The sequence below is a fragment of the Aquarana catesbeiana genome, linkage group LG03 (assembly GCF_042186555.1).
Source record: "Aquarana catesbeiana isolate 2022-GZ linkage group LG03, ASM4218655v1, whole genome shotgun sequence".
NCBI lineage: Eukaryota > Metazoa > Chordata > Amphibia > Anura > Ranidae > Aquarana > Aquarana catesbeiana.
In genome coordinates, this window is record NC_133326.1 from 599,166,128 (window position 1) to 599,238,216 (window position 72,089).

The window sequence follows — 72,089 nt, forward strand, 5'->3', positions numbered from 1 at the left end:
CACATCTGCATGTGCAGGAATGCTGTCTCCTATGGCACCAGTCTTTAACAATTCCTAACACAAACGTAACAGTTCCGTTCTCTTTCACTACAACCTCTCCTTGTAGTCCTTCAGCCCACTGAGCCCCAAGGTATTTGCTGTGTTTATGTTGAGTGCATGGAAGATACTATTTTTTGCCACAAGTTCTTTAAAATCACAAAAAAAAAAAAAACATTTTTTTTCTACACAAATCAGTTTAATGAGATACAATATTTCTCACACATGCCATGGGTATATGTGGAATTACATCCCAAAACACATTTTGCTGCTTCTTCCAAGTAGGGCTATGCCACAAGTGTGGGACTTTCTGGGAGCCTAGCTGCGTACAGGACCCCGAAAACCAGTGACCACGTTCAGGCTTTCAAAGGGCACAATTCCCTCACTTCATTTCCTGACTACCTATATCACAGTTTTGGAGGCCCAGAAATGCCAGAATAGTACATACACCACCCAAATTACACCCCAAGGTATTTGCTGAGAGGCATGTTGAGTGCATGGAAGATTTAATTTTTTGCCACAAGTTCTTAGAAAACGTTGTTAGTTTAATGAGATATTTCTCACACTTGCCATGGGTATATGTGGAATTGCACTCAAAAACACATTCTGTTGCTTCTCCTGAGTATGGGGATACCACATGTGAGAGACTTTTTGGCAGGCAGGCCACATACAGGCCAACAAAATCCAATGACCACCTTGAGGTTTTCAAAGGGTATATTTCCTCATATCGCTTCCTCACTACCTATCACAGTTTTGGAGGCCCTGAAATATCAGGATAGTACAAACACATCCCCCAAATGACCCCTTTTTGGAAGATGGCATTATTTCAGTTTGAACCAACTCAATAAATATGTATTTCTTTATCGTACATCACGGGACACAGAGCACCATAGTAATGACTATCTGGGTTTATATGCTACCTTTAGGTGATTGGACACTGGCAACCAATAGTAAGAAGGTTCCTCCCATATAACCCCTCCCATACAGGAAGTACCTTAGTTTTTTGTCAGTGTCTTGAAGGTGATGGTCACGGCTGTGAAAGCTCTTTCTTCAGATAATGTCCCAGTGAGGATGTTATAATCGGATCCATTCGGATGGCATATCATGCTAAAGTGGATGGTACCCGAGCCCTGGTTCAAGAACAGGGTCTTGCCTGTAATGTTTCCTTATGGAGCTGGACCCTTGTGATATGGTATTCCTGGTCTTTTATTTACCCAAGGAAACCTAAAGGGTGCTTTACAGGTCCAGGGGTGTGGACCCTAAACAAAAGGGACCCGGTCCCTGAAGGTCCTCAGTGGCGTTACCCGCGGTGATGGGGGAAGATTGGACCTATCTCAGGCCCTGCTGCGAGGATCAGTGAGTGCTTCCTTTGGAGGCCCATTTTTTACATTATTTTCCAAGTAATGTTATGCAGATTCTGCCATATTATAGTGTCTGTTTGTGTCCACTGTGATGGTTCAGAGAGCGGTGCACTCAGACTAAGGTTCCCGCTGGGGATGGGTGCATGCGGTAGCGGAATGCGGGTAGCACGCACGTGCAGGTGGCGCGTACATGCGCAGCCCGCTCCCTCCTGTGCACGCTCTAGGGTGCGCGATGGCGGCATCGCGGCCGCGTGTTTCCCGCGGGCGTTCGCATGTGCAGTAAGTCCCGGGCGTGCGTGCGTCACGTGACGGCGCGCGCACATATAGGGAAGTCAGATGCCTGCGTGTGTCAGTGCTGTTCTTGTTGGCTCAGAGGAGCCAGGAGCCGGTCGCAGTGGGACACAGAGCTGGGCACGTGAGTCGGGCATTTGCAAACTTTGTAAGGAGGCTATAGTATTGGCTTTGATACAACATATAGCACAGTGAATTGCCTCAAAAAACCTGTAAGCGATGTCTTCCAGAAAATGAGGTGTAGGGAACAGGGCTAATCCAGGGGTTAAAGTGACTCCTTCAAAAACAGGAGCTCAACCTCAGGCTACTGCAGCACCTGTCTCCCCTGAAAGACCTGCGGCATTTGGCCTGGCTGAGCCATTGCATTTGTCAGGCGTTGTGGCCACCACCAATATCCCTGCTTCGGCTTATGTTACTAAGGATGACTTAAAGTCAGCTCTCGCTGGTCTTGAAGGCAAAATAGCGGGTATGATTGCCTCAGTAACACAGGGAGGGAAGAAACGAGATCTTCTTCTCCTGAGCCTGGTCCCAGTTCTGAGTCACTTGAGCACCAGGACTCCCTTAGCCAATTGGGTCCTTGTGATTTGGATCCTGAATGGGCAGAGGATTTTGAGGAGGTGGCCATAGGGGATAAAGATGCTGAAGCAGAAGAGTCCTCAGTGGGGGACTCAGGTTCTGAGGAACCATTGTCAGCTTCACAATCCCAAAAAACTGTTTATCCAATCTTTAACCGAAATGGTGAGAGCAGGTTTCAAGTTGCCCTCTGTACAAGGGCCAGAACTTTCCTGTTCTACATTGGGATCCTTGCGACCTCAGAAAGGTTCTCAGGCGTTTCCTGTGCATCCATTATTGGAGCAGTTGATTTACGCTGATTGGGAACATCCGGACAGAATATACTTACCTCCTAAAAGGTTTTCTTTTTTGTACCCGATGGAGGAAAAGTTAAAAAAAAGGTGGGATACGCCTTTAGTGGATGCTGCTATTTCTTCAGTAAATAAAAAAGCTTAACCTGTCCAGTGGATAATGCCCAAGGATTTAAAGATCCAGCGGATAAAAAGCTGGAATCCTTGCTAAGGGCCTCCTTTGCGGTGGCCGGATCAGCACTACAACCGGCTGTTGCGGCTATTGGGATCTGTCAATCCCTGAAGGACCGTTTTAAAAGACTGGTCAGGAACCTACCTGTTCAGGAGGAATATTCTGATGCATTAACAGAACTTCCTCGCGCTTTATGTTTTGCAGTAGACTCAATCCAGCAGATGTCTCACTTTGCGCTACTCTCAATACATTTGCGCAGAGTTTTGTGGCTAAAGAACTGGTCAGCCGAGATGCCATGCAAGAGGCTACTCGCAGCTTTTCCCTTTCATGGGGAACGTTTGTTTGGAGAAGATCTGGATAAGTATATCCAAAAGATCTCAGGCGGGAAGAGCTCCTTGCTTCCTGTGAAAAGAAGGAATAAGCAGCCTTCCTTTAAAATTCCGAACGCTCCTGGGCCAGGCCCATCTTCTCCCAAGAAGTATCGACGGCCTCAACCACCTGCCTTTAAAAGACCTCAAGGTCAGAAAAGAACTTGGACTCAGAAGCCAAATAAGGCCAATGTTAAGTCCTCCTTGTGAAGGGGCGCCAACACTATTACAAGTGGGGGGCAGACTGCAGCGGTTCGCAGATGCTTGGTCAGGGTTGGTACAGGACACGTGGGTTATCTCCACTATAACGCAAGGCTACAAAATAGAGTTCCGAGATTTTCCCCCAAATCGATTTCTGAGATCAAGAGTTCCTTCGCATCTAGAGAAAAAGAAAAGCCTATTCCTAGCTTTAGACCAGCTAAAAAGGCAGGGTGTGATTGTCAAGGTTCCGCACAAAGAAAAGTTCAAGGGGTTTTATTCAAACCTATTCACAGTGCCGAAGCCAAATGGGGAAGTAAGGCCCATTCTGGACCTCAAATCCCTCAATTCCTTTCTAAAAGTGCGAACCTTCTGGATGGAATCGGTTTGTTCAGTAATGGCATCTCTAAGAAAAGGGGACTTTTTAGCATCCATAGACATCAAGGATGCATACCTGCATGTGCTGATTTTCGGCCAACATCAAAGGTTTCTACGTTTCTCAGTAGGGGGGTGTCATTTCCAATTTGTAGCACTACCGTTCGGTCTGGCTACGGCCCCTCGAGTCTTCACAAAGGTGTTTGCTCCAGTATTGGCTTCTCTAAGGTCCCAAAAGATATTGGTAATAGGATATCTGGACCACCTTCTGTTGAAAGACCAGTCCTATTCCACCCTGTTAGAGAACGTTTCAACTACAGTTCATGTTCTGAGATGCCTAGGTTGGATTCTGAATATGGACAAATCAGCTCTTCATCCAGTTCAAATCCTAACATATCTAGGCTTGATCCTGGATACGATCCAGGAAAGGGTGTTTTTACCCCCTTTGAAGGTCAGCTCAATAGTAGAGCTGGTCAGGAAGGTCAAAAGGGTAGAAAGACCCTCAATTCGATTGTGCATGAGACTGCTGGGGAAGATGGTGTCATCCTTCAGCGCAGTTCCTTATGCACAGTTTCACTCCAGGTTGTTCCAGAGAACAATTCTGGAGGCTTGGGACAAGTCTGTCCTAGCCTTTGATTATCCAATGTCTCTATCCCCAAGGGTAAAACAGGACCTCTCTTGGTGGTCAAAGACCAACAACTTAAAAAATGGGAAGTCCTTTCCACCAGTAACTTGGAAGGTGGTAACTTCAGACGCCAGTCGTCTCAGCTGTGGAGCAGTATTGGAAGAGGCCTCCATACAGGGAAAATGGTCCCAGGTAGAAAAAACCTTGCCGATCAATCTGTTGGAAATTCGAGCAGCTCGCTTGGCCCTCGTATTCTGGACGGCCAGGCTGCAGGGGTCTCCGGTCAGAGTCCAGTCTGACAATTCCACAGTGGTGGCATACATCAACCACCAAGGGGGTACCCGGAGCTGGGCAGCCCAAAGGGAAATAAATCATATTCTGACTTGGGCAGAGAAACACGTGCCATCTCTGTCGGCAGCCTATATTCCGGGGGTGGACAATTGGCAGGCAGACTACCTAAGTCGTCAGCAGTTGTTACCAGGGGTATGGTCCCTTCAACCCGAAGTTTGCCTTCAAATATGCCAGCGTTGGGGGATGCCAGAGGTGGATCTCCTGGCATCCAGGTTCAATGCCAAGGTGGACAGCTTTGTGTCCAGAACCAGGGATCCACTTGCCGTGGGGACGGATGCATTGGTGGTTCCCTGGGATCGGTATTCTTTCATTTACACCTTTCCTCCGATTCAGATGCTGCCGCACCTGTTACGCAGGATACAGGTGGAGCAGAAAACGGTAATTCTGGTTGCCCCACGATGGCCAAGAAAGTCTTGGTACTCACAGATTGTGAGGTTGGCGGTAGGGGACCCATTGTGTCTTCCATTACGCCCAGACCTGCTGTCCCAAGGTCCCATATACCATCCTCCTTTACGGTCGCTGAATTTGATGGCATGGCTATTGAGACCAAAGTACTAAGAGACCGTGGTATCAGTGGTTCTGTTCTCGCTACTAGTCAAAGCTAGTGTCTAGAAAAATTTACCATAGAGTCTGGAAGTCATACATCTCGTGGCGTGAGAAGAGAAGATGGCACCCTCGCAAGTTTGCAATTGGAAGGGTTCTTGCCTTTCTGCAAGCAGGAATTGACTTAAACTTATCCCTAGGAACCATTAAGGGACAAATTTCGGCCTTATTGTTTTTTTTCCAGAGGCCAATAGCGTCTCATTCTTTAGTACAAACCTTTATTAAGGGAGTACTACATTTAAGGCCACCAATTAAACCGCCCTTGTGCCCATGGGACTTGAACTTAGTGCTTTCAGCTCTACAGAGTCAACCCTTTGAGCCTATTAAATGTATTCCTTTGATCCTACTGACTGACTGTCCTTTTGGTGGCTATAACCTCAGCAAGAAGGGTCTCTGAATTGGCCACCCTTTCTTGTGAGAAACCCTTTCTGTTTATTCATCAGGACAAGGTGGTAATGCGGCCCCGTCCGGATTTTTTACCCAAGGTGGTTTCCAGTTTTCACTTGAATCAGGATATCATTTTACCTTCCTTCTTTCCTAACCCTAAGTCTAAGGAGGAAAGATTGCTCCATTCACTGGATGCGGTGAGAGCTATCAAGGTTTATTTGGATATGTCAGCCCCTTTTTGGAAGTCTGACTCTGTTGCTGGTGCTCTGTGTCCTGTGATGTACAATAAAGAAAAATGGATTTTTAAAACAGCTTACCTGTAAAATCCTTTTCTTGGAGTACATCATGGGACACAGAGGTCCTACCCCTCTTTTTCTGGGATCTTCATTACTTGCTAAAAAACTAAGGTACTTCCTGTATGGGAGGGGTTATATGGGAGGAACCTTCTTACTTTTGGTTGCCAGTGTCCAATCACCTAAAGGTAGCATATAAACACAGATAGTCATTAATATGGTGCTCTGTGTCCCGTGATGTACTCCAAGAAAAGGATTTTACAGGTAAGCTGTTTTAAAAATCCTTTTTTTATGACCTAGATGAAATGCAAAGGCCTCACTAAGTATATTATCGAAAGGAAAGCATGTTATTGCTCATATGATCTGGGTGGTTACTGTCAGCAAACATTGTCTTTATTGCAAAGCATGACGTTATCCCTGTAGCAGTTATAAATAAAAAAACTGATGTAAATACACCTTAGGCAAACAGCTTGTTGACTATTACAAGAAGCATGGGAAGGGGGAACATTTGTTTTTGAATATACTTCTGTGTTATATTGAAATAAGTTACCTATAAGATGATAAAAAGAACTATGATGTTTGGCAAGTCATAGGATCAGCAGGCTGCTTGGAGCTAAATTTTGGCTGGACGCCATGGGTACTCAAAGCCATACCTCTTCCCATTCTCATTAAGTTATCCCAAATCTTTCTTGCTTACAAACAGTGGTCATGAATAACCATGGGGTCAATCAAAACTGCTATTTATTAGCCTGCCGAGTGCTCACATATATTTACTGTGCAGAATAATTATATATATATATATATATATATATATATATATATATATATATATATATATATATATAAAATGAAGGGTGGAGGAAGAAAAATGCTGTCCTAAGAACTCCATCCCTACAGTCAAGCAGGGAGGTGGAAACACTATGCTTTGGGGTTGTTAAAGGTACAGGATGACTTTGCCACATTGAGGAGGGGCCAATGGATGGGGCCACGTATTGTAAAATCTTGGATGAGAACCTTCTTCCCTCCCAGAACACAAAACATGGGTAGTGGATGTGTCTTCCAGCATAACAATGACCCAAAAAATACCACCAAGGCAACAAAGGAGTGGCTCAAGAAGAAGCACATTAAGGTCATGGAGTGGCCTAGCCAGTCTCTAGTCCTTAATCCTATAGATAATTTATGGAGGGAACTTAAACTTCGAGTTGCCAAGAGACAGCCAAGAAACCTTAAAGGAGAAGTCCAGCCTGAGCTTGTTTGGCTGGGCTTCCCCTATGAGTCACAGGAGTGCAATTCGTTTTGTACTCCTGTGACCCATTTTCAGCAGGAGTATTGCTGTTGAAAAAGTTGCTGGAAAGTACCATTCAGCAACACCTCAGCTCTAAAAAAATGAACCCTTTCAGAGCGACAAAAGAATTTGTTGCAGAATGTAGACGGAGAAATGCTGCAGAGCAACTCTGCTAATAGTCACCTTCATTTTGCTTGTGTGAATTATTGTAAAGACTGATCCAAGCACAGTGGGGCTGATTTACCTTGAGAACATAGAATGTTCATATCCAAAGGGAAGCTGTGTCAAAATGAAATGTAAAAATGCTATAAGTACAGAAAAATACCTGTTGAGCCTACCAGAAATCAGTTTTTTTGCCTATGCTGTACTGAAGTACCAAACAGTCACTTTATTATCAGTTCACTTCTGTGGACTACAGAACACTTTCCTTATGTTTGAAGAAGAGGTGATGGATTGATGTTCTGAAACACTTTTTTGGGACCATTGAAATTTATATAGTGTTTCTAACTGAATGGGGTCTGGGCTGACTGGAGGAGGAGAAAGATCGCTGTTCCTAAACACTAGGAACAGCAGATCTCTCTCCAACTTCCCTGTCAAAACGGGGATCTGTCTGCTTATATTGACAGATCCCCGTTCTGGCTCTCGTTCCCTTGATCGTGGGTGGCCGGTGAACATCGCTGCTGCCTGCCATACGCATCGGGTCCCCAGACTGCTACAGCTCTTTAAAGTAGCCGCCGTACACCTACGGAGATTTGCGGGAACGTGCCAACCTGCCGCCGTATAACGACGGTGGACTGGTCGGCAAGTGGTTAAAGTGTGTGTAAAATGAAAACTTTATATACAGTTTGGCTTTACATGTACTTTAACTCTCTCTCGGGTCTTATTAGGGTCTGCGTCCCCACTGGGGGTGATTCACTCTCACTTGTCCTGGTGACCATTATCCCCAGTACAGAAAATGAGGTGATAACTGGTATTACCTCCTACTTCCTGCTGGGTCTCTAGGGCAGAAATTAAAGGGAAATCTCTTTAATAGGTCACAGGCACCAAAAAAGAAAAAAGCACCCGGCAGTGTCTTAACCATTGCTGCTCTTGCCAAAAAAAAGCTTGGTTTTACATACACTTGGGTACAATAGAAAGGCAGAAGGTTGTAAAGGTAGAATTTTTTTTTATCCTAATGCATAGAATGCAAAAACCTTCAGTGTGCAGGAGCCCCCCTAATACTTACCTGAGCCCCATCTTGATCCAGCGATGTGCATGAGTGCCTCGGCCATCTGGGACTCTCCCTTCTGATTCAATACTATTAGTGGATAGCTGCGCTTAATAACATATGTGTCCCCCTTTGTGAACAAATTCGTTAACCAATACTACTAATCAGCGGCGGTGCGTCCATAAAGGGCGCAGGAGCACCGCCCCCCCCTCTCCTGTCACGCGCTCTCTCACATAGATTCATGCATTGCATGAATCTATCTATGGTCGCCGCTGCCACCCCCTATTCATGTGCCCGGCCTCTTGTCGGGCGCCAGGCATATGAATTACAGCGGCGGGGTTTCTTTGGAAGCGCCTGAGAGGCTCTAATAGGCTTCCTGATTAGAGCCATGGGCTCTAATAGGCTTCCAAAAGGGTAAACAGCGGGTGCACTGCTGTCCGTTCGCTGATTACTCATTGGTGTGTTAGGGAACCGAATACATTGCTTCCCTAACACTGACCCGCCTCTCAGCCAATCAGGTTGCTCAGGTCTGGTTACCTGTCACCTAATTGGCTGAAACAACAGGCACTGCTATTGGATGCCTGACGGGAGAAGAGGACGGGAGAAGAAGTGCAGGAGATGCATGAAGGACCCCGCTCGTCGCCGTCACTCGCTGCCCCACAAGACAGGGTAAGTGCTGGGCAGAAGGCGAGCAGGCAGGGGGCACACTGTCACACTGGCAGAATTTGGCACACTGGCAGCATTTAGCACACTGGCAGCATTGGGCACACTGGCAGCATTTGGCACACTGGCAGCATTGGGCACACTGGCACTTTGGCACACTGGCAGAATTTGGCACACTGGCAGCATTTGGCACACTGGCAGCATTGGGCATACTGGCAGCATTTGCCACACTGGCAGCATTGGGCACACTGGCAGCATTTGATGGGCACACTGGCAGCATTTGGCACAGTGGCAGCATTTGATGGGGACATTGGCAGCGTTTGACGGCACAGTGGCTGCAATTGATGGCACAGTCGCTGTGTTTGATGGGCACAGTCGCAACATTTGATGGCACAATGGCAGCATTTGATGGCACAGTGGCAGCATTTGATGGGCACAGTCGTAGCATTTTATGGTGCAGTGGCAGCGTTTGATTGGCACAGTCGCAGCGTTTGTTGGCACAGTGGCAGCATTTGATGGAACAGTGTCAGCGTTTGATGGCACAGTGGCAGCGTTTGATGGCACAGTGGCTGTGTTTGATGGCACAGTGGCAGCATTTGATGGCACAGTGGCTGTGTTTGATGGCACAGTGGCAGCACTTGATGGCACAGTGGCTGTGTTTGATGGCACAGTGGCAGCATTTGATGGCACAGTGGCTGTGTTTGATGGCACAGTGACTGCAATTGATGGCACAGCGGCAGCGTTTGATGGCAAAGTGGCTGCGTTTGATGTTTTTTTTTTTAAATGTTTTCAGTTTGTTTGCGCTCCCCCAAAATTTTTTAGCACCAGCCGCCACTGCTACTAACAATTAATAATGTTCAACAACTACGGTATATTTGCACAAAATATATACAGTGTAGTCCACAAGTGCAAACAAATGTAAGATGAAAGTCAATGAGTCCGTGAATACTCCTTAACCCTTCAAATTCTGTGCCAAAAGATTCTATTCCACACCACTGTGAGTGAATCCTTTACCATTCACTACTCACTCACCAGATATCCTTCAATACAGAGCATTCTATCCACTTCAACCAGGGATGTGTGGTTTAGTTAGGGTTTAGTGGTTTAGTTGTGGTTTATGATCCTTGCTCTTAAACCATCCAGGGATCCTGTGCACTCTCTCTTGGTCACTCATGCAATAAAAGAGGTAACATCATAGTGCAGCATGTTTAAATATAAAATGTATGAATACATAAAAAGAACGCCCACTCACATTTAAAAGTGCCCTCCGACAAACACTAAGTACATTCAGCCAACTGTTGTAAACTTCACTTGTGCCACTGTACAATCTCAGCTGTTCAGATACCAAGAGGCCAGAACTCACATAGCAATCATGTCACTATGCCTCGATATGTTTCGCAATACCAATGCGTCATCAGTAAGCTTCCTGATGACACATTGGTAGACGAAACATGTCCAGGCATAGTGACATGATTGGTATGTGAGCTCCTGTATATACAGTATTTTGTGCACATATATTTGTTGTACATTATTAGTTGTTCATTAGTAGTATTGGTTGACTAGTTTGTTCACAAAGGGGGACACATATGTTATTAAGTGCAGCTATCCACTAATAGCATTGCATATGATCTATTCACTGGATGGTGAAGCACTGTAGCTGCAGCTGATTTATTTATAATTATTGTTTATTGAGTGTGTCTGTGACACATACACTAAATTTCTCCCTTCTGATTGGCTGAGACACAGACAATTATCAGAATGTGTGCTCTCTTCTGGGAAATTTAAGACCCCTTGTGCTGGACAGGGTTTATGGAAACATTGGCTATTGTCTTTAAGATCAATAATATATTATATAAAGAGCAGTGGTTTCCATACTGTGGCCCATAGGCCACATCTGGCCTGCTATGAGATTTCTTCAGGCTGCAGCTAGGGCCATTTGCAGATCTTCAAACTCGGTAAGGCCCCTTTCACACTTGTACGACTTGTCCTGCGATTTGGGACTGCAAAGTTGCATGACAAGTCATTCCCCATGATTTCCAATGATAGCCGTTCATATATCTGTGACTTCAAGTTGTGCCGCCTTCAAAGTAGTCCCTGTACTACTTTGGTCCGACTTTCATGTGAGTTGAGGTCCATATACCTCAAGTTTACACAGGCATTCCCTGAAATCACAGCAAAATTGTGGCAAAATCACGTGACTTTTAAGTCGCAGCAGTGTGAAAGGGGCCTAAGGAGGACTCTGATGACGACACTAATATAAGGGAGGAACTCTGATGGCATCTCTGATGTAAGGGGACAGTCTAATGGGGTCCCTGATGTAAAGGGAAGCTCTGTAAGGGACTCCCATGTTTTATCAAAGTTCCTTCTCTGCTGTTCTGAATCATATTGTGCTGATTACAGAAAAAAATCAAGTAATCCATTAAACATATATAAATAATTGTGTCCGCGCTAAAAAATAATATAAATGCCGTATGTGCTGAATAAAGAAAATCAATGTTACAATACCTATAATTGTCAATATAATTCAAATATATATAGTAAGCAATATTAAGTGCAATCCGTTTGTGAGGATATGATCAAAGTGCACCATGCAAAAAAAAGTAAGAAACTATAAATATACATATGAGTATAAAATCCAGGTGCTGGTTGTGTTATAATCAAATGTCCACATCCAAATAAAAGTCAGTTCACAGATAGCAAACATAAAGTGCAAATATACAGTGTCCATAAACTTATGTTTGCTATCTGTGAACTGACTTTTATTTGGATGTGGACATTTGATTATAACACAACCAGCACCTGGATTTTATACTCATATGTATATTTATACGGTAGTTTCTTACTTTTTTTTGCATGGTGCACTTTGATCATATCCTCACAAACGGATTGCACTTAATATTGCTTACTATATATATTTGAATTATATTGACACTTATAAGTATTGTAACATTGATTTTCTTTATTCAGCACATACGGCATTTATATTATTTTTTATTTTAGTTTTTAGCGCGGACACAATTATTTATATATTTTTAGTATGCACACGAAACGAAACGTGGTTAGTGTTTGCGGCTTATCTCTAATTGGTATTCACTCTAGAGGCATTATTCCATCTGTGGCTCGCAAGATCTTTACACAACTTGTTTAAATCATTAAACATGCATTAATATTTAAAATTAATTAAAGTTTTATTCATTCATTTATTTGAAACAAATGTTTTTTTTTTTAAGCCCACACATTTTTGTAAATAAATGTTGTGGCCCTTGTGCTAAAAAGTTTAGAGACCCCTGATATAGAGGGTCAAAAACTGTGTTTGGCTTCATTAATATTTCTTCTCTAAGTTTTTACAGAGCAAGGTACTAGGAAAAGAACATTTAATCACGTACACAATGCAGATATTTATAGAATATAAGCATGAGCACAAAAAACTCCTCCTGTTGCTGTAACATGCAGGGTTTGGGCTGAATAGTTTAAAGCTTCAGGCTTTGTTTAACTTACCATGCTGCATTACATTCACATTAGCTTTTTAAAGTTCGTTCTATGTAACATTCATACCCCCAACTATTTCTATGCAATACAAAGCTGTGATTTTAGTTTCTAAATACAGATTTAGATGATTTGTCTCATGGCTTGACTAGTCAAACCTAATCAAGCTTATTCAATAAAGAACTGCAGTGTATGTGTTAGCAGCAGTAAGCCATATCAACCAATTCAAAATCATTTTGTTACTGTACTAACTACAGTAATATATTCAGTACTCAATAAACAAATAATCACCTTAGTGAAAAGCATACATCAGTGCCATCACACCACAATAATAAATAATTATCCTATAGTAAATGTCCAACTCTTCAGAATTATACAATACTGTCCCTTTTTAAAATGTGACCCGAAACCGAAAGTATGCAATGTGCTCTTCGGTACTCAATCTTGAACATGAACCCCACATGGAAAATTTTGACAAACACCACCACTCTGTGTTCCTTTCCCAATTTATAAACAAGATGGACTCTCACCTTAAAAGGTGGGACCTTTCGCTGCCAGAGTTGTTTTTGAATTTTTTTCACATATGTTTAAAAAAATTATTTTAGGCCTGAAGATTACATAAAACCCCCAAACATTATATATTTTCTGAAAGCAGACACCCTAGAGAATAAAATTTTTAGTTCCGATTTTTCTTGTATGTCACATACTATTAGCAACATTTCAGTAAAAAATGCAGTAAAGTTAATTTTAGGGCACACAAATGCAAAAAAATACATTAATTTATGTTCAGATGTGTATGTACAGCATGTGAGGGGGGCTCACATTTTTTTGGGAGATGATTAAAAGTTTATCAGTGGAACTTTAATTTTTTACAACTGGGGGGGGGGATGTGTTTGTGTGTTGGGCCATTACTAGGGTGTGGGTGGCTACAATGCTTCCATCTGAAAACCAGCAGTCGATATGTCAGTACAGGCCAGGAGCTCAGGCACAGCATAAGCGGAGGGCCACATGATGGGGTTTGTCCAGAGAGGCTATAGTCAGGAAGGGGTTACGTTAATGTTGGTGAATAGTAGGAAGAAATATGAGGTCTTACCTCTTGGAGGAGGTTGGGGTGGGGCAGGGTGGGGTCCTAAGGGGTTCCCTGGTGGGAGGCAACCCTCCAACATCAGCTGGACCAGAGGACAGCACCGGACAAGTTTCTCCACTGCCTACTGTGGTTGGAGTTTTGCTGCGCTTTGAAATGGAGGATCTTGAGAGCATGCTGGCCAACATTCACTCGGCTGCAGTTGCCAACGGGCTGCAATGGCTACGTGCCCAGCTTTCTGGTTTGCTGCCAGAGTCGGGGCATGCATAGCTCCCAACTGTCCCTGATTTCGAGGGACTGTCCCTGATTTGGAGCAATGTCCCTCTGTCCCTCATTCCTCATCATTTGTCCCTCATTTTGGTTTGATCTATATAGTTGTATATAAAATACACTTTTTATCTTTCAAAAAGTGTTTCCCAGTGCTAAACCTTTCATCCAATTTCTAAATTGCTGCATTTGTACATTTTAAAACCCAAAGGAATAGTAGTGGTAAAAAAGCCCTTCTGGATTTAATTAACCTTTTTTTGTTAATTCTCCTTTAAGGGGGGTGTGGCAGGGGGCGTGTCCTATGCCTACATACGTTTGTTAGTAGGTGTCCCTCATTCCCATCTCAAAATGTTGGGAGGTATGGGCAGGTGACTACTACACCTGCCCCAGAACTTCCACCTGCTTGAAGGTCACGGCCTCCTGTGCGCTTAAGCCCTAAACTGACCCAGAGGGGTTGTCTCCGTGCCGGGAGCCCCATCTTGGACCCTTCAGCCTCAACTGCCAAGAGAATGCCTGCTCTGTCAGCTGGTGGGGCTGGGAGGAATCCTCATCATAGGCGAGCCCCGGGGGGGGGAGCATGGGGCCGCTCCCAACCCCCATCTGTGGATCAGCGGGACCATGCGGCCCGGTGAGGGAGAGCAAGATCCACCAGCGCAGGCCAGGTGCCTGGGATGGCTGGAACAGCCAGCGGGAGAAGCCATGGAACTTCTGGAGGTGACGCCGGCCTGGCAGTAAGTCAGCTATTTGTTCATCTGTTGCATGTCTGTCTCCTGTCTTGTCCCCTGATCTGTGTGCTGTGTCTGGTGGCAGTCTGGGTGGTTTGGAGGGTCAGTCTCTAGGGGAGGTTCCAGCTACGGGGGTATCTCAGCAGGTGGTGCCGGTGGTGGCAGCCGCAGGGAGTTGCATGAACACCATATTGCAGGCGTTCATGTCAGGGGTTTGGCGAGGTGCTGGCCTGTTGTGACACAGGTGGAGTGTCGACGAGATTGGCTTCCCCGGTAGCCGCGTGGACGGCTGCGAGGGCTCCCGCAGCAAGGCAGCAAGGTCAGGGGCTGCGTACAGCCTGGGATCTCCTTTGGGTGCCCAGGGGCAGGATGCTAGGGCCCAGGCGCCTACTTCCTCTCCGTCTGGGGGTGGGCAGCACAGTGCGGCGAATGCACCGCCGCCTGCACAAAACAAGGTGGCGGGGGAAGGTAAGAAGGCGACAGGGGACGCGGATGGCGTACATTTGGCGGATTCAGCAAAATGTGCAGGAGGTGAGAGACCGAATTTGGAAAGGTAAGTATGTGGAGATATTCTTCCTTTTACCCCTGGAAAAATTCAATCTAGATAAGGTTAAGCCGGATGAGAGTAAAAAGGAGGAGGAGGAAAAAGGTCTTATAGGCTTATTCCCAGGACGTTTGGCAATTGGCCAGTGTTATAGGCAAAAAGTCCCCAGAGCAATGCTCGGCACTTTTTTGCTATTTGGATTCTATTAGTGAGGCTCAGCGGGTGTACGGGGGTGTGGCCTGGTTAAGATACGATGAACAGTTCAGGCAGCGGAAGGTGCTCAGGCTCTCTTTGAGGTTTGTGGATGAAGCTCATGACTCAGACGCAGGCCCCTATCGCTCCCTTTCAAGGGGGGGCTGGTGGTGGCAACCTCACCCCCATCGGCCGGAAAGCCCAAAGGTTTCTGTTGGCAATTCAATGAGGGGGGCCTGCAGATTCAGGGGATCCTGTCGTTTTCGTCATGAATGCTCTGGCTGTAGAGGTTCCCATCCGCTCACGAAGTGCTTCAAACATGGCAAAAGTAAGTCCGGGGGGGCTGGCAAGAGGGAGGACTCCGGAGAAGGTGGAAAAGTTGGCTCTCTTCCTAAGTAGGTACCCCGGCCAGGCGGTGGCACGTCTTCTTTTCCTGGGTTTTTCAGAGGGTTTCTCGATCCCATGCACATTGTCCAGCATTCCTCCAGTCCCTACTAACTTGCAGTCTGCAAGGCTCCACCCCTCTGTGGTGTCGGCAAAACTGTCAAAGAGGGTGGCCTTTGGGAGGATGGCGGGTCCTTTCACTTCTCCTCCACTGGAGGATCTGGTCGTCTTTCCACTGGGAGTGGTTCCTAAGAAGGAACCCAATTCCTTTCGGCTGATACACCATCTTTCCCATCCAAAAGGCGATTTGGTCAATGATGCCATTGACCATGCTTTTGTGCTGTCTCTTATGCATCCTTTGACAAGGCGGATGCATGGGTTCGTAAGTTCGGAAAAGGGGCTCTGTTGGCTAAAACTGACATTGAGTCAGCTTTTCGCCTTCTGCCTGTGCATCTTCACAGTTTCCGTTTGTTGGGCTGCGTCTGGGAGGGTCAATATTTTGTGGATCTCTGCTTGCCAATGGGGTGTTCTGTTTCCTGTTCCTTGTTCGAGGCCTTTAGTTCGTTCTTGGAATGGGTGGTGAAGGACGTGTCAGGCTTGCAGTGCATAATCCACTACCTGGATGACTTTTTGGTGATCGGCCCTTCTGGTAGCAGGGTGGGTCATACTCTGTTGGCTACCCTGCAACATGTGTTTGAGGTGTTGGGTGTGCCGCTGGCAGCTGAGAAGATGGAGGGCCCGGTCACCACATAAAAATTTCTGGGTATTGTGATTGACACAGAGGTAATGGAATGCTGCCTCCCACTTGACAAAGTGGAGGACCTGAGAGCGATGGTGTCCGTTGCCCTCGGCAGCAAAAAGATTAAATTGCGTTCCCTGCAGTCGCTGCTGGGCAAGCTGAATTTCACGTGCCCATGGGGAGGATATTTTGTAGGAGGTTGGCTACAGCTACTGCGGGTGTCGGGGGTCCACACAATTATGTTCGGTTGACTGCAGCCCACAAGGCCGATTTGCGGGTGTGGCAGGTGTTTCTGGAGCAGTACAATGGACGGTCATTGTTGATGGAAGCAATGGTTTATGAATGGGATCTGGAGCTGTTTACGGGTGCGGCAGGTGCAGTGGGTTACGGGGCATTTTTGGGGGGTCAGTGGAGTTCTGGCAGGTGGCCGGATTCGTGGCGAGAGGCAGATTTGCTGGGCAACCTGGTACTATTGGAACTGTTTCCCATAGTACTGGCCGTGGAGCTTTGGCGATGGGAATTCAGGAACAAAGGGTTAGCTTTCATTGCGACAATTTGGGGATGGTGCAGGCCATTAACAAAGTTTCCGCTTCTCCTCCCCCGGTGGTAAGTTTCCTTAGACACCTGGTGCTTCAATGTTTGTGTCTGACTTGTTATGTCTGTGCACTGCGGTGCATGTGCTGGGTGTGAACAACAATGTGGCTGATGCAATGTCTCGCTTGCAGTGGGACAGATTCTGTTTGTTGGCACCAGAAGCGGAGCAGCATGGGGTGCCTTGCCTGGAACAATTGTGGGACATCGCCTTAGAACGGTAGCTGGACTACCTTGGAATTCGGTGTGCCAGGCCACTTATGCCCCATACACACGATCAGAAATTCTGGCAGAATTCCAGCCAGCAAAAGATTGAGAGCAGGTCCTCTATTTTTCGAACGGAAAAAGTTCCTATCCGAAAATGCATTTGTCTGTATGCAATTCGGACGTGCAAAAAATCACGCATGTTCAGAAACAGTTTGACGCATGCTCGGAAGCATTGAACTTCATTTTGTTGGCTTGTCGTAGTGTTGTACATCACCGCGTTCTTGACAATCGAAAGTTCAGAGAACTTTTGTGTGACCGTGTGTTTGCAAGGCAAGCTTGAGCGGAATTCTGCCGGAAAAACCATCCTGGTTAATGAGGTAGGCGGTTGTAGGGGCGAGGACGATCGTTTATGCTTGTTGCTATACTTCGATGGCAGGAACATGGGTCAAAAAATGGCCAGCTTGGCATTTTGGTTTCAGCTGTCGGGGTTGGGGATGTTACAAAGCATATGTTGGTGAAGGGAGTTTTGCTGAGCTACAGAAGGGGTAAGGTTGTGCTGAATGGTAGCTGCCCGTTCTCCTTTGAGATAGTGGTTGCCTTCTTGGGGTGTTCTTCGGCTTATGAAGCTGCGCTTTTTAGGACAGCCTTTGTCCTGGCCTTTTTTGTAGCGTTGAGGATTAGTGAACTGGTGTGCAGATCTAGACGTGGTGGTGGGGGCTTGGTGTGGCCAATGTGGTGCAGCGGGGGGGTCGGGGTTTAGCTTTTCATTAGCAGGTCCAAAACTGACTGGTGCGGTAAAGGTAAGTTGGTGGATTTGGGAGGGGTCCACGGCTCTCTGGCATGCCCGGTAAGGGCTGTACGGGAGTGTTTGGCTTTAAGAGGGACAGGGCCCGGACCTTTCCTTAAACACCTGGATGGGTCCGCCTTGTCCAGGTTCGAATTTGGGTCAGTTTTTAAAAAGAGTCTTCTGGCTGCGGGTTTCCCCCAGCAGGACTACCCCCTCATTCTTTTTTCCAATCAGCCACTGAGGTGGTTTGCTGGGGTTTGGAGGACAGGTTAGTGCCCAAGATTGGGCGCTGGGAGTCGCAGTGCTTCAGGTTATATGTACGGCCCCACCTGTTGCCGTAGTGTTTCGGGTCCTTCTTTGGTGGGGTGCCGGCCTGCGTCTGGTTCAGTGCTGGGTTAACGTGTTTGCCTGTCTATGTTTTTGAGTTGTGTTATATGTGTTGTGGTGGTATTCCGTCTGTTTCAATGGCATTGGTCAATGTTGTCTGTGTGTTTTTAAAATGGGGTTCATGTTGGTTTTTTATGCTTCTGTTTGCTTTTCAGGATCAGAATGTTTGCGTGGATCCTTGGCCATTCCTATGTTTTTCTGGGGGCTAAAAGGACTGCGGTTAGGCCGGAGGGCCAACGGTTGGGTTTTCCCAGGGGGCAGGTCAGGATCAGATGGATCGGGTTCCCGGGGATGTTATGGTCCAGGGTCTTACTGGAGGTACATCACTATTCTAGGCTTGACAGGCCCCTGGATGTGCTCCTGTTGCATGTGGGGGGCAATGGCCTGGGGCCTTGCGCCTCTCGAGAATTGTGAAGAAATATAAAAATGTGATTTCCTGCGCTTGTGGTCCCTGTTCCCTAACACCATTGTTGTGTGGTCTGACGTGGTGGCTAGGGCTTCCTGGTGTTTGGTGTCCTGTCTGTGGAGAGGGTTAACAAAGCTAGGATCAAAGTAAACAAAGAAGTGGCAAAGTTTTTTGTCCGTAACGGTGGCTTGGCTATTTGCCATTGGGGCTTGGAAAAGGACCCTTGGCTGTTCCTGAGAGGGGATGGGGTTCATTTGAATGCAGTGGGGATTGACTTTTGGTCTTTGGGTCTGCAGGAAGGTATACAGCATGCCCTTTGGATGTGGCAGACCGCTCAGGCATAAGGTTTCACGCTGGGCGTCTGTGGCAGAGGTCGTAGGGTTTTTGAAGGCGGGGATGGTTATGTTCTTTGGTGAACGATGGGTTGGGCCTCTGGTATGGGTGTTCCTGCCCTAATAAGGGCGGGCAGTAATACGTGTTGCGGCAGTTGGCTGTATCGGCTGGAGAAGTTGCCAAACCATTGTCCCCGAGCCGGTGTAAGTTGCGGCTGGGGGCCGTAAAAAAGGCAAGGTGGTGCCAGATACAGCTAGTTGGTCAATCAAGGTTGCCTTGGAAAATCCTAAGAGAAACAGGCAGTTACATTCAGTCTGAGTGGTTATGGTATATTTTTTTGTTTATTATCGGTTATATTATGTAATAAAGTGATTTTTCATGGTTCATCCCAAGTTTTTCTCACACAGTTAAGAGGGAGAATGAGAATCTTCTACTGCTGAAAAGGTACTGTTTTATATGTTATAACATAATCGTTTATTATTTATCTATTTACTGTGAAATTACTGGTTTAAAGTTATAACTTCAAACTTCAGTAATTTGTCCATTAAGCCCCCTGCTTGAGTACAGATTTTAAAAATATAGTAAATTACCTTAAAAACAATATATAATAATTATTTGTATATTACTCACTTATGGTAATTAATCCTTTGCCACCCAAGCCAATTCTGACACTTCTCTCCTACATGTAAACATCATAATTTTTTTTTGCTAGAAAATTACTCAGAACCCCCAAACATTATATATATTGTTTTAGCAGACACCCTGGGGAGATTAAAATGGTGGTCGTTGCAACTTTTTATGCTAAACGGTATTTGCACAGCAATTTTTCAAAAGCGTTTTTTTTTTTAAAACAAACTGTTTCATGAATAAAAAAAAAAAAGAAAAACACTAAAGTTTTTGTATACTATGAAAGACGATATTACGCCGAGTAAATAGATACCTAACATGTCACGCTTTAAAATTGTGCACACTTGTGGATAGGCGCCAAACTTCAGTACTTAAAAATCTCCATAGGCGATGCTATTAAAATTTTTTACAAGTTACATGTTTAGAGTTATAGAGGAGGTCTAGTGCTAGAATTTCTGCTCTCGCTCTAACGTTCGCGGTGTATGTAACCTGTGTGTATCTGGCTCTGATACTAGCCAGTGCCACACCAGCCGCTGACCTCACTGCACATCCCTGCTCCACAGTAGGTGTTGTTGTTGGTGCCTCTTCCTTTAAAATGTTGGCTGCAATAACAGCACTCTGTCTTCTACACACGACAGGTGGGCACAGATATAGTCTCCAAAGATAAAATGAAAACTTGTATACTTTGGCTTTTTAGCACAGGAGGATTTTCTATATAGTCTTCTTAATACTGCCTTACTTTATACATAGCTAAAGGTTTACCAAACTATAAAACATTTGAATGACTATATTCTATTACAAGAATAGAAGAATGCATTGTTTGTTTGTTTTTTTCTTTTTTTTTTAATAGTTCTTTGTTTAAAGTTGTAAAATCTTTGTTAGCAGCTAAGCCACGGGTGGATTTTTTAAGCTGGAAAATGGCCTGTTTGATAGGACAAAGACAGGACAGGACATACAAGTCTTCTAGTGCTGCTGTTGTCATTGGGTATTTCTTAAGTCAGCCATGGACAGATCAAAATTTGTCTGGTTCAGCAGCAACTGGCCAATTTCGATCCATCTATGGGCAGGCTGATTGTACCGTCTACAATCTATCAATCGACTTCAGTGCATGCAGCCTCTCTGTTGTTTGTTTTGCTTTTTATCACTGCCAGTGGCTATAGCCACCAGCAGTGATCATTGTACTCACAGCTGGGGAACCTCCCGCTGCGTTTTTGTATTCTGACAGCAGGAGGTTTCCCAGCCGTCAGAATACATCAATACTGACTGTGTTGATAGGGGAATTGAGCAATTTTCTTGTGATTGAAGGAAAGAAATTTTTAAAATGTTTAGCCTTCTTTAGGCTTTTTTTGTTTTAATGTGAGTTTGCATACACTTTAGCCTACTAAATGCTGCTTGCTTTATGATCGTCCAATGTGATTTCATTGTTCCCAAAAACTTTTTTGACCATAGGCACCACAGTAATTCCACTATTTTACAGACTTAAAATAATCTTTATTAATGTCTGTTTTTTTTCATTTTGGCTTTAAGATATAATAAATGTAAAATCAATACAAAGTATAAAAATGCATTCACATCTAGCTTAAACCTTATTAAAAAATATTAACATTTACTGAAAACATTGATAATCCCTGAAGTGTGCTTTATATTCAAAATTTGTACATCCAATACTGCAGAATATTGATGGCTTCATTTAAGAATAATTTCCATCTAAGTCACTTGAGTTCCACAAATCAGCAATAATTTATATAAATCTTTGTAAAGTTATATTACGTATTACATTCTATGGAAATGTTTTTTTTTTTTTTTATGAAACTCAGGTACATATTTTTAATCAGGAATTCATATAGCAATTTTTCACATTCAAAGTCATTTCTAATAGTTTAACCATAGTGACCTAAGAAGCAAATGTACAGGAGGCTTCCGCAAGCGCTCCTTAAAAGAGAGTCTTTCTCTGAGTCTGGAGTCAATGAGGATGGAAAACGTGATCAACTTCTCCAGCTCAGTGGGTATATCTCAGGCTGCTATCTCATCCTTGATGGAATCCGAGAGACCATGAGAAAAAGCAGCCACGAGGGCCTCATTGTTCCAAGCAACCTCTGCTGCCAGAGTACGGAATTCAATGGCGTAGTCGGACAAGCCAAACGTCAGGGAGCCAGAGAAGAGCGTAGTAAAACAGCAAGCAGGATCTGGAGCCAGAAGGATAAGCCCCTGGTTTCGGTCACCCTTTCTTGGTCTGAATCATCCGTCGAGATACAGGCTCTAATCGACTCTGGGGCTGCAGGCCTGTTCATTGATGCTGCCTTTGTATCGAAGCACTCGATTCCGCTGCAGCTGCGTGACACTCCACTTGCCATTGAGGCTCTAAGTGGGAGCCCCCTACAGCCTGCTTTATTATACAGTGATTGATATTTGGTAGTTTTTTGCCTCATTATTTTTTTCTCTTGCAACTACATTACGTCACATCACAATTTTGCTTTTTAACTTTCAATTTAAAAAAAAAATGATTTTAGTGCATTTTAGCATGGTGAACCTGATGACGTGTCCATGAAAGCTCCATTTTTGTTCTTCTCAGTCCAACTCCTTTTTATTCTGTGTACACTCTTTTTTGTGGCTCTCCACCTTTTCCCTTTTATTAACTTAATTTTTTTTCTTTTCTACATTCTTATACCTTCATTTCCACTTACTTATACCTTCTTTTGTAAATACTGCTACCTTTTTTTCTACTTAATTCTGCTTTCTTTTTTACGTTCCTCTACATTCTTTTACTAATTAATTCTACCTTCTTTTTTACATACTTCTACCTTCTTTGGACCAATCTTCACCCACATTTAACATTGTCTCTTAAATATCACTTGGTACATGAACTTCTGCATAGTGAAGGTCTCCTAAGGATATTCTAGTAGTCAAATGGATTAGCAACATAGAAAGACGTGCATAAAGTGAACCAATGATGTCCTTAGCTTGTAGAATAGTCTTTAAAGTGTCCTTTTGCCAAATACAGCATGAAATTAGATGGTTGCAAGGAGTTTGTTGGACAGCTGTAGTGTTTCAATGTTCTGTGACTGCACAATGGTTTGACGACACAATGGACAGGTATTATTCTGACTTTTCATTTTCACAGTACACTGTTCACAGAAAAAACTGTGCAAGCAGGGTAACAACAAAGTGTCCGCTAGTCTGTCTTGGCAGATTATACAGAGAGAATCACCCTCATAATACGGAGGGTACATTGATACTGAGTGAAAGTCTGTTGTAGTGGATTTGTGCAGATACTGGACCACTGAATCTGAAGTGTTGTCGAAAGTTGACAGTGATTTCTTCTTTGTACATGTTTCTGTGTGCCCTGTAGAAAAAATGTAAAGTAAACAGGTTAAGTGTTAAATTATGAAATAAAAAGTAAAATCAAACAGGCTAGTGAAATGCAAATTCTAACAGTAGCATATAATTAACCTTATTTTCATAGGCGTGCGCACAGGGTGTGCCGGGTGTGCCTAGGCACACCCTAATCACCCCATGTGCATTAGCATTATCCAGGAGCAGCACCAGGTGGAAGGTTGGGGGTGCCAGTGGCCATTGTAAATGCCCCCATTATATTAAAATCTAGGTTCAACTTTAGGAACACGTTACACACATAAGGGTGTATCGTAACATGCTCCCAATCAACTGGCTCCCACCACCAGAGCCCCCTTCCTGTGACAGCAGGTGGTGGTCATGTGTGTTTGAGCTTTGGGGTGCACATCCTAATGCAATAGGCTGCGCACACCTATGCTTATTTTATAGATATTTCATGATGTCTGAGTGCCCAGGTGCTATCACAAACATGAGCTCTTGGGTACCAAGACATAAAATTGTATAAAATGCTGTATCATTCACAAATACAGGCTTGTTGTTGTTTTTATTATGTTTATATAACAGCAGCATATTCCTCAATGGCTTTATAAAATACATAGAACCATTAAAATTAGTTCTTGCTGCAAACAACCTTAAAAAGGTACTAAAGGTAAAATGAAAAATGACATATATAATGCAGTTTCTCACTAATATTAACATGACAGTTTGTGTTTGTCCCCCTTGTAGCATAGTTTTATTGTTAGTTTATCCTGCCAGTAAGTCAGTTATCTTTTAAATTCATTTTAACTTACCAAGCTGTGCATCAAAAGAGGAAGCTACAGGGTTGATACAAACCATTTAACACCGAGAGGGGGTGCCTACAATGGTGAGTTTTTGTTCATTTCCCAAAAGGAAAAAGAAAACTTTCTAGAACCACTTAAAAAGTGTTTGATGGAGTAAATTTTTAATTTTGTAGTCACTTATGTAAAAGTCCATCTATATCTAGTAGTCTATCTAACACTACCCTCTTTACACAGTACTACTGTCCAAGGGTGTTTCTGTTGCTACTCCACAAATAGAGAAGCCACTCTAATGCCCCGTACACACGATTGGACATTCCGACAACAAAATCCATGGATTTTTTCCGACAGATGTTGGCTCAAACTTGTCTTGCATACACATGGTCACACAAATCTTGTCGGAAATTCCGAACGTCAAGAAAGCGGTGATGTACAACATGAATCTTCTGCTTGATTCCGAGCATGCGTGGAACTTTGTGCGTCAGAATTGTGTACACACGATCGGAATTTACGACAACGGATTTTGTTGTCAGAAAATTTGAGATCCAGATCTTAAATTTTATGTGATGTAAAATCCGATGGAAAATGTCAGATGGAGCCTACACATGGTCGGAATTTCCGACAACAAGCTCCCATCGAACATTTCCCATCGGAAAATCCGACCGTGTGTACGGGGCATAAAATAGGAGGTGTGCTACTAACTGAATCACAGGGTAAAAATAAAGGGAAAAAAAATGCAGCCACAACATCTAAGGATTGGTAAGCAGCAATATATTACATTTTTGTTTATTTGTTTAGATACAATGTAATGTCTAGCGTTCTATATAAATTTAGTTATTCTATCTGTAGGTTTTCAGCTTATCATAGGAAACTTGGTGTAGATCCACCCAAATGTCTACAATCCCTGTACAGATAGTGTTTCAAGGGAGAATAGAATTTGGGGCCCTTAGGAGATACCGATTCATTAAGAATATACAGGAAAATTCTCAGTTTGATCATGTTTACAGGTTTTCATGCCATATGTATTTTATATAAATACGTTCAGTATTAGTAATTTAATGCAGTGGACAAGAGATTAGCAGGAGAAGGGTGCTAGTAAGCACTTAGATACTGTGCTGCCCTGAATGTATATAATTGCAATACACATGGCATAAGTAAATGTAAATTTAGGGCAAATTGACTCAAATGTGGATTTTTTTGTCCATTCCACTTACCTAATTCTCTTAATAATTTGTTTCCCCAATTTTCAATGACTTGTTTATGTTCTATTTGTAATCTAGTCTCTCTCAATGTATACATTGTTTTAATTATCTTGTTCAATATGTTTATTGGATTTTGCAAAATAATATGTTTAAGGCCTCTTTCACACGAGGGATCCGTATGTCCGTTTTTCATCCTTCCGTTTTCGGATGAAAAACGGACATACATTCATCCCTATGGAGCGTCGGATGTCAGCGGTGACATGTCCGCTGACATCCAACCCCGCTCTGATCCGAAAAGTGTAACGGAGGAAAAACCTACTTTTCCATCCGTTTTCGGATCAGATCGGGTGACGACGGACACTACGGTCCGTCATCATCCGATCCCCCCATAGGGGAGAGCGGCGCTCTGACAGGTCTGTAGCTGCGATGGACCTGTCATCTTCCTGCTCAACGGGGATCGGCGGAGCGATCCCCGCTGAGCAAGCGGGTGTTCACGGGGCGGATCATCACTGATCCGCCCCGTGAGAAAGAGCCCTAAGAGTAACATGCATATTTTGAGAATAAATAGAAAAGAAACAAAGAAAAAAAAAGTATCACTTAAAGGGTAAGTTCACCTTTACAGAAAAATCTGTAAGGTATACTTACACAGGACGCCCTCCTCACCCCCTCAACCCCTTACCCGCTGACCTGGAGAGCGGCAATCACATGCACTGACACATCAACTCGCTGCCTCACTGTCTGAGCATCTCCAAAACTTACCTCGTCAGGAGGTACGTTTAGGAGTATTCTAATTGGCCTGTGCCGTCACATTGGCATCGCCAACCAACCAGAACCTTCATAGCTCATCCTGTCACTGCAAGCAAAGAGGAAAGAAAGCCTCAGGGATTAAAATCCCCGGACCGGTACTGCTGTGATACGAGCTGTCAGTGCGGCGGATTGCTGGACTCCAGGTTAGGGGGACCGGGGGGGGGGGGGGGATGGGGAGGGGGTCCAGTTCACCTTATAGATTTTCTGTAAAGGTGAACACACACTTTAAGCCGTCCAAAGATGGATTAAATCTCGAGCAGTTCAGCAGGTACCGGCCGAGATTCAATCAATCTATGGGCATACTGGTTGTACTGAAGTTGATCCAACAATCGACTTTAGTACAACCAGCCTGTCAATTTTTTTTGCATGTGATTACTGCCTGCAGCTAAAGTGATCATTGTGTTCTGTCGACAACTATAGCCGCTAGCAGTAATTATTGTGTTCTGATGACAACCGTAGCTGCTAGCAGGGATCATTGTGTTCCGCTGACAACTATAGCCGCTAACAGTAATTATTGTGTTCTGCTGACAACTATAGCTGCTAGCAGTGATCATTGTGTTCTGCTGGCAACTATAGCCACAAGCAGTGATCACTGTGTTCTTCCAGCAGGGAAGGCTTCTTGCCGTCAGAACACAATAGTACTGCGGGAGGGATTAACCCTACAAGTTTTTTTGGGTTGAATGAAAAAAAAACTGACAGTTTCGGTCGGAGCCTCTGTACTAACAATATGAAGTTAGTACAGCGATCTCCCCCCACTGAGCAGTTGTGTTCTGACAAGGGGACGTCACCCCCGCCAGAACACTCTGATCAGCGCTCTCTGCTATTGGCTGAGAGCGCTGATTGGGAGTCATTCAGCTGCTGGTTTTCCAGCATGCTCGTCTGACAGAAGCCGGCTAACCAGTTTTTATTGAGCCGGCCGATGTCTCCTGACATTCAACCAATGCATACAGTGCTTTAATGTACGGCTTGCTTTATAGTAGCAAATTAACAGGAATGGTAAAAAAAATCTGTACAAAAACAAATAATGAATAGAAACAAAAAAGTAGGAAGAGAATAATGAGCATCGATCAGAATGTTGTATGAGTGGGTAAGTGTAACTATTTCTGCTGAAAATGTATAGGTGAGATCACATAGATACAACATGAAGTGACAGGGACAAAGGAATGATTTGCTTTAAATACATGGGGGGGATTGGGAAAAAGAGCAGGGGACAAAAAAGAAACAAAACACTGTAAACACTGTTTTAATTTTTTTTTTTGTAGTTTTGGGTAGCGTAAGGAATGATTTATACCCCTTTTCAGGTTTTTCCTGCTATCAGTGGCTCCAGTAGAGAGATTTGTCCTCACTGATTGTATTGGTGACAACAGTTTCATCAGACAGGAAGTCAAAGTAATCTCCAACAGCAACACAAGCAGAAATAAAAATGCTTTTTTTTTCTTCATAGCAAAGGGGAAAGGTAACATTTCCATCATATTTTTATTGCTGTCTGTGTGATTGCTGCAGATATTCCCATTGTCAACATGGGAAGATTGGAGTGGAAATCTCTGATGTAGCCCGGGTAGCAGTAAAACCCTGACAGCGGTTCTAATGTTTTCCGACTCCGTCCAAAGTAAAATAAAAAAAAGTTTGGGCTGGACTTTTAAGTTAATGGTTGGAATTGAATTCCTTCATGTAAATTTCTATTTGGAGACAGTACATGTAGTTAATAATTAAAACAGTAACAGGAGCATGAAATGTACTAGGCCCAAATCCCAGGGGCCAGCCTCCCACTGGCACTGCATAATTTATGTTAGTTTAATCTCATATGATTTGACAAATCTTTGGCTGCAGGAGCTTTACAATGGCCTATTTATTAGTTACAGATAACAAATGCACCTAAAAAAAGTGTAATCTAGAGTGAGGTTAATCAAATGTTTGACAATGCACAATGAGAACCAGTCAGTGCTGTGCAAGAACAGTTTTCTGTTGGCCACTGCTCATTGCAAGGAGCTATCAGATGTCCCCCCCCCCCCCCAAAGTCAACTGAGAAAAGACATTTATCACCTCATCATTTTATAACTGTATGCATTTGTATTATACTGTATATATGTGTTTGATTTTAAAGGGCTGGAGAAGAAAGCCTTATCACCATGAACCACATGAGAGAGATTGGGCCCTATTATGTTTTGGAGTTCAGTTTCGTCCCATATGATGCCCCCACTGATTATAGGTTTATGCAAATAATTTTTCATGATTATAAAAATCATCCCAGGCTATAATGATGCCAAATGTCCTGGAGCCCAGAATTATATTTATGAATAGGTTTTATTCATTAACTCACTCTCTATAGATTGGGTGGAGAGGCGTGATCAGGCGTGATCAGGCATGATCAGATACTATAAATACTTCAGAGAAGAAGTCAAATTATGTATTTGAGGAAGTAATTATACAAGTCATTGCTTATGAGAGAAAACAGAAACTAGTCCGACCTACTAAACTATTGTTATAAATTATTTATATGCTACAGATTTCCAATGATAGGGGAGGAATAGGGGAAACCAGATTAGCAGGTGTATTCTAGAAGGTATATTAGCAGGTGTATTCTAGAAGGTATAGAGCAGGAAGAGCGTGTGATTCAGGAAGAACACAGGCCATACAGTGGGGATGGAAAGTATTCAGACCCCCTTAAATTTTTCACTCTTTGTTATATTGCAGCAATTTGCTAAATTCATTTACGTTTATGTTTTTTCCTCATTAATGTACACACAGCACCCCATATTGACAGAAAAACACAGTTGACATTGTTGACATTTTTGCTGATTTATTAAAAAGAAAAACTGAAATATCACATGGTCCTAAGTATTCAGACCCTTTGCTCAGTATTTAGTAGAAGCACCCTTTTGATCTAATACAGCCATGAGTATTTTTGGGAAAGATGCAACAAGTTTTTCACACCTGGATTTGGGGATCCTCTGCCATTCTTCCTTGTAGATCCTCTCCAGTCCTGTCAGGTTGGATGGTAAAAGTTGGTGGACAGCCATTTTTAGGTCTCTCCAGAGATGCTCAATTGGGTTTAAGTCAGGGCTTTGGCTGGGCCATTCAAGAACAGTCATGGAGTTGTTGTGAAGCCACTCCTTCGTTATTTTAGCTGTGTGCTTAGGGTCATTGTCTTGTTGGAAGGTAAACCTTTGGCCCAGTCTGAGGTCCTGAGCACTCTGGAGAAGGTTTTCGTCCAGGATATCCCTGTACTTAGCCGCATTCATCTTTCCCTCGATTGCAACCAGTCGTCCTGTCCCTGCAGCTGAAATACACCCCCCACAGCATGATGCTGCCACCACCATGCTTCACTGTTGTGACTGTATTGCACAGGTGATGAGCAGTGCCTGGTTTTCTCCACACATACCGCTTAGAATTAAGGCCAAAAAGTTCTATCTTGGTCTCATCAGACCAAAGAATCTTATTTCTCACCATCTTGGAGTCCTTCAGGTGTTTTTTAGCAAACTCCATGTGGGCTTTCATGTGTCTTGCACAGAGGAGAGGCTTCCGTCGGGCCACTCTGCCATAAAGCCCCGACTGGTGGAGGGCTGCAGTTATGGTTGACTTTCTACAACTTTCTCCCATCTCCCGACTGCATCTCTGGAGTTCAGCCACAGTGATCTTTGGGTTTTCTTTACCTCTCTCACCAAGGCTCTTCTCCCCCGATAGCTCAGTTTGTTCGGACGGCCAGCTCTAGGAAGGGTTCTGGGCGTCCCAAACGTCTTCCATTTAAGGATTATGGAGGCCACTGTGCTCTTAGGAACCTTAAGTGCAGCAGAAATTTTTTTGTAACCTTGGCCAGATCTGTGCCTTGCCACAATTCTGTCTCTGAGCTCTTCAGGCAGTTCCTTTGACCTCATGATTCTCATTTGCTCTGACATGCACTGTGAGCTGTAAGGTCTTATATAGACAGGTGTGTGGCTTTCCTAATCAACTCCAATCAGTATAATCAAACACTGCTGGACTCAAATGAAGGTGTAGAACCATCTCAAGGATGATCAGAAGAAATGGACAGCACCTGAGTTAAATATATGAGTGTCACAGTAAAGGGTCTGAATACTTGGGACCATGTGATATTTCAGTTTTTCTTTTTTAATAAATCTGCAAAAATGTCAACAATTCTGTGTTTTTCTGTCAATATGGGGTGCTGTGTGTACATTAATGAGGAAAAAAATTAACTCAAATGATTTTAGCAAATGGCTGCAATATAACAAAGCGTGAAAAATTTAAGGCGGTCTGAATACCTTCCGTCCCCACTGTATGTGGTGAACAGAAGAATTCCAGGTCAACAACTTTCTTCACTAGAAAAAAAATGTTTACTGAATCAACACTATAAAGTACTCAAACTTATCAAGGCAGACTGACAAACCATCTGTATTAAACACAAAAAATAAAAAACATAGATATCCTTTTTCCTGATCTTGGAGCATGATGTCATAATAAGAGCTTTTTTAACATATACCAAATCAGAGGTTTTACAAAGAAGTCAGCTCACCATTTTGGGGGTGCGGGTGGCAGCAACAATGAGATTCTGTCTGCTTTGATTGGCCATCTGTAAATAAAGATCATCAACATTAGCTTTACGATAATAAAAAAATAAACACCACTGTTAAAAGCTAAGTCAACCAAAAACCTGTTCATTTTTTTCATGTGCATACTCTAACTTTAAGAGGACTATTCATAAAAAATGTGCTATGCGATTGTCACAGCATTCGCGCAACCGTTGCAAATAATTCCCATTATGTGCCTAATGTCTTTATTTCCTATGAATTTCAGCTCTATGCAGAATACCACAGTATAGCCAATGGAAATAAACATATTAGACACAGTATGGGGCCTACGGTTTTGCAAATGCTGTGATATTTCTATGCATTAAGATAAAAAGCCTTCTGTGTGCAGCAGCCCCCCTCAGTCCCCCAAATAACTACCTGTGCCCCATGTCTGTCCATCAATGTCAACCAGTGTATTGGCCGTCCAGGACTCTCCCTCCTGATTGGCTGAGATAGAGCAGCACAGCGCCATTGGCTCCCGCTGCTGTCAATCAAAGTCAGTTAGCCAATCAGGAGAGAGAGGTGGCAGGGCTGAACCGCAGGTCCGTGTCTGAATGGACACTTGGGGCTGCAGCTGGGTTTGGGTGCCCCCATAGCAATCTGCTTGCTGTGGGGGCACTCAACAGGAGGGAGGGGCCAGGAGCACAGAAGAGGCACCTGAGAAGAGGAGGATCCAGGCTGCTCTGTGCAAATCCACTGCACAGAGAAGGTAAGTATGACATGTTTGTTATTTTTAAAGAAAAAAAAAATTTAGACTTTACAATCACTTTAAGTTGTTACAGCTTTGGGAAAAAAGTTTAGGCCATTTGAACAAAAGCTGACCTTTGTAAGCACCTGCTGGCAGTGGTATATGGTTTGTTCCAACATTATTAAATTGTATCACTATATAGATTTAATGTATAACCATAATCCTATAACTGACACATTTCCTGGATAGCTTGGCCTGCTACATAAAGTGAAGCTATAATGGTTTTACTGGCAGAATCTGCAGGTAATAAAAAATTTTTGTGAGGGTGAAGTTGCTGCTGCATCAATGCTACTGACAGACTGCATTATGTTTTATACTCCAGTTTTCACAAATATACGTTAATCATATTTGGTATGCTAAAAGCAGAATCTCTGTGTAGAAACCTATTTCTATCTCTACCAAAAGTTGCAGTCATTGCAAAAGGTTTCTATTCTTGCTTCTTCATCTCTATTTGTTTTACAAAATATAGAAAGTAGTAGATAAATACTTCATTGGTACAGTAAGTCCCCTACATATGAACCTTTGAGTTGCAAACTTTCAAAGATGCGAACTTGTGTTTGCACAGTTTTTTTTCCTTCAACCCAGTGGGCTGAAATAAAAAAAAACTAACAAATCGCCGTACCAACACAAGCAATGTTGGTGCAGTGATCTCCCCAGCTGTGCCCCCCACCAGAAAACACTAATCAGTGCTCGCAGCCTTTGTCTGCAAGCACTAATCTTTGTTGGACTTACGAACAAGTGGACATACGAATGAGCTCCCGGAACGGAACTAGTAGGGGACTTACTGTACTGCATTTGCTGTATAGCAGCATGGCCAGTCAGTGAGGGAAATACCAATGTGTCTCTCAAAGATACAAATAAAAAGATGATTGGGGATTCAGTATCAGTTTTGGCTGGACTTCAGAGTTTTCATACTGGCTGGATTGCTAATAAAACGTAAAGATCAAGTTAGACCACTCACTAATTAGTTGGATGGTCTTTGTCTTGCCATATACATCCAGCATGACCCAGACAGGAGTTTTTTTGGGAATTCCTGAGAAGAGCACTCTGGGTCGAGAATTCTGCCGTCCTTGACAGAGTGCCTGTCCCTTTTGGTTGATCCAGAAGTTCAGTTCAGCTCCTTTTTTACAAAGTGCCTCTGGTATACCTATGGCCCAGAATCCAGGATGCACAATAATATCTGGGCAAGCGAATGGTGGCAAGGAATTAGCATTGATCGTGTTGGGATTCACAGTGGTAAAGCCCACTCTAAGAGCACCGTGCCAGCTTGACTCTTCTTCTAGAACTTTAATGCAGACTTTTTCTCTGGGTTGCAGTGGGCGATTGGAGAAGACCAGTCCATCATGGAAGCTGTAGGATCGACTTGCCTGGTGGAGACAGCAGTTCAGGGAGATATGAGACCCTTTGCAGTGCGGGTGAAAAGAGATCTCTGAAAGTAAAAACAAAATGATGAGTCAAAAAACTGTAGGTTATATAGCTCAGGGGTAGGCAACCTGGGGCCCTCCAGCTGTTGTGGAACTACATTTCCCATGAGGCATTGCAAGGCTGGCAGTTACAATTACTCCCAGAGGCATGATGGGACTTGTAGTTCTGCAACAGCTGGAGGGCCCCAGGTTGCCTACCACTGATAGCTAACATGCTCTAAATGTAAGGAGAGCTAAGGGTTATTGCCCAAAGCAAAAGGGAGCAGGGAGAATAGAGTTCTTCAAGCTGTAGGCACCCTTCGCCTATAGACCACCATAACAAAATACAACAGGTTGTATTTCATTAGTAGTTCTAGGTTCTGACATTTTCTATAGCTTTTTAATCTGATTAGTTACATCATAAAACAGATAAACTCCCACGTTTATTAGGGTATCACTAAAATATAAAGTACAGAGGAATCAATGTAATCAGCAGATCAGGTGTCTTTGTAAGTTTTATTATTTGTAGGTCTAGTCTATGGGATTCAGTTAACAGTTTTTTCTTTGGGTGTAGTTATATGGCAGGAAGAGATAAGTTGCAGTAAACCTATGATAAAAATGTCACTCTAATAACTTTATACGAATAGAAGTAAGTTTCAAAGTTTGTTTCCTCCTAGTTCTAAATCGTATCTGGTTACATTAGGCAGGTGTTCTTAATATGAGTAATTCTGTTACATATTAACTAAATCTGTCCAGCTGCCAGATTCTTGGCTATAGGAAGCTATTGTGCATTATATGGTTAACCCTATTTATTGTACATTGCAAAATACATCCTCACATGGTTTATAACCATATAATGTACCTTTGGTCATATAGCACCAGACTAAAAGCGCCAATATTCTCTGTCAAAAGGTGGAATCAGGTTCTAATGCATTGGAGCTAATTCTTTTTTTTTCATCTGTTACGATTCTGTATAATGACCAATTCCTTTAAGCTGCTCTGAAATAGCAGTTATAACCTGTCATAGGCTACTTTGTGTACATTATAGCTTTATAAATAAGCCCTGGTGTTCACTCATGAAACTCTTGCCATTAAATATATTCCAGAGCCTCATATATCTTGCAACCCTGGTCTGGAGAAGGTATAAAATACAGAAATGTTGTGCAAGTTTCACTTCAAAAAATGACTGGATGAAGGGGACATTTAAAAAGAAAAAGTAACCTCATGGTCTCTCCATTAGTGAAACTTTACTAACCTCCCTTGGACCTCATTCACACAGGACGTACTATACTGTACACCCATGCAGGACTGTGTTTGCCCACACAGGTATGTACAGGTGTTCTGTTCATCCCCATGCAGACAGTCCCATTGACGTGAGTTTGGGAACAGCACCCACTTGCACACAGATGTCATATTGGGGCACAGTGGTTGTCTCTGTGCACCTGCTCTGTCCCAACTGACATCAATGGGACTGCCTGAATGGGGATAAAAGGAACACCTGTGCATCCTGGTCCGGGCAAATACGGCCCTGCACAAGCGTACGGTATAGTACAGCCTGTGTGAATGAGGCCTAGCCAGCCATACATGTTTCCTTTTCTCTCAGCCCTTCTCTCTCCACACAAGGCTATGGCAACACAAAAGATGCTGAAGCAAGTCAATTGCATCTGCAGTAAATTCTGAATAATCTCAAAAGTGTCTCAAACTTCTATTAAAAACATGCTGCTTGAAGTTCCTTAAAAACTCAACTGAATTTATAGTTTGTTTCCTTTAGAACGTTACCACAGCCTTCTACAGAGAAGAAAAGCCTGCCCCCTGCCAGTTTGTTGTACTTAAGGACCCTTGCTCTCTCTGAGGAAGCAGTGGACTCTCTGCAGAGGTTTGACACACCCTCTGCTGAATCAGACCTACAATTTGCAAGCAGCTGATTAGAAATCTTTAGCTCTGACTCAGTAAAGGTTGTGTCCAACCTCCTCAGAGAGACCACTGCTTCCACACAGAGGGCAATTGTCTTTCTCTGAATCATGGTGGCAGGGGACAGGTTTTTCCACTCTGTAGAAATGTGGTAATGAAAACAAGCTGTCAGTTCAGTTGGGTTTCGAGAAAATGCAGCATGTTTTGCACCAATTTAGCAGGCTTTTAGGAGTATTCAGAATTAAATTCTTCATTTATTCATTTCAAGTGGAATGGGTAGCGAGGGAGGGGATGTGATGTCATTTGAACACTTGAAGCTGCCCTAAGAGCTGACGAAAATAAAGTCACATGGGGTGGCTTGAAAAAACTAGGAAGTGAACAGCTTCCCAATAGGTAACTGGTAGAGTATGTGCAGTGTGGGTGACAAGGCAGCAGCCAGAGGATTGGTTGCTATTGCGTTGCTACTGACAATAGGCAGGTTCATGGAAATGACAGGCTTAGCCAAGTTTTTGAAAAGATGGAAAGCTTTAGCACACAGGTGAAGGAAATCATTTTAAAGAAATCATCACAAATAAATAATGGGGTTTATTGACAGTTTAAAGCTGGTTATACATGTTATGCCCTGTACACACGGTCGGACTTTCCGACGGAATATGTGCGATCGGAGCTTGTTGTAGGAAATTCCGACCGTGTGTGGGCTCCATCGGACTTTTTCCATCGGAATTTCCGACACACAAAGTTTGAGAGCAGGCTAAATTTTCCAACAACAAAATCCGTTCGCGTAAATTCCGACCGTGTGTGGACAATTCCGACGCACAAAGTGCCACGCATGCTCAGAATAAATTAAGAGACGAAAGCTGTTGGCTACTGCCCCGTTTATAGTCCAGACGTACGTGTTTTACGTCACCGCGTTCAGAACGATCGGATTTTCCGACAACTTTGTGCGATCGTGTTTATGCAGAACAAGTTTGAGCCAACATCCGTCAGAAAAAATCCATGGATTTTGTTGTCGGAATGTCCGATCAATGTCCGATCGTGTGTACAGGGCATTACAATTTGATTGTACAATCTCACCTGTTTAGATACAGATATATTTAAAGAAAAATGTTTACAGAGCTTGCACAGCCAGACGGTTACAGATTATGGTGTACATCAACAGAAATCTGAAAAAAATCATTGCATATCATCTTCTAATTTTTTTTTTTTTGGGGAACTCCCCTTTGTATGAGCAATAGCATTGTCTCTAATAATTATGAGGCTGTTGTAGCAATTGCAATCTGTTTCTCAGTAGATGACAAGTAGCTTGAAAATGTCTGTCACGGGGTTAGGGCAGTGCAAGTAACCATGATGAGAGATAGCCCATAGGAACTAGTTACATTGTTTCTGGCATTAAAGAAAGCCTGTCATGAGGGAAACATAGAGGCTGCTATTGCCAAGCTCTCCTTCTGAAAATGCTATTTGATTGGCTGCTGTACTGGCAGAGGGCTTCCATACTCCAGATAAGGACTTTTTTGTCTTTTTGAAAAAAGGCAGAAATTGTTCAGAGGAACAACAATGGTTTAAAGCAATTAAAGATACTCTCTGAATAAGTGTTATCGTTTGTTGTACTTTGCACTTTGTTTTAATAAATAAGCCTATACATATTATGTCATACTTACCTTTCTCACAGTAGGTTTACAATTCTGCCTGTCAGCAAACAATCTGGGGTTGGTTTACAAAAGGTGTACACATTGTTCACTTATGAAAGTATATGTTCCCTTTCTAAAGTGAATTCTGACTATATCTGGTCTCCTACAGTACACAGAACATGGAAATGCAATTATTTTTGTAAATATAAACTGCTAAATACCTTTTCTCATCAGCAGTATACAGTGGAATCTTGGATTACGAGCATAATCCGTTCCAGGAGAATGCTTGTAATCCAAAGCACTCGCATATCAAAGCGAGCTTCCCCATAGAAGACAATGGAAACAAAGATAATTTGTTCCTCATTGACTTCTATTGCATGGAATATAACATGTGGCCAGAGGTGGGGGGGCGCCGGAGAGCCTCAGAAATACTCGGGGACAGCTCGGCTGAAATCGCAAACCCTCGGAAAGGCTTGGAAACACTCGGGAACAGAGTATTTCCGAGTGATTCCGAGTATTTCCAAACCGTTCCTAGTGTCACCGGCACCCCCGCACCTCTGGCCAAATGCGGTACTGCACACCACATTAGCTTGAATTCTGCTCGTTTTGCGAGACAACACTCGCAAACCGAGTCAGGATTCTTTAAAAAAAAGTTGGTCTTCTTTCAAAACGCTCGTTAACCGCGTTACTCGTTAAGCAAGGTTCCACTGTAATAGCAGTCATGCATCCACCCAAGGAAAAAAAACCTCTCTAGCAATACACACCAAAGTGAGCATATGCAGCCTGACTCCATAGACTCTGTGTTAATTAGGAAATTATTAAGGGACAGTGGAAAGAGGGGAGGATCAGAGAAGACAGGATCAAACAGCCTTTTTTTTACCCAATGCAGAGGATTAACCCCTTAGGTTCCACAGTGAGTATAACAAGCATGCTTTACTACATATACAGACTGATTTTACTGTTGTGAGTTTAGTAACACTTTCAGTAAACTCCAATGCACCAAATGAAATATATTACTTCTTTGACATCAGACCGACTCCTATGATGATTATATTGATGTCCTGCTGGAATGGTGCAAAGTTTCATTTAACTTTGTTAAATGTATGTATTATTTTTTTTAAAAATGCTTTGCTTTTAGCAAAATAGGACTAATTCCTAGTGTTAAGTAGTTTGTTGTATGCAGCTTTCCATTAAATACTGTGGAGAAATGCGTTATATGATGAACACATACATAATTGAAAAAAAAAATCTAACAATAGAAAGAAGCTTAGCAGATTGCAGCGCTTGTTTCCTGTTTTGCGCAAAGAGTGTAATAGCAGCCTTAACCAATTTATGTTATAAATGAATGTCATATTCCTGTCTTTGTCTCTCTCACATGCTCTCTCCTGTCTCCTCTTTTTTTATTTCTCTCCCTATATTTAGGTGTACATTTACACACTGACAAACACATAAACATATATTTCATATTGTCACAACTCACCCTTTTTCGCTGAGCTGCCGGTTAGCCCCATGGTGTGTGTTGTTGGAATGTGTACACATACCCATGTGCATAAGTTTATATTCAGCAGAGGGCTGGCCCACAATGGGGCTTTCCCCTTAAATACTACACCTACTTTTTTTTCCTTTCTCTTCTGCATACTGGAATTTCCGTAACAAGGAAATAAAGGCAAACAAAAAGATTTCAAAAGCATGACTGAATAGCACAATAAAAAAAGAGAGTGTATTAAGGAAAGGTGGCTAAACAGTGCACAAATCAATAAGCAGACAACTGAACAGAACACCTACATGTATTCCTGTTCTGCTGTATCCAAGCTAAATTGTGTAATTAATAGCTATTAACTGCTATCACCAAAATTGTGCTTCACACAAACAAACAAAACTAATAAATAGGCACAGAGTTCCCTCTACCCATACTGAAACGATAATCATATATCAATATGTGCCACAAAGCAAAATAAACCAATATAAATATGCACACATATATAAATTCCTAACAAACTTCCAGTGAGTAATATATTAATACAAATTATACGACGCAAATATTCTCTATTACATTGTGCACAAAAATATCACAAAATGCTCTGAGATAAAATAAAGTCAAAATAGTCCAACAAGTGCAAATAGGCAGAGTTGGGGGGATAACCAAAGCAGACTGTTCAGCCTGTATTGAAGGAGCTGTCAGACCAGGACGCAGTCAATACTGAAAGCTGTGATTTTTTTTTGCCTGGTATACATGTGAGTGTATACCAGGCAATTTATCTATATTGAGTGAATAAACAGATAAATTGAGAGCACTGTGGTCTACTCTATTCTCTTCGCATAAGTGGCACTATGGCAATACTTTCAGCTAATAAAGCTGTTCGAGAAAGAGGGAAGCAAAGTGACTGTTAAAGGCTATTTATACTCGATTGACCTCCTACGATGTAGAGGTCCATCCTACCAGGTGAGAGCATTAGTAAGAGCAAGTGGCGTAGATTTGGAGAGGACAATAGGAAGAGAGTGGTTTGCATGCACACTGAAAGATTGGATTTTTTTCACTGTTGGCACTTGTTGGACTATATTTATATTGATTTCTTTTCTTTTGTAGCACATATTGATATATGATCACTGTTTGACGGTTACAGTATAGGATTATTTATTAGACAACTGAACAGGTTTAGAGATGCAGCACTAAATATTGTGAACACTGACCCAATCAACTGAACTGTGGTAATGCTGATCCCAATTATAACTAGTGCAAAGAGGTTTAATAATAATGGCGTACACTAACCCCCCCAAAAAAGGTCCTTGTGTGCACACTATGCATGTAACCCCAATAGTGGGTAAGGCATATCCATTCCTGACAAAGGAGTACCCCTGAAGGTGGCTATAAAGTACTGTCACCTAATTGTCAGTGTTAGCTGGCTTTTGTTGGGGCCCTTCTGTAAGGTGGGGCACGTAAAGCTGTCCCCTTCAAGACTGAGTAATGAATGGCCGATAGGCTGCTAAGTAAAGAGCAGTCTCTGTTGCGTTAACTGTGTGTAGCAAGGAATTAGGTTTTGAATTTCCACTCACAATTCCTGGCAGGCGACAGGTCCGGTCTCATATGCTGTCAGCTGAAGTACTACAGGAGAACTCTTAGTGTCTTAGTCCTATAGTCCCCGGTAGGCACAGACACTCCAGCAATGGGTCTCTGGTGTGTGTGGATGCAGACACTCCAAGTCGCAGGTCCTCAGTCTCTTGCTCCCAACACTAGACTGCCACGAGTTCTGGTGGATTGCCTGTGAAAAGACCTGTACGTCCTCCTCTGCCAGGGAGTTGTGGACATCATAGTTCCACAGTCATTCACTTGTGTTGTGCAGCACTCCATGTGGACCACAATTCCCAGTGTCCTCAGCGGCTGTTAACTCCTCTCCCTGTCACTAATTGGCTCAAGTCTATGAGTGCCAGGAGGAAGGGGGAAGGAGTGAGCAAGGGAGTTGGGGAGCAGCCCACAGCCAGCAATGGTAAAAAAAAAGGACAGCGGGCACAGACACCTACAACACAATCTGTCCCACGTGGCTGGCAGAACACTAGTTACCAACCTGCACCGTTTATACTGCATGGTGCAGGTTGGTAACTATAAAAGGCAGAGATGCTTGAAGTTGATATATTATTGGCTATGAGTTTATGCTTACTGTGCTGTAGCCCCTTTATATTACATATTGATTTGTTTCATGTTTTTGGGTGATCCACCTGGTAACTTGCATAAATAATTATTTTTACATGCTGGTGCTGTCCACCTTTTTAAACGTTGTACTTTTCCCATTGTGGATGTGCATGACTAGATTTTGATCTCCAGCTGTGTCTGCCTCATATTGGCACTATATGTCCATACTCTCAATAGTAGCTATTTTAGCAAATACGATTTGGCAAATCTGCGAGATAGAGTAGGGACTGGCCAGAGAGGGATCACTTTGAAGGTGGGCAGCTTAAACATGTATTGCAATATATGCTAAGAATCCCTATTTTATAAGTAAGACTTTGCTATAGATAAGGGTTAATAAGTATCAACATTTCCTTATCTCATGTGTTGTAAATTAACCACTTAAGCCCAGGACCATTTGGCTGGCCAAAGACCAGAGCGCTTTTTGCGATTCGGCACTGCGTCGCTTTAACTGACAATTGCGCGGTCATGTGACGTTGCACCCAAACAAAATTGACATCCTTTTTTTCCCAAAAATAGAGCTTTCTTTTGGTGGTATTTGATCGCCTCTTTGGTTTTATTTTTTGCGCTATAAACAAAAAAAAGAGTGAAAATTTTGAAAAAAAACACAATATTTTTAACTTTTTGCTATAATAAATATCCCCCCAAAATATATAAAAAAACATTTTTTTTTCCTCAGCTTAGGCCGATACATATTCTTCTACATATTTTTATTTTAAAAAATCGCAATAAGCGTATATTGATTGATTGATTGATATTGGTTTATTGATATATTGAAGTTATAGCGTCTACAAAATGGTGGCGATCTGCGATTTTTATCGGAACTGCGACATTATGGTGGACACGTCGGACAACTTTGACACATTTTTGGGACCATTGGCATTTTTACAGCGATCAATGCTATCAAATTGCATTGATTACTGTAAAAAATGTCACTGGCAGTGAAGGGGTTAACCACTAGTGGGCAGTGAGGGGGTTAAGTGTATCCTAGTATGTGTTCTAACTGAAGGGGGGGGGGACTGTGCAGGGGAGATGACAGATGGTCTGTTCTCCCCTCAGAGAATCAGAAACTGTGTGTTTACACACACAGATCCCGGTTCTCGGTGTGCTCCGAGCGATCGTGGGAGCCCTGCAGTGATCGCGACCGCCGGGCACTCGCATCGGTTTCGTGGGCGAGCAGGGGGCCGTCTATGGTACCAACATACCATGACGGCGATTCGCACAGCCGCGCCATATTGCCGCAGTATAACTGCAGCGGCTGGTCAGCATGCGGTTAAGCTATTTCGGACCTGAACACTCATATCCCCATTTCTACTAGACATGTGTGGTTCGTTTCATTCCGAATTAATATTCCGACAAATTTTTCATTATTCGGAGATTCGGATACTGTATATCCGAATGGCCAAATTGCAATATAAACAAATTTTACTGAATGCTCCGTATAACGAAATGAAATTCGTCCGAATTTCGGTAAAGCGGACTGAAATTCGAATCAAATTTTACATTGAACTCCAGTCAATTTCTTACGACACATATTGCTGAAATCAAAGACTGTGTGTGTTATTAGAGTATCATTTCGAAATAATGCTGTTTTTGTTACGCCAAAGGTGATTTAAAAAGTCATTGTAATCATTTGATGAAGATTTTTCTTTGATTTGTTCACTTTGCTGCATTCCAAAACAATATAACATTTTCGTTTCGACCGATTTGAAAAATTTAAGGATTTGATCGTTTCGGTTTGAAAAAATCGGTAAATTTGAAGAAAATTCAAAAATTCTGAAAACGAATTGAATGATTCAACCGAATTTAACTAAACTAAATAACTAGATTAACGAATCAAAACGAAATGGAACTGCATGGTGTAGGTTGGTAACTATAAAGGGTGGGGATGTCTGAAGTTGCTATATTACTGGCTACAGGGTTGCTTCCTGTGCTGTAACCCCTTCATTTTACAATACAGCATTATTTTTCATTGCTGCCTATGCTTTTCTGTCCTGGGGCCAACTGAACTCACAATTACTTGTACAGACCACAGCAGACAGACCTCTGTTTACACACACACACACACGTACACACATTTTTTTATGCTGGTAGGTAACAGACTTTTCTACTCAGGCTCTTGCTCCAGCGCTTGCTGCTTCCTTATGAACTAAAAAACTTGACTACCTAATGTTGTCATGTACATAGAGTGTATTTACTTGATTTAAAGAGGAACTGCAGTCTGCTCACATAATTTGTAATAAAAACATCTCTGCCATTTTGAAGCTTCCCTCCAACCACTTTGCATATTATTTTATATATACTGTGATTCTGTACTTGCCAAATATGCTGCAGAAATCTCCCTCCACTAAGTCTGGCTGATCATTTTAACTGTGGGCAGCTGAAGCTGCTGCCTGTTCACTTCCTGGATTTACACAGACACACAGAGGTACACCTCCAGTTCTGCAGCTATCATTGGCCCTCTTCTGACTTATCCCCCCTCCCTTCCTAGTAAACTTTCACGAGAGTTATGCTGCGTACACACGAGCGGACTTTACGGCAGACTTGGTCCGGCGTACTGGATTTTGTCGGACAATTCGATCGTGTGTGGGCTCCAGCGGACTTTGTTTGCTCAAAAGTTGGACGGACTTAAGCTGGCCATACACCTATAGATTATCTGCAGATTTTCTATGGTTAGTTGGAAAAAGTGCTACAGATTTCTCCATGTTCGCTAAACTGTGTGGATGGAGGAAACTCCCACTTTTTCCATTTAACCATAGAAAATCTGCAGATAATCTATAGGTGTATGGCCAGCTTTAGATTTGAAACATGTTTTAAATCAATCCGTCGAAATCGAGTCCGGTTGAAAAGTCCGCTCGTCTGTATGCTAGTTCGACAGACAAAAAGCCACGCTAGGGCAGCTATTGGCTACTGGCTATGAACTTCCTTGTTTTAGTCCGGTCGTACGTCAGATGTGGTGGCTGCATTAATTTTCTTTTTTAAGCTTTTTTCCCTCTTTTTTTTGAGCTGGTGATCTTGTCAGTAACACAACTCCTGCATTAGAGTGCCCCCTACTCTGGATGAATGAGCACAGGGGGCAACTTTGGACAGCAGCATTATCAGCATTGGGGGAGGCTGAAGCCAAACTTCAGCTTCAGCTCAACTTCAGCCCACATTTTATAAGCAGTTACAGCAAACAGGTTTTTTCCCTTTTGGATAAAGATTTTACATAAACAAAAGCTGATCATTGTAAACACCTCTGTCACGAGTAAATGGTTTGTCTCATGACTGTAACTGATACCAGGACCCAGAGGCATAACTACAACCTTCAGGGCCCCAGTGCAAGAAACCATGAAGGGCCCCCTCTGACTCCCACTCCGGGGTCCTTTCTCATGTTCTGCGAGGGGCCACCTCCTGCCATCTTGAGGCCCCCGCATGGTGGTGGAACGCCAGAGCCCAGTCACAAGTGCGACCTTTGAGACCCTGGTAGTTCTGCCACTGACCTTACTATTACTGGGGTGGTAATTTTGTGGTGGTGGGGGGATGGGATGAGTGGTGGTGGTGGGATCAGCGGCGGTGGTGGGGGGTGGGATCAGGGACAGAGGGATAGTGGGGAGGATGGGATCAGAGACAGAGGGATGGGATCAGGGGCAGTGGGATGGTGGGGGGATGGGATCAGGGACAGAGGGATGGTGGGGGGGAAAGGGATCAGGGACAGAGGGATGGGGAATTGGATCAGGGACAGAGGGATGGTGGGGGGGATCAGGGACAGAGGGATGGTGGGGGGGATGAGATCAGGGACAGAGAGATGGTGGGGGGGATCAGGGACAGAGGGATGATGGGTGGGAATGAGATCAGGGACAGAGGGATGGTGGGGGGGATCAAGGACAGAGGGATGTGGGGGGAATGGAATCAGGGACAGAGGGATGGGGAATGGGATCAGGGACAGAGGGATGGTGGGGGGATCAGAGACAGAGGGATGATGGGGCTGATCAGGGACAGAGGGATGATGGGGGGGAATGAGATCAGGGACAGAGGGATGGTGGGGGGGAATCAGGGACAGAGGGATGGTGGGGGGTGGGTTGGGATCAGGGACAGTAACACTCACGTGCTCTTAGTTTCAGGCTGGGTTCACACCTATGCGAATTGGATGCGGAAACCGCATCCAATTCGCATAGCAGGAGAATGTGACCGACTCTCTATGGAGCCTGTTCACATATCTCCGGGGCGACTGCAGAGCGCACTGTGCGTCTTTGGCTTAGTTTCAGGGCCAGATTCAGGCACAGATTCGGCCCTGATCCGCGGCTGGTTTAGGTGTGAACCTAGCCTCAGTCAATTCCCCCTCCTTGCTCAGACACACAGTGCCTCCAGTAATGCCTCTCCTGACATGGGGACACTGCCTGCACATCTCCTCACTAAGGGGAGAGCTCCTCCCCCTTCACTGGACTGGCCCATCAGCTGATCAGCTGACTTTCTCATTCCCTACAGTTTCTTCCTCCCGACATGGATCTGCTTGGAGGAATGGGTGGAGCTGCTGTACCAGTCAGAGTCAGTGAGTGCTAGTTCAGGGACTGTTTACATGACTGTTTCCTGTAACTAGAAATGGCGAGCGGCGTGCGGCGACCCCCTCCCGACAGCTATGTGTGGGACGTAATTGCCTAGAATAAATGATCCCAGCCCCCTTCACACCTATACGCTCCCAGCCCCCCTCACACCTGTACGCTCTCAGCCCCCCTCACACCTGTACGCTCCCAGCCCCCCTCACACCTGTAGTCTCTCAGCTCCCTCACACCTGTACGCTCCCAGCCCCCCTCACACCTGTACGCTCTCAGCTCCCCTCACACCTGTATGCTCTCAGCCCCCTCACACCTGTACGCTCTCAGCCCCCTCACACCTGTACGCTCTCAGCCCCCTCATACCTGTACGCTCTCAGCCCCCTCACACCTGTACGCTCTCGGCCCCCCTCACACCTGTACACTCCCAGCCCCCCTCACACCTGTAGTCTCTCAGCCCCCTCACACCTGTACGCTCCCAGCCCCCCCTCACACCTGTACGCTCTCAGCCCCCCTCACACCGGTACTCTCTCAGCCCCCCTCACACCTGTACGCTCTCAGCCCCCTCACACCTGTACGCTCTCAGCCCCCTCACACCTGTACACTCAAAGCCCCCCCCACACCTGTATGCTCTCAGCCCCCTCACACCTGTATGCTCCCAGCCCCCCTCACAACTGTAAGCTCTCAGCCCCCTCACACCTGTACGCTTTCAGCCCCTTCACACCTGTATGCTCCCAGCACCACTCACACCTGTACGCTCCCAACACCACTCACATGTGTATATATGACGTGCACGCAGGGCCAATGCTACCACTAGGCAAACTAGGCAGCCACCTAGGGTGCACTGCTGCCTAGGGTGCCCAACCACTGGTCTTCCTACTCTCTTCTCTCTGCAGCAATCAACAAAGTATCAGCCACCGCTCCGTTCGCACATAGTGTCAGAGGTGCAGCGGTGGTGGAGGACTGTGTCTGTGTCCCATCTCCCGAATAATTGGAAGCAAGCAAACATTCATTGATGGGCGCTGGTAGGCTGCATTGATGGGTGCTTCATTAAAAGGTGGGCTATACATAGGGGGTGCAGCCAAGGGGGGGGGGGGAATTAGGTTTCGCCTAGGGTGTCAAAAATCCTTGCACCAGCCCTGCGTGCACGTACACACACACACACAAGACATGTACACATACAGAGACAGGTACACGCATAGGCATGTATACACACAAAACATGTACACACTCACAGGCATGTACACACACACACACACACACACAGGCATGTACACAGTCACACGCACAGCCCCCCCCCTGCACAACAGCCCTTACTTGTAAGGTGGTCCTAGTCCCAGCTCTTGTTTCCACATGCAGAGGGGTGCACATGCAGGAAATGGCCAGAGGTGGCAGCAAAAGAGCCCGATGTCAGCTCATGACAGAGCAGCAGCCTGCCGACTCACACACATACAGGAGCATCCACAGAGCTCCTTTGCACCCACCCCTGCCTTCTCAAATTCCTTCCCGTCGGCCGGGCCCGTCCAGACGCTGGGGCCCCTTACAAGTGTATGGGCTGTACCCCCCCTGATGGCGGCCCTGGATCTACTGCTCCCTGTCATTGGGAGCACTGATCTCTGTCATGTTGTAGTGAGCCCATCCCCCCACAGTTAGAATCACTCCCTAGGACACACTTAATCCCTTGATCGCCCCCTAGTGTTTAATCCCTTCCCTGCCAGTGTCATGTATACAGTAATCAGTGGCTATTTGTAGCTCTGATCACTGTATAAATGACAATGGTCCCAAAATAGTGTCAAAAGTTTCCGATGTGTCATAATGTCGCAGTCATGATAAAAATCGCAGATCGCCGCCATTACTAGTAAAAAAATAATAATAATAAAAATGCCATAAATCTATCCCCTATTTTGTAGACGCTATAACTTTTGCGCAAACCAATCAATATACGCTTACTGCAATTTTTTTTTTACCAAAAATATGTAGAAGAATACATATCGGCCTAAACTGAGAAAGAAGTTAGTTTTTTTTATATATATTTTTTGAGGATATTTATTATAGCAAAAAATAAAAAATATTGCTTTTTTTTTCAAAATTGTAGCACTTTTTTGTTTATAGCGCAAAAAATAAAAACCGCAGAAGAGATCAAATACCACCAAAAGAAAGCTTTATTTGTGTGAAAAAAAGGACGTCAATTTTGTTTGTATGCAACGTCGCACGACACGCAATTGTCAGTTAAAGCGACGCAGTGCCGTATCACAAAAAGTGCTCTGGTCAGGAAGGGGGTAAATTCTTCCAGGGCTGAAGTGGTCAAAATAAAGGTAGGAAAGACTAAAAAAGAGAATTGCCATCACATCTGAGAATTGGCAAGCTAAAATGTAAAAGATGTTTGCTTTTGGGTTTAATAATGCTTTAAGCAGAAAGTAATTGGATTTTTATGGAAGAACCCTGGGGCCATTATAAAAAACAAAATTCATAATTTTTTTTTTTTTTTTACAGAGTTCTGAGATGGAAAAAAATGTAGAATTCTGAGTTTGAAAGTCAGAATTCTGAAATTAAAAGTCAGAATTGTGAGTTTAACCATCCAGTGGCATCCACCAGCACCACAGTGGCATACACCAGCACCGCAGTGGCATCCACCAGCACTGCAGTGGCATCCACCAGCACCCCAGTACTTCAGCAAGAAAGGCCAAGTACCAGTGGGGTGTCACCTCAGCCCCAAAGGGTTAGGACCCATGCCAGCCTTCCCTATTCCCTTCAGAACCCCTTGTGGCTTCCTCCTTATTCAGGAGAAGCTAACATTCCCCCTTTCACTGCCCAGCCAGAAGTCCAGGTGGACACGGAGAATTTTTCCCCAATCAATTTCTTTGATTTAATTTTTACGGATTTCATGCTGTCATCAATTGAGGCCCAGTGCAACCTGTATGCACAACAATTTATTTTGAATAATCCAACATCCTATTATGCCCGTTCCTACGAGAGAAGAGACCTAACAGTGGAGGAGTTGAAGGTTTTTTTGGGCCTCACATTTTGCATGGGACTCACCAAAAAAAATGAATTGTGTTCCTATTAGTCAATCCACCCCATTCACCACATGCCGATCTTCTCCCCTGTAATGCCCAGAACCAGATATCTCTTGATCATGAGGTTCCTACATTTCAATGATAATACCCAGTGCCCTCCCCAAAATGACCTAAATTATGACAGGCTTTTCAAAATTTGGCCACTACTAAATTATTTTTCAGAAATATTCCCTAAGTTGTTTACCCCAGACCAACACATATGTGTGGATGAGTCCCTTGTTAAATTTAGCAGTACGCTTAAAATCAAACAATTTATCCCCAGCAAAAGGGCCTGCTATGGGGTGAAGGTGTACAAATTATGTGACCGAGCCACAGGGTACACATATGCCTTCATAGTGTACGAAGGGAAGGACACCCAGCTGCCCTAATTGCCCGGACTACTTGGGATCAAGCGGGAAGTTTGTTTGGGACCTCATATACCCCCTACTTGAGAAAGGATACCACTTGTATGTAGACAACTTCTACACAAGTCTGCCCCTGTTCCACAACCTTCACCATAAGAAAACGCCAGCATGGGCACCGTAAGAAAGAACCGGAAGGGCTTTCTTCAAAGACTTGGCAATATGAAGCTGAGAAGAGGAGAGACGACAAGTCTGTGAAACAAGGAGATTCTGGTAGTGAAGTGGAGGGACAGAAGGGATGTCTACATGTTGGCTGACTTATTTGGAACTAACCCTGGACTGTTATTAGACCATGCTTCTGCCTAACAATTCTATACATACCTCTGCCTGATCTGGAACTGACCTTGGACTGTTTGACCATGTTTTTTGCCTTCCTCATGGACTGATCTTGTACCCTGCTACTGGACTAGTGGGATTCAACACTCCAGAATAGTTTTTCTAGATGAAGAAAACATTTTTTTTTTTTTCTCATTCCTAGATTAGGGTCTGGAGACTCGGAGGCTTCAAAGAGATTTGGGTGGGAGAAGCCTCTACCCCTGTCCCCATTCTGTCCTGAACTAGGCCCTACTTCTGCCTGTTGCCTGTAGGACTTACATCATGTCTCTGCCTGTCGCACTGACCACACCAAATGTTCCTGCCTACTACCAGGACCAATATTTTGGCACTGCTGACAATATCTCTGCCTGCACTGACCCTGGACTGTATATGGACAGTATCCCTGTCTGCTGCCCGGACAATTGTGTTTGCCGTTGCTGACCAAGTCCCTGCCTGCTGCTTGGACCAGTGCTATCCTCCTGTGAACAACTGCACTACTAAAACCACAGGTAATCTTTTGTTTACCCTTTGCTCAGCATAATGTATTTTGGGGTGCAATTCTTGGTATGTGCATGCTATGTGTCCCTGGAACACCTGACGGTGTTCCTTGGATGTTGGATCTCTGTATGTGGCCAGGCTGTGTAGAAGTCTCACATATTTGGGGTGTTAGCTTTCCAAAATGGGGTCATTTTGTGAGTGTTTCCATTGTCCTGGTGCTGCAGGGCCTCCAAAAGTGTAATAGGTGGTTAAGAAATGAGATGTGCAATTTATGCTCCTAGAACGCCTGAAGGTGCTACTTCAATGTTGGGCCTCTGTATGTGGCCAGGCTGTGCAAAAGTCTCACACATGTGTTATCGTTATACTCAGGAGGAATAGCAGAATGTATTTTGGGGTGTCATTTTTGCTATGTAAATGCTATGTGTTGGAAATATCTTATAAATGGACAACTTTGTGTAAAAAGAAAATGCATTTTCATTTTTTTCAACATTTTCCAAAAACTTCTGGAAAAAAAGGAACCATTCAAAAGACTCATTATGCCTCATAAATTATACGTTGGGGGTGTTAGCTTTCCAAAATGGGGTCATTTTGTGGGCATTTCCATTGTCCTGGTGCTCCAGGGCCTTCAAACGTGTAATAGGTAGTCAACAAGTTTGCTGTGTAATTTATGCTCCTTGAACACCTGATGGTGCTCCCTGCATGTTGGGCCTCTGTATGTGGCTAAGCAGTGAAAAAGTCCCACACATGTGGTATCGTAATACTCAGGAGGAGTAGCAGAATGTATTTTGGGGTGTCATTTGTGGTATGCACATGCCATGTGAGAGAAATAAGCTATTACAATGACAATTTTGTGAAAAAAAAATAAAATAAAAAATATCTTACTTTTGCAAAGAATTGTGGGAAAAAATGACAACTTCAAATAACTCACCATGCCTCTTACTAAATACCTTGGAATGTCTATTTTCCAAAAAGGGGTCATTTGGGGGTCATTTGTACTTTCCTGGCTTGTTAGGGTCTCAAGAAATGAGCTAGGCCGCCAGTACATTAGATGTGATTTTTTTTTATGATTTGCACCATAGCTTGTAGACTCTATAACTTTGACACAGACCACATAATAACCACTAATTTGGGTTATTTTTACCAAAGATATGTAGCAGTATAAATTGTGGCTAAAATTTATGAAGAAAAATTGCTAATTTGCTAAATTTTATTTTATCACAGAAATGAAGAAATGCAATTTTTTTCAAAATGTTCGGTCTTTTTTCATTTATAGCGCAAAAAATAAAAAACACAGAGGTGATCAAATAACACCAAAAGAAAGCTCTATTTGTATGACAAAAAATAATTTGGGTACAGTGTTGCATGACTGAGTAATTGTCATTCAAAGGGTGAGAGCACTGAAAGCTGAAAATTGGTCTGGGTAGGAGGGGGGTTTAGCAAGTGGTTAAAAACATTTTTTTTAACAGAATTCTGGGATTGAAAGTCAGAATTCTGAGTTTCAAAGTCAGAATTCTGAGATTTAAAGTCAGAATTCTGAGATTTAATGTCAGAATTCTGAGTTTCAAAATCAGAATTCTGAGAATAAAAGTCAGAATTCTGTCAGGGCTGGGCTCAGCCCTTCTTTCTCAAAGCTGGCCGCTCAGCTGTCGGCTAATTGTCAACTCGTTTCTCTCCACAGTGACTCACCTGTTGATATCCTGCTTGTCAGTCCTGCCTACTTAAGCCGTGCAGCCCAGATGATCTCTGCCTTCGCCTTGGTCACATCTCTAGAGACGCTCTCCTGTGTTCCTGTTAAAGACTTGCTTGGCTGACATTCCTTCTGGCTCCAGATCCTGCTTGTTGTTCTACTACGCTCATCTCTGGCCCCCTGATGTTTTGGCTTATCTAACTATCTTTTCCGTTTCCTGAACTTTGGCAATGTTTTGACTATGTTTACTCTGTTTACCTTTTTATTATTATTATTAAACAGGTGTGATTTAACTGAACTTCTGTTTCAGTCTGATTTATGGTTTCTGACAGTAGGTGAAGGCCATGAATTCAGAAGATGCAGTCAATCCACTTGTTGGTAATATTTTTTCCAGATTGGAAGAGCAAGATCACCACATGGATCAGTTTGCCATGGCATTACAAACGCTCCTGAGTCGCACGGCTCATCTGGAATCTCCCACTGTGGCTGCTCCGGTACAACCTGTGTTGCAGGCCGTTCCTGCTGCTGCTCCAGTCTCTGCGCAGGCACCCGCCTCGAGTATTACCTCTATAAGAGGTATGTCTGGTTCCGCTCCACTTCCCCAGTGATTTGGGGGCGATCCAGTCCAATGCAGTGGGTTTTCTCAACCAGTCACCATAAAAATCGCAGAACACCGCCATTACTAGTAAAAAAAAAATAATAATAAAAATGCTATAAATCTATCCCCTATTTTGTATAACTTTTGCGCAAACCAATCAATATACGCTTATTGCGATTTTTTTTTTTACCAAAAATATGTAGAAGAATACATATCGGCCTAAACTGAGGAAAAAATTTGTTTAAAAAAAAAAAATTGGATATTTATTATAGCAAAAAGTAAAAAATATTTCTTTTTTTTCAAACTTGTTACTCTTCTTTTGTTTATAGCACAAAAAATAAAAAACGCAGAGGTGATCAAATACCAGCAAAAGAAAGCTCTATTTGTGGGGAAAAAAATGATAACAATTTCATCTGGGTACAGTGTTGCATGACCGCGCAATTGTCATTCAAATTGTGACAATGCTGAAAGTTGAAAATTGGCCTGGGCAGGAAGGGGGTGAAAGTGCACTGTATTGAGGTGGTGAAAAGGAGACTGGTCACAATGAAACGTTTAAACCAGGATACTGTACTTTATTTTGCAGAGGTTAATATTATTATATCTGTTTCAGTATTTATTTTTCATGGTAATCGGTTTCAAAGAACTGACTGCTCCTCACTTTACTTTCACTTTCTTTTTGTTAGTAATATTGCAATTTAGACATATCCTGAGTTCCCAGATAGAACAGATTAGAATTTAAACACTTTTTGTAGCTGCTGACTTTTCATAAACACAGAACCTGGTGGAACTCTGCTTTAAAGTGAAGGAGGGCTTGTTTACGTGTAGTTTGGGCAAAGTTCACATTTAATTATTGGCATGTGCTACATGTTTTGATTTCTAATCTGTTCTATCCGTGAACTCATGACATGTCTAAGTTTCAATATTACTAATATAAAAAAGTGAAAGTAAAGTGAGGAGCAGTCGGAACTCTTTGAAACCGATTACCATGAAAAATAAAATAAATATTGAAACAGACATAATAATATTAACCTCTGCAAAATAAAGCACAGTACCCTGGGTTTAAACATTTCATTGTGACCGGTCTCCTTTTAAAATGGTTGTAAACTCTGCACAACCACTTTTACCTACAGATAAGCCTATATTAAGGCTTACCTGTAGGTGCTGGAAATATCTCCTAAACTTGCACGGTTTAGGAGATATTTACAATATGCCTGTGCGCCGATGTCATCAGCGCATGCGCACTTTAGAAAGGGCAGGACAGTGCCGTTTCTAAAGGGATCATGCCGTGACTGGCGGCTCCCGCACGCATGCGCGGGAGAGACATCACGCAACTCCAGCCAGTCACAGAGTTGGAATATGCGGCTCTGGAAGGAAGAGTGTTAGGCCCCTTTCACACATGCGGACAGTATGTCCGTATTTCATCCATCCGTTTTTACATGCATCCCTATGGGATAGTGGGTGTCAGCGGATGTACATCCGCTAACACCCGATGTCGTCCGCCTCCGCTCTCGTCCGATTCTGCGGACGGAAGAAAATCCTATTTTTCTATCCGTCTGCAGAGCGGATCGGAGGAACACGGACAGACGGTCCGTGTTCCTCCGATCCCCCATAGGGGAGAGCGGAGATCTGACAGGGCGGTCCCTGCACAGTGTGCGGGTCCCGCCCTGTCATCTGCCTGCTCAGCTGGGGAAAGCGGAGCGATCCCCGCTGAGCAGCGGATAAACACGGATCCGTCCCGTGTGAAAGGGGCCTTAGGATTACTCTTCTCTTGTGATCAGTCGAACTCCAGATGTATTGAAAAGCAGACAATTTATTTCAGATGTGTCACAAAAAAGGATGATGCTTACAAGCCAAAAGATGCAGTAAGAATCACACAAAGAGATGTACATCCCCCCCTCCCAATATCTACAATAATATAGGAATAACGCTTCTATTGGCTGAGGAAACTCAGATAGCGTGCCTGATACAAAATGGTACTTTATTTGGCTAATTAGTGTTTCCTGTACAGTCTTGTTCTACCATATAAGGTTAAGCCTAATCATCCTACAACTTACTATGGCAAACGATATAGCAAGTTAATACAACAACGTGCTAAAAATTAGTCTCAGGGTTATTGTTTTCCTAATTGTTTTTCTAATAGTCACACAATAAACATTTAAAACCTTCTAACATTCCCTCCTCTTGTGTGACTATTTTATCTCAACACATTTCGATGATAATATAAATACAATAAGTGCGCTTGCAATCAAATGATCATAAAAACTAAATTCATATACTGCTTGCATAAAAAATAAAAAATATATAAGTGCATATATATTGTGCATAGTTAGTGAATCACATACCACAATCAAACAGTGCTTGAAAATGGATAAATGAATGAATAATGAAACATGTGTATAGACATATAGAGATCAAAATATCCTGAGTGATGAAAACGAAAAGATAACTAAATAGAAAAGTCAAGTTCATCAAAAGAAGTTCAATAAAGATGCATTAGTCCCTTTCAAGGGAGGATCACTTATCCACAGGTCTTTAAAAATCACCAATATGAGTGAAACAGAAGAAAAATTGGTGTGGAGGGATATCCATACAGACAGTGACTCCAGGGGATACTACAGATGGACCCTTACCAGGAATGGTGGACCTCCCTGATAGCAAGGTCTTGTGAGCGTGCAGATACAGCCCTCTGCAGGGACAACTGGATGGTGGCGTCCGGATCAGCCGATACTTGCAGCGTTCCAATAAGGGACGATTCCAATGTGTCAACCTGGAAGGGGGCACCCACTTTCAGTGATATCAGCAATAGTGCAGGCAAACATCAGCAACCCTTCTGGCATCTGTAAAGCAACTCTTTTAGCTTCAGCTTGCTGAATCCTCCATATTGTCTTAGGAATTTCAAAGTTATAGTTTTGAGGTAGTACAGAAATGGCTTCCAGGAGTAAAGGATTCTGGGAGATTTCATCAGGTATTTGGTTGGCCACACGACGGGCAGTTGGGTGCCCTGATTTTACTGCTCCTGCCGCGGTTAAGGTTCCAGGACCAGAGAGAGGGTCGGCTCCATGGTTCTGTACTGGGCAAGGATCTGGTGTGGGAACAGTACAGAACATGGAGCCGACCCTCTCTCTGGTCCCGGAGCCTTAACCGCGGCAGGAGCAGTAAAATCAGGGCGCCCAACTGCCCGTCGTGTGGCCAACCAAATAACTGATGAAATCTCCCAGAATCCTTTACTCCTGGAAGCCATTTCTGTACTACCTCAAAACTATAACTTTGAAATTCCTAAGACAATATGGAGGATTCAGCAAGCTGAAGCTAAAAGAGTTGCTTTACAGATGCCAGAAGGGTTGCTGATGTTTGCCTGCACTATTGCTGATATCATTGAAAGCGGGTGCCCCCTTCCAGGTTGACACATTGGAATTGTCCCCTATTGGAACGCTGCAAGTATCGGCTGATCCGGACGCCACCATCCAGTTGTCCCTGCAGAGGGCTGTATCTGCACGCTCACGAGACCTTGCTATCAGGGAGGTCCACCATTCCTGGTAAGGGTCCATCTGTAGTATCCCCTGGAGTCACTGTCTGTCTGGATATCCCTCCACAACACTTTTTCTTCTGTTTCACTCATATTGGTGATTTTCAAAGACCTGTGGATATGTGATCCTCCCTTGGAAGGGACTGATGCATCTTTATTGAACTTCTTTTGATAAACTTGACTTTTCTATTTAGTTATCTTTTCTTTTTCATCACTCAGGATATTTTGATCTCTATATGTCTATACACGTTTCATTATTTATTCATTTATCCATTTTCAAGCACTGTTTAATTGTTTTATGTGATTCACTAACTATGCACAATATATATGCACTTATATATTTTTTATTTTTTATGCAAGCAGTATATGAATTTAGTTTTTATGATCATTTGATTGCAAGCACACTTATTGTATTTATATTGATTTAATACACAGATATTGGTGTTTTTTTGTTGCAGCTGCACCTTAGTTCCTTGCTAATTACTTTTTAGCGCAGGTTCTCCTTGTTATTATTTTACATTTCGATGATAGTCCCTGTGTTATACACTTTCGGACTGTATGTCATTAAGTTGGGCTTCAATGTCCACATAGGTCTCCTCAGAGGTAGTAAGGGCTTGATATATCGTTCTTGAGACTGCGGTTTCAATCAGTTTTTGTGAAAGTCCTCGAATACAGGGAATGCAGCAGCATCCACAAGTGACCAATATGGCCAAAGCCACAGCAATTGAGATCAAACATGATGTGATAAGTCTAGTCCACTTACCGAACCATCCTTCAAGCCAGTTTGTAAATGGATCATTAATACCTGAGTTTTCCGCTAATTCCGATAGAGCAGTCAGTCCTTCCAAGGCTCTGGTCGCAGTCCCTCCAGGAACTGTATCATTAGAGATAAAGGTGCAACACATGCTACCAAACATTTTGCATACCCCTCCTCTTTCAACTAGGACCATATCTAAGGCCATTTGGTTCTGCAATGCCATTAAAGATGTGGGGGCCAACTGTTCTGCTAGCCCTTCACAGCGTCCCTAGAATAGTTTACAAATCATTGTTGGTTATAGTATATATAGTTAATCCAGTCAACATTTTTATCTATAGTCACCCACCAGAGAAGAGACTTAAACCCAGCTGTCACCTGATTCCTGGTCCTAAACTCATCTGGAACCCCTCGTTCATCTATATAGATCTGACAGTCAAATGACCCTATGTTAGAGGTGTCCCTCCGATACCGTTGGTGACTCTTAGTCCATGGGTGTTCTGACAGGATCCTCAGGGGCAGAGCCAGCTGGACCATAGCGCAATTCCCTTGGGCATTGGCCAGTATCCTAGCTCGTGGTTTCTTATCCCCACAAATCCACCAGACATCAGCTCTCTAAATGTCATGTTCAACCCAGTCACCAGTGCCCATGTTAATCCTCTCCACACAGTAGTCATCGGGTAGTGACCCAAGATCCACCCCGCTAGGGTTCCCTGGGAGTGCAAAACAAGTAAAGTTGCCCGGATAAGCAGTAACCGCTGGAGGTATCTGAGGTCTCTGTACTGGGGAAAACAACAAACTCAACGTGCGACAGGTAGAATTTGTTTCAGGTTTATAGCTCTTATTATAGAATCGCAACATACATTTTAAACCTTTTGGATCTGTATTGTGATCTAGAGGAAAAGGGATAGTTGCTAAATGTAGTCTGGCTCCGGTACAAACGAAACAGTTTTCCTTTTTTAAAGTTTTAACCGTGTACCTCAACCATTCTAACCACTCATTTTTTTCTTGGTATCCTGTCTCCAAAGCTATGGCATCTTCTACTGTTAGGTTAGTAAATCTTATAGTTTTACTCAGAACTTCTATTTTAGTATGGCCTTCTTCTTTCCCTTCTGTGTCTACCTTTTCCTGTTTGGTTTTATTAGGTGGTAATACCTCGAGGTAAAATTTGTCTGAGGGGTCAGTTCCTGACACCCATGCTTCCATAGAGTACAACCGCTGATCTTCCTTCCTCTGCTCCTTTAATGTTATCAATAATTGGTTACAGTTCTTACTATGTGTGCAGGGGAAGTTGGCCACTTCTGTAATTGAATCTTTCCTTTATTCCACTCTTTTTAGGCCCTGGTACATTATACCCCGAATCTTAATACACTGTGGTCCACAGGGCCTGATTCCATGCTTGACATCCTGCCCTATTCCAGAGCCAGAAAATGTATTTATCTGCCCATAGAAATCCTCTAGCCCCAGTTGTATCCCTCAATCTGCAATCTGACAGAAGACTACCAGTATAGTGCTAGTTATTCCCTCTATAAAGGTTAGATTCAATGCTTTTCCTGTTTTTTCCCAACCCAAAGGTTCCTCTGCTCTTCCATAACGTATAACCCCTCTTATGGATGCCTCTCCTAGAGTCACCAGTAACCCAAGGATAATTACTGTCCCTTTTATCCTAACCAGCTACAGAGTTCCAGCGGATAGGGTAGGGGAGTTGGAAGGGGAGGGAGACTTCACTGGTTTGAGACAAGTCCCACCTTGTGTGAGACCTCCCTTTGTAGCCGGATTTTCTGAACCTCTTGCAGCCAACTGGCCCTATTCTGCCTGTCAAACCTTTTTGCAATGGGACTGGTGAATCCAGGTAGACCTCTCTGCAATCCTTATCGCAGTAGGGGTAGTTAGGAGGACTTTGAAAGGACCATCCCACCTTGGGGAGTACCACTGCTTTTTCTTATTACTTTTTGTTAAGACCCAATCTCCCACATGCACCTTTTCATCTTCTTGAATTGGACCTTCTAGGACAGAACAAAAATCATTAGTACGTCTTTGTCTTAACAACCTAGACATGTATTAGGCTAGTGTGAGCTCAGGCTCCTCAGTAGGTGTTTCATTTGGTTGTAAGGGTATCTTATATGGCCTTCCATGTATCATTTCAAATGGGCTTAAATCTTCTTTTGTGGGTGTGATATGCATACTGGTCACAGTTACTAGTAGGCAGTACATCCAATTTTTACCTGTTTCTTCCTCAGTTTGCTTTTTAGAATGCCATTATGTCTTTCCACCAATCCAGCTGATTGGGAATGATGGTATTTCATGTGAATTCCCATCACTTCTGTCAAATGTTGTATAATTTTATTTACAAAATGGGGTCCATTATCACTGTCTGTGCATCTGCACTTCCTGTCGGGAATGTCTCCACCCATTTGGTCAGGGTGTCTACGATTACCAAACAATATTTCTTCCTTTCACATTTGTCTAATTCAATAAAATCCATGCAAATGTGTTGGAATGGATATTGCAGTGTGGGGAACTTCCCTTTCCGTGGTCTTATACCTCCCTGAGCATCGTATCTTACACATATAATGCACTGAGAGCAAAAAGTTTTTTTTTTTTTTTGTTTCTTTTTTTAGTGAAGCCATAGGCTGTACATACCTTATTTAACATCAGTCATCCCCCTGTTTGACACATGTGTTACTCCATGTGTCAATACTGCTGCATACCTAAATAAGGATTTTGGCAATATCGGTTTTCAATCAGGTGACATGTAGATGTTCTCTATACTTGTGCAACCCTTTGTTTTCCAATACTGTTTCTCCCCGGGGGGGTGCATTCTGCTGCATATCAGTAAGGACTGTATGATCTATCTCTATGGATTTCCTCTTCTGTCATTATTTGTGTTTCTTGTGCCGCTTCATCTGCCCTTTTATTTCCCTTTAAGATGGGGTCTGTATATTTTGTGTGTGCCTGACATTTGCAGATTGCAAGCTCTTTTGGTAACTGAAGAGGTGCCTTTCTAAGAACAATTGTTGGCAGCATCAACTATGTCGCATATACCATTGCAAAGTATCTGGCGACTATCTTATCACCCTTAGTTGACAACACGGTTTGCAATTTTCAGAACTTCAAAAGAGTTTGTCAACAACATATGTGGATTGAAGTTCTAAAACTAAAAATGATAAAATAGACATTTCTACTTGTACACCAACTGCTATTAAGACTGTAAGTAAACATTATAAGACTCTTGATAGTAGAACAGATCTTATTCCAGGCCAAGTATGCTCCTTGCTGGACGTTTGCCTCAATACCACCTATTTCAGGTACAAAAAATAACTTCTACAGACAGAAACATGGCTGTGCTCTAAAATCACCTGTATCTCCCATTGTAGCTAACCGCACATACAGGGGGTGGAGAAGAGAGCATTTCACTTTTTACAAGGCAAAGAACACCAAGCTATTGGCTCAGGTATGTGGATGATGCACGAGTCAGAATAAGAACATCAGAAAACAAGCTTTTAGTGAACACAAACTCAGTGGACATAAACATGAAATTTGGAAATGAGAAGAGGCACAGAATAACAAATTCTACAGGTTAAGACTCTACCTAGTTAGAGCTCGAACTAAAAAGAGAGTTTCCCTTACAGCTCTGGTCCAAACAGCCTTGGAAATGGGGACAGAAAGTGAAAGGGCACAATGTGGCATGGGGCTGAGAGTCAAGCCCACAGGTGATCACTTTTGGTAGGTAACTTGGCAGAGGTACTCTTGTAAATTGCTGAAAAGATTGTTGGAGTACCAGGTGAAGCAGCCACAGAGGAGCAGACTGACAACAGCTGACATGGCACCAGAACTCATGACAGGCAGGAGGCAGAATCTTAGGCAGTCGTTTACAACCCAGAAGGCAGGTATTAGGCATGATGGAAGGTGGAGACATGCCTAAGTCAGCAACAGGTAACTAAGAGGATCATGACCTTCTGTATTATGTAATACATATGCATATTAAAGTTTGTCTGCAGAAGGGATAATACAAAGGATAAATTCACCTTTTAAAAAAATAAAAATAAATGCACTTTTATTTTTTAGGAGCCTGGAAAGCTATGCACCAGTGATCAGCAGATCGCTGGTGCTGTGCAGGTAACCTGCAGGCTGTCAGTGTGTACGGGCAAGGCAGTTTTACATTGAGAGGAAGAATTAATGAACTATATCACTCAACATCGCTGTGGTAGTTCATTGAGAACTGCAAGCTGACAGCTGCAAAAGATGTCGGCACTTGTAATTCATTCATTCACAGAACTCTGTGAATGAATGAATGACATGGCCGTGTGGACGCACTTTTCAAAAAGTCATGTGACTGAAGAAGTCACATGACTGTGATGAAATGCATTGGGTGGAGTCTGGGTGATATAATTACAAAATCCAAGAAGTGGCTGGAGGTGACAAGTAAGATATCGGCTACAGGTGACACACTGCTGCCTGTATATACCGTGCTTTTAATTTGTGTTTACTCATTAAGACTTCACAGTATAATGTGAGAAAGCATGAAATCTTGGTTATAATTTATTAGGAATATTCACATTATAGTAGTGGTTCACTAATTCTTTGTATTCATAATCAACCGAATCATGTTCAAGAAGCAAGTCGAGGTCAGCAACAAGTAGACAGATGAGCCAAGGGTAGAATCAAATCTGGTCACAACAGACGATCAGAGCAGAAAAGAATCCAGAGACAAGATAGGTTAGCAACAGAAAAGCATCATCTGTGGAGATTCAGGACACAAGGAACAACTGAAGATAATCCAGCAACTGCCTGTTTCAGCAATCTTCTTTAAAGCGGAAATACACTGAATCTGAGCACACAAACTAAAAATGCTATTTAATTAATTTTAATATTCAAAGCAAACTCCACCATCCATCCATTTCTACATCACTTTAAGAAACACCCCCCTAGCATTTCAAGCCATGACCATCTTCAGTAAGGGCAAATGATTCATGTAGCATTTACTTCCAGGAATCTATCTGCCCTTAGCTCAGGCATGTCGGCAGGAAGGTGTGCTTAGCAGAGAAAACCCCTCCTCCCATGAAGACTCCAGGGATGTATGACATAATTTGCCTATTCCTGGAAACTAGGAAGTAACTGAAGAAATGTTAAAAAAGTTTAAAACCAGTAAATATTAAATGTTAGTAAATAGTAAATGTTTAAAAAAGTTTAAAACCAGTATTATATAACTATCTATTTACTAATGCTAGCAGCATAAGCAGGGCCATCTTTAATGTGGGGCAAACGGGGCATCTGCCCAGGGCCCAGCCATTGTAGGGGGGCCCAAAGCAGCTGAGCTGCCCCTGGAGCCCGCGCTGCCTGCTGGGTTTTTTTTAAGCCGGAGTTTCACTTGCTAGCTGTGTGCTACTGTCACTTGTTAATACAGAAGTGCTGCTTCTTTATTTACAAGTGACAGCGCTCCTCTCCCGGCTGCCGTTCACATCCCTCTCTGCTCTACACATTGAGCGAGAGCAGAGGAGGAAAGGGGTGGGGGATAAGAAGCTCCTCCATGGACATGCATATTGCATTTTCTCTTGTGCAGCCCCGCTCTGATGGTTTTTAGGTAATGAAGCCTAGAGGCGGGGGAGGTGGTATTAGGGCAGAGGAATGCTGTGTATTGGGGGGGGGGGGGTGGAATGGTGTAGGAGGACTTCTATGTATTGAAAGGGGGAGGGGGGATTGGTGCAGAGCAATGCTATGTATTGAAAGGGGTGGGTTTAAACTGGAATCTGGGGGAGGAATACTCTGAACTTGGGGGGGGGGGGACTTGGATGCACACAATACACCCCTAAACCATGCATTCCATACATAGTGCACCCATCCACCATGCATTCCATACATAGCGCACCCCTCAAACGTGCATTCCATACATAGTGCACTCCTCCACTGTGCACTCCATACATAGCACGCCCCTCCACCGTGCACTCCATACATAGCGTACCCTTCACCGTGTATTCCATACATAGCGCACCCCTCCACCATGCATTCCATACATAGCGCACGCCTCCACCATGCATTCCTAGCGCACCCCTCCACCTTGCATTACCTACATAGTGCACCCCTCCACCGTGCATTCCATACCTAGTGCACCTCTCTGTAAAAATATCACATACTGGACACATGAAAAGCTGTAGCTAGTGGCTGTGTTGTTTGAGAACCTTAGGGCAGCCATGACAGCTTGGCTAACAGTTTATCGTAAAACTGTCACCCTCTCAATTCAGAGAACCAGAAGATACCGGTCATAAATACCTTAGTGCACATAAAGCTTAAACAGTGGAATAAGTATGAAATTTCAGCATGTTTCATAACTTCCAAAGTAATAATAGCACAGCCATAATATGGACATATTTAGTTTCCTCAGATAATTTGTAACATTTCAAGTCCAGACACCCCTATGTCAGATCATATGGGAAACCACTGGTACCCCTTATTCCTCCTAGGTAAACTAGACATTGGAGACATGGCATGTTTATATCTGTTTTGAAGGAAATCTCACTCTGAACAATAATATGGATATTTGCAGTCTTTAAACACTATAGATGCAGAGATATGAATATGTATCACAAAGTGTACCTGGGACATGGTCATGAGTGTAGACACCTCCCAGCAACCAACCCCTAAACAAGATGACCAAATGATTGGTCACTGGTCCCTGTCAACACCCCTTTGATCTGACAGAAAAGAAGAGATGCCAAGACAATGGTTAGTTCTCCTTTTACCATCCAAGCAGGAACATCTGCCAAGTTTGAGAACTGATTACCCAGCTCATCGATTGAACTCTGATCAACCCTCAGACATTAATTGCATGAATTTTTCTTCCCCGATTCTACCTTATTTATTTGTAGCTGTATATTGTCATTATCTCTTTGAAACATCTTTTTCTGTAAATATTTTATTTGCATCAACTTTGACCTTTTAATTATTAAACCCTTATGTTGAAAAGTGTTCACCTTGTCTCTAAAGCTCTTAATGCAAGCTATAAACGAACCTGCCTCTTGAAGAGCCACTGTTTTAGAGTAAGGCCTCTGAGCAGACCTGTCTGTGGTGGCAGTGTGTGTTGCAGACGTTTATTCTGAAGTAATAATTGGTATTGCAAAATTGATGGAAGTTCTGACCCTTCCTAAACAAACGTCAGTGGTGGCAGTTAAAGAGTTAATTGCGTAATTAGCCCAGTGACAATCGCTCTCAGGTTGCTGGCACCTAGATTGTGGTCCCGCAAGCTGGAAAATCTTTGTGCTGTGCGCAGCTGAGAGTGGCATTGTTATGTAAGTGACGGTGTGGTGTGAAGTTGGCCGGTCCTTCGTCGCCAGTTAGCGAGGAGGGCAAGGAACTGACACCCGCGTTCATCACACCCTCCACCGTGCATTCCATACATAGCGCACCCCTCCACCGTGCATTCCATACATAGCGCACCTCTCCACTGTGCGCTCCATATACAGCGCACCCCTCCACTTTGTATTCCATACATAGCGCACCCCTCCACTGTGCATTCCATACATAGAGCACCCCTCCACTGTGCACTCCATACATAGCGCTCCCCTCCACCGTGCACTCCATACATAGCGCACCCCTCCACCATGTAATCTATACATATCACACCCCTCCACTATGCATTCCATACATAGCGCACCCCTCCAGCATGCATTCCATACATAGCGCACCCATCCTCCGTGCATTCCATACATAGTGCACCCCTCCACCATGCATTCCATACATAGCGCACCCCTCCACCGTGCACTCCATACATAGCACACCCCTCCACTGTGCATTCCATACATAGTGTACCCCTCAACCCTGCACTCCATACAAAGCACATCCCTTAATCTTGAACTCTGTTCATAGCACACCCTTCCACTATGAACTATGTATGTAGTGGACCCCGCAACCCTTGCAAACCGTGCACCCTTGAACTCTGTACGTAGCACACCCCTCAACCCTGCACTCTGTACGTAGCACACCCTTGAACTCTATACGTAGCACACCCCTCAACCCTGCACTCTGTATGTAACGCACCCTTCAACCATGTACTCTGTACGTAGCTCACCTCTCAATCCTGCACTCTGTATATAGCTTACCTCTCAATCCTGCACTCTGTACATAGCGCACCCCTCAGCCCTACATTCTGTACATAGCCTACCACTCAACCTTGCACTCCATACAAAGCGCACCCCTCAATCCTGCACTCTGTACGTAGCTCACCCCTCAACACTGCTCTACTGCAGGCGGCATGACTAGTCATTTATTTCTGGGAGCCTGTCCTCAAGGATACTGCTCACATTAGACTCTGTTCCTATCTGCACTTAGTTAATCTTCATAGTTGTGTGTACTCTGTAGCTCATTGCTAATAGCAAGTTCTAGGAGTTTTCTGTCTATTGTTGGGTCCCCTCACCTCCCCAGTCCATGGTGTGCAGGCAGTGGGGATCTGATGTGCGGTAACCTTCAGCAACCAATTAGTGAGTTTTATTGATGTGCTGTAACCTCCAGCAACCAATAAGTGGTAATGATGCACAGTAACCTCTAGCATCCAATCAGTGTGCCGGAATAATGTGCAGTAACCTCTAGCAACCAATGAGTGAGCAGTAAGCACTTAACCTCTAGCAACGAATTGGTTAGCAGTAATGATGTGCAGTACCTTCTAGCAAACAATCAGCAAGCAGAAATGATGTGCTGTAACCTCTAGCATGCAGTCAGTGAATGGTAATGATATGCTGTAGCCTCTGGCTTTTTGAGTCTAGCTGCTATTTATTGTATGTCTCAGAGTGGGGGGGGGGGGTAAGCTGGGGGCCTCAATAAGATGAGGGTCGAATCAATATTAAAGATGGACCTGAGCATAAGGATTAAAAATAGTTAATGCTGACTGAGAGAGAGAAGTTCTGCTTTGAAGAGGCCATCTGGCGGCAAGTCTGAATCAGGAGTGCATGCCTCTGCGCCTGCACCAGCAAACATTTGTGCAATTTGCCTGCAAATTAGTGTGACCGTGTAACCTGTGGAAATATTTCTTGTTCACTTCTTCTGAAGCTGCCCTAACAACTCAGCAGTTTTCCTACATTTTAAAGTGGTTGTAAGGCCCCTATGATATGAACATACAATCTCCTGTGTTAAATAAGGACATATGCCCCACTGCATGTGTTTTATAAAAAAATATGCTAATTTCTACCTTATTTCACAGCGCCTCCTGGTGCTTACTTGACTCCTCGCCTCTTTCCTCTCCCATGCTGACAACTACAGCAGAAGGGGCTGAGAACTCCCGCTGATGTTATCCGGGAGGAGGGGAGGAGAGGAGAAGAGAGGCGAGCAGTCACGTGAGTGGCGGGAGGCGCTGTGAAATAAGGTAGAAATCAGCATTTGTTTTATAAAATACATGCAGTAGGGCACATGTCCTTATTTAACACAGGGGATTGTATGATCAGAACATAGTTTTATTTTAGCAGTAGGAAGGGAGGAGCGGGCACTGGTATGAGCAGACAGGCAGGGGGGAGGACAGAGGAGAGCTGCAGATAGCTGCGGGATGACAGATGCATGTATACTGACCACGGTGTCAGGGCTCAGCAGCCATGATAAACCGTGGTCAGTTTACAGGGGGTAGAGCAGAACCAGGCAGGATCAGCCAAGTATTTTATTTGATACAGGGGGCTAAAATACAGAGCACAGGCACAGTGCTGTATAACATCCTTTAAGGGAACATGAACCATTTTCTTTTTAGGGTAACAAACACTTTGAGGAAAAGGGACATTCTTTTATGCACACTGGCGTCTTCTGTTTTGATCAGCAGGGGATCTGTCCGCTGATCCCCTACTGATCAAAGCAGAGCGGGTAGATGACAGGTCCGTGTTTGCTTAGTTTGTACAGAGCAGACACAGACAGAGCCCACTCTGCTCTATGGGCAGCCATTTGTAAACTGACTCCACTGTTTACACTCGACAGGAAGTATGGCGCTGTATACTGTATTGTGGGCTAAACTAAAAAACAGTACTGCTCTAGTATTCCAGAAAGTCTTTTGGCTGGTGACACTGTCTACTGGTGCTGGTTGGGATTTCAGAAAGCGCACCAAAACCCAAGGGTATAATAGAAGTCTAGGCCCAAGAGCAGCTAACCAGCAGGTGTATCATTGTGAAAACAACCTTCTAGGGGGCTCAGGACAGTAAGGGGTCATTTACATACGCTGTTTGGGGTATGGTAAAACCCCATAGTTGAGCCGTGTTTTTACCACCACACCCCCTTTAGTGGCCATGGGTGCACACAGGTTGCGGCCACAGCATGTGTGATATACCCTGTCACGCTTGTTGGGTATAGCACAGCCCAGCATGACCCATTCAAGCGAATGAGGCTGCTCTGCAAGCATCCTGCAACCTTGTGCAGTACAGCAACCAAGGGGTTAAAGCAGACTGTGAGGAGGCAATGTACCGCCTCCTTATTAACTGCTTTAACCACTTGAAGCCCACAGAAACATGCAGTTGAGGGGCGCTTGCAGAGTGGCCCCATTTACTTGAATGGGTCATGATTGATGGGCAGTAGTGCTCACCGAAAGTCACAAGGGGTATCATTCCTGCTGTGGCATGTGTACACTGTTGGCTGCTGCCTATGCAGCTAAAGGGAGTAGAGATTGGGGGTGGGAAAACCACCCCCCAACCTCATCTATGAACAAGCCCTAAGAGTGCCACTGCCAAATGAAAAGAACAACATGTTGACCGCACTCCAAAGTGTTGAAGAAAATGTGTAGTTTATTCCAGGTAAAACATCAAGGTAACAACGATACAGACATGGACCATCAGAGATTGACATGTTTCACGAATCAAGTTGGCTTAATCAAAATCCAAAATGCATCACTGAACCTAACATTAAAATAGTACAAGCACAGCTAAACCCAGTGAATGTTTGATTATGCTGATTAACCCTCCCCTAGGGCTCCTGCAGTGAACCATGCAAGAACCAAAGAAGACATACAATACACATGTTTAAAAACAGTATACAAATGGAAAAAAAAGAAGAAAAACATTTCCTTCATTTCTGTAAAAAAAACATTTAATAATCAATAGATAGAATTATATACATATATGTTCATAGACCAGTGGCAAACAAGTGTAACAGACGCACCAAGAAAAATCATGCACAGTTATTTCAAATCAAACGTTCATATTTATACAATGCTAATTATCAAAAAATTATTATCAAGAGCAGGGGTAGATAACCTTTTGAGCATAGTGTGCCGAATAAAAAAAAAATAAATATTGAAAGTGCCGGATACATAAAACAATGCCAACTTCTTTATAACAAAAAAGCATTTCTCACAAATCCAGGTATACGGCATTTCTCACCAACACTGGTATTTAGAATTTCTCACAAATCCTGGTATATGGCATTTCTCACAACGCCTGGTATATAGCATTTCTCACAATGCCTGGTATATAGCATTTCTCACAAAACCTTGTATACGGCATTTCTCACAAAGCCTGGTATACAGCATTTCTCACAAAGCCTGGTATACAGCATTTCTCACAAAGCCTGGTATGCAGCATTTCTCACAAATCCTGGTATATGGCATTTCTCACAAAGCCTGGTATATAGCATTTCTCACAAATCCAGGTATACAGCATTTCTCACCAATACTGGTATGTAGCATTTCTCACAAATCCTGGTATACAGCATTTCTCACAAATCCTGGTATATGGCATTTCTCAAAAAGCCTGGTATAGGGCATTTCTCACAAAGCCTGGTATACAGCATTTCTCACAAATCCTAGTATACAGCATTTCTCACAAATCCTGGTATACGGCATTTCTCACAAATCCTGGTATGCGGCATTTCTCACAAATCCTGGTATACGGCATTTCTCACAAATCCTGGTATACGGCATTTCTCGCAAATCCTGGTATACGGCATTTCTCACAAAGCCTGGTATATAGCATTTCTCACAAAGCCTGGTATACAGCATTTCTCACAAAGCCTGGTATACAACATGTCTCACAAAGCCTGGTATATAGCATTTCTCACAAAGCCTGGCATATAGCATTTCTCAAAAATCCTGGTATATAGCATTTCTCACAAAGCCTGGTATACAGCATTTCTCACAAATCCTGGTATACAGCATTTCTTACAAATCCTGGTATTCAGCATCTCACACAAAGCCTGGTATACAGCATTTCTCACAATGCCTGGTATATGGCATTTCTCACAAAGCCTGCTATACAGCATTTCTCACAAATCCTGGTATATAGCGTTTCTCACAAAGCCTGGTATACAGCATTTCTCACAAATCCTGGTATATAGTGTTTCTCACAAATCCTGGTATATAGCGTTTCTCACAAATCCTGGTATATAGCGTTTCTCACAAAGCCTGGTATATAGCATTTCTCACAAAGCCTGGTATATAGCATTTCTCACAAAGCCTGGTATATAGCATTTCTCACAAAGCCTGGTATGTAGCGTTTCTCACAAATCCTGGTATATGGCATTTCTCACAATGCCTGGTATATGGCATTTCTCACAAAGCCTGGTATACAGCATTTCTCACAAATCTTGGTATATAGTGTTTCTCACGAATCCTGGTATATAGCATTTATCACAAATCCTGGTATACAGCATTTCTCACAAAGCCTGGTATATAGCATTTCTCACAAATCCTGGTATGTAGCGTTTCTCACAAATCCTGGTATATAGTGTTTCTCACAAAGCCTGGTATATAGCGTTTCTCACAAAGCCTGGTATATAGTGTTTCTCACAAATCCTGGTATATAGCATTTCTCACAAAGCCTGGTATATAACATTTCTCACAAAGCCTGGTATATAGTGTTTCTCACAAAGCCTGGTATGTAGCGTTTCTCACAAAGCCTGGTATATAGCATTTCTCACAAAGCCTGGTATGTAGCTTTTCTCACAAAGCCTGGTATATAGCATTTCTCACAAATCCTGGTATATAGCGTTTCTCACAAATCCTCGTATATAGCATTTCTCACAAAGCCTGGTATACAGCATTTCTCACAAATCCTGGTATATAGTGTTTCTCACAAATCCTGGTATGTAGCGTTTCTCACAAATCCTGGTATGTAGCATTTCTCACAAATCCTGGTATTCAGCATTTCTCACAAAACCTGGTATAAAGAAGCACTGCTTTATATTTGGCTTTCACAAAAAAAAAAAGCTTTATAACAGGTTATGTGAGTAATGCTAACTACAAGTGCCTACAAAGCCTGTAATATTCTTATGCGGCCTGTTAAATACCCAGTCCACTGTTAACATGGTCTTTCCTTCTGCTTGAGTCTGTCACATGGCTACTTCAGCAGAGGAGGGCTCAGAGACAGCAGGTGCACACATGGAAAAGCCCAGTCATAAGCTGGTGTTCTATTGAATAGTGCCCTCCTTCGAAAAGTGCCCACGCATGCGCAGTATGGAAGGCCACTCCAGCTGATTTCCCGATCAGCTGGAGTGACCTCACCATAGCGCATGCACACATCGTAAGAGGCATTTTTTGATGGGAGATGCCATTTGACAGGCAGAATTGAAAGCTATGCAAACAGCGGAGGGAGACCGTCAGGTAGTTGTCAGATTGTGGCTCGCTGTTGCGGGGCGGGCTGTGGCTGTGTTGCAGGGCGGGTTTTGTCTGTGTTGCGACCCGCCCTAAGACACATGCCAACTGGACCGTACCCAGGAGAGTATTGTTTTCAGGAAGGTATCCTTGGCTGTATGGGCTGCTATCTCCCCAGAAGACAAAAAGGACAGGCTGATGTAATGACAACTCTTGACTGATGGAGAAGAGTCCGTCGACGTCCTTGTCAGTCAGGACATTGCGTCTGCATTAGCATTGGCATCATGACCGCGATACTGGATTTTGTAGCTGTATGCTCCCAAGAATAGGGCATAGTGTTGGAGGCGGGCTGCAGTCGTCTGAGAGATGCCTTTGCCAGGGCTAAAGATCTGAAGGAGTGGTTTATGGTCTGTCAGTATGGTGAATTCCCTACCATACAAGTATAGATGAAACTTCTGAATTGCCCATATCAGCGCAAGAGCCTCTTTGTGAGTGTGTGAATAATTGCTTTCTCAAAGAAGTTAAAAACAGGATATAGGGGATGACGTCCGTATGACGAAACACGTAAGGCGGGACTATCTTGGCACGTACAGAGTCACTTCCGCACATCGTGGTTCCGGAAACTAGGCCGGTGGAACGCAAGTGGTAGTTTTTCCAGCAGCGCTGCGTCCCCGGACCGTGTGAGCCTGCGAGCTCCCTCTCTGTGTATTTAATGTCATTTTTAAACGTTTTCCATTTGGTTTGAGTGGATTCAGTCGTTGGACTGTATTACACAAATAAAATATTAATTAGAAACAAAGTTACGCTATGAAGGAATTTTTATTTTTTATCTAAACATATGAAAGTGGATGCCTGGCTGGGATCTGTGCTACAGCAAAGGGCAGTGAGTCCCCCTCCCCTCCTCAACGAGTGGTTCACCTGGACTGGGCTGAGTGGAAGAATACTGGCACCGGTGAGATCGGAGCGATTAAAGGCCGAGGATTAACATCACACAATCATACCCCTGCAGGGGCAGGGAGCTCCGGTGAGTGCAATCAGATTGGGGGAAATTGCTAAAAATTACTGCATGGATCTCCATTGAGAGAGAAGAATCTTCTGGGAAACACGCTATACGATTTATTGCACTGCATATTGTATCACCATTATGAACTTTTGTATTATATAGAAGATAGGATTATATATATATTTTTTTTAATATTTTTTATTATTTTTTTCTTGATACATATTTTTTAATACACATTTTTATATAATAGATTGGTTTCAATTCCCAACGTTTTTTTGCACATTATTGCACTGTGTGGGTTGCACTGTGGTCTGACAACCAAACTTTTTTAGATTTGATACTTGTCACTTTGCATTTTTAGTGGATTTTGTTAACACATGTTTCACAATTTAGACAATATTAGGATTGAGTTTGCTTAATGTATGGGATTATAATTGCTTGCAATTCCATCAAGGATTTATCACCTCACAATATTGATTAATTTTTGGTCAATTCACAACTTTTATTTTATTTTATATTTATCTTTTATTTTTTGTATTGAGGTAGGATTGTACTACGCACCATAGCACTTGGTACTTTAAACACTCACATTTACACTCTCTGTTTTTACACAGCGCCATCCCCTATATCCTGTTTTTAACTTCTTTGGGGTATCACTGAGGTGTTCCCTACTTACATAGGGGGGCAGCAGTGTTTTAAAAGTCTGAAGCGCGGACCCATTGATAGATTAATAATTGCTTTCTGCTTTTGTTAAAGACCTGGAGGCAAATGCCACTGGTTTTTGTGACCCATCTGGTAAGATGTGAGATAGTATAGCCCCCAGACCATAGGGTGAGGCATCATGAGCCAAGGTGAGAGGTTTCTGGAGGTCACAGTGCACGAGCATGCGTGACGCCAACAGCTTCCGTTTAGAAACTTTGAAAGCACATTGACATGCAGCTGACCAGTCCCATCTGGAGTGCTTCTCCAAAAGCTTGTTCAACTGAAATAAGGTGTGTGCCAGATATTGCAGGAATTTATGGTAATAGTTCAGCAAGCCAAGGTATGATCGCAGCTGCTGGACGTTGGTTGGGGCTGGAGCTTTGACTAAAGCTTCAACCTTGGCTTCCATGGTGTATATACCTCCGCATCCTCAAGGTGGCCACAAAACTCCAATTTAGGCACCATGAATTGGCATTTCGCTAAGTTCACTTTTAGACCCTGCTCTTGGAGTCTCACCAACACAAGCTCCACGTTCCGGTTGTGTTCTTGGTCCATCTGTCCCATGATGAGCATGTCATCTAGCAGGCACTGAGTGAAAGGAATGTCCGCCAAAATCGCGTCCATTTTTCGTTGCCAAATGGCTGGGGCGGAGGCTACACCAAACACCATCTGATTGTATTCATACAGTCCCTTGTGGGTGTTGATGGTTAGAAACTTGTGGGAAGAAGGATGGACCTCAAATTGTAAATATGCTTGTTTGAGATCAAGTTTGGTGAACTTTTGACCCCCTGCAAGAGAGGAAAAAATGTCATCTACTCTGGGTAGGGGATACTGGTCTATCTCCAGTTGGGAGTTCAGTGCCATGCGGAAATTGCCACAAATGCGTAAGTCCCCATTTGCTTTCTTTACTGGTACAACTGGTGATGCCCACTCGCTTTGCTCTACCTTTGAGATGACACCTTGTTACTCCAGCCGACTTAGTTCAGCTTTCACTCCTGCTCGGACTGCGAAAGGTACTGTCCGAGCTTTGAAGAACTTAGGTTGAAAGTTGGGTTTCAGCTTGAGTCTCACACAGTCATGCTTTATTTTCCCCAACAGGTTATCAAAGATCTTTGAGAACCGCTGCTTCAGGGACACCACCCATCCCTCATTATCTCCTAATGGAATTGTAACGGTGTTACAGGGGTTCATGGCAACGTCCGGCATACCAAAGTGAGCAATCAAGTCTCTCCCAAAGAGAGGGGGCCCCCTATTTACTAGGATATATAATGGCAGTCTCTTTGTCTGACCCTTGTACAATACTTGTACTTTCGCGTAACCCAGTGGGTGGAGTATCTGCTTTGAGTATGTCTGCAGTTTTATTGGTGTTGGGCGGACAGTTGTTCAGGTCTGAAGTTGTCTCCATTGTTTCTGGGTGATAACTGAAACTGCTGTTCCTGTGTCTACATCCATCTTGAGTTTCTTTCCCTCAACGGTTACCTCTACAGTCATTGCAGAGGGTGCTGAATGCATATGATGCATGTCTAATCTATGGTGC

The 72,089-nt window shown here is 43.4% G+C and overlaps 1 protein-coding gene across 1 annotated transcript; it reads right to left on the bottom strand.

Moving 5' to 3' along the window:
• Nucleotides 1–22,464: 22,464 nt before the first annotated feature.
• Nucleotides 22,465–37,829, bottom strand: NEURL3 (neuralized E3 ubiquitin protein ligase 3). Its single transcript, XM_073622065.1, has 4 exons — nt 37,712–37,829; nt 32,251–32,718; nt 30,487–30,543; nt 22,465–23,180 (listed from the first exon to the last, which is right to left on the bottom strand). The coding sequence occupies exons 1-4, from the start codon at nt 37,740–37,742 to the stop codon at nt 22,846–22,848; spliced, it is 891 nt and encodes a 296-aa protein (XP_073478166.1). The 5' UTR covers nt 37,743–37,829; the 3' UTR covers nt 22,465–22,845.
• Between the last annotated feature and the right edge of the window lie 34,260 nt (nt 37,830–72,089).

Bases quoted from the DNA above. Each gene is read 5' to 3' on its own strand.
- NEURL3 (XM_073622065.1), bottom strand. From the start codon at position 37,742: ATGGGGCTAACCGGCAGCTCAGCGAAAAAGG. The intron at 30,544-32,250 runs GTGAGTGGTCTA...CTTTATTTACAG, and splicing joins AAAGACCATCCAACTAATTA to ATGGCCAATCAAAGCAGACA. The intron at 23,181-30,486 runs GTGAGCTGACTT...TTTTTTCTACAG, and splicing joins CCACCCGCACCCCCAAAATG to GGCACACAGAAACATGTACA.